Source organism: Natator depressus, chromosome 1 (genome assembly GCF_965152275.1).
Source record: "Natator depressus isolate rNatDep1 chromosome 1, rNatDep2.hap1, whole genome shotgun sequence".
Classification (NCBI taxonomy): domain Eukaryota; kingdom Metazoa; phylum Chordata; order Testudines; family Cheloniidae; genus Natator; species Natator depressus.
Window position 1 is genome coordinate 296,430,706 of NC_134234.1, and position 72,089 is coordinate 296,502,794.

The 72,089-nt window shown below is 41.0% G+C and overlaps 1 long non-coding RNA gene across 1 annotated transcript; it reads left to right on the forward strand.

Moving 5' to 3' along the window:
• Positions 1–4,770: 4,770 nt before the first annotated feature.
• Positions 4,771–52,163, forward strand: LOC141986909 (uncharacterized). The gene is made up of 4 exons (XR_012639394.1): positions 4,771–4,893; positions 13,274–13,402; positions 35,766–35,859; positions 51,995–52,163. It is a non-coding gene; the product is annotated as an uncharacterized LOC141986909 (long non-coding RNA).
• The last annotated feature ends 19,926 nt before the right edge of the window (positions 52,164–72,089 follow it).

Consider the following 72,089-nt stretch of genomic DNA (forward strand, 5'->3'; position numbering starts at 1 on the left):
GAAATCCTTACCAGTGTGAAAAACACATCCAATCAATTTTATCAATCCCTTTTATGTTTTAGAAAGTTTTTACTAGGTTATCTTAAGTTCTTCTCTCTTCCCATTGAAAGTAAGTGCAACGCCTTAATTTTCTTCTCATAACTTAGATCGTGGTCAAACAATTCTTATTCTAATGGATAAAAAGTAATAGTACTTTTAAACACTAGCCAGTTCACTGCAGCATACTTAAGGCCAATTAGTATCACAGAATAGCTGGGAACAGAACTCAGAAGGACCTTCTGGCTCCCAGCCTTGTGCTTTATCAATTAGACTATATGCTTTTAGCAGCCAGTTGCACAGAAATGTTATTTTTATATCTATTTGTGCCCATTTTGGGGGCATTTCATATTAAAACCAAATTTTGTTGTTTTTCCACTTTTTTGTGTGATCTTTTTATTTTCCAACATATTTTCTTTTTATCTTAGAGAACATATATTTAAATTTAGTGTTCAACATAGGTTTATTTAGAATATCTCACCAGCCTGTGAATGAATTAAATTTTAATGCTCTTCTTTCAGAAAACTACACTAGAAGGAGCCAATGAGCACTGAGAGATCCTTGTTAGCCTCCCAAGAAATGGAGGGTATTGTACTGTTAAGTATGTGAGCATAATCTTTATAAAAAATTATGAACAGTTGCACAAAACCTTCATTATTAAACATATTGTGCCAGAGTAATCCCTTAAATAACTCTACTGAAATCAATTAAATGACTCTAGGGATGCATCGGATCCATTTTGTATGCTTTAGGTTGTTTCCCATTTAGTTAAAAGATAACCTTTATTGTAATTTGACTGAATTTCATTGAACATCTAGGACTAAATTATGCTGAGGCATAAACAGCTGTGGCAGGAGGTAAGGGGTGCATGGTGACAAGAACCCTCCCTTGCTGTCTCTTTGACCCTCAGCACATTGGATTAGCCTATGTGAACTCTTTGCTCTACTTGGCTGGGATTTTCAAAAGAGCCTAAGGAAGCTAGTGTGGAGGAAAAATCCAGTAGGCCTAAACTTCCCACGTAGGCCTAAAGCTTTGGTCAAGCTAACTGTGTGTGTAAAAGCATAAGAAAAGGCTGAGGAAAATTCCATTGTGGGGCAGTTGCAACAGCACAGCTTAAGAAATAAAAAGAAAAAAGAAAAGGAGTACTTGTGGCACCTTAGAGACTAACCAGTTTATTTGAGCATGAGCTTTCGTGAGCTACAGCTCACTTCATCGGATACATAGCATATCGTGGAAACTGCAGAAGACATTATATACACACAGAGACCATGAAACAAAACTTCCTCCCACCCCACTGTCCTGCTGCTAACAGCTTATCTAAAGTGATCATCAAGTGATCATCAAGGAAGGCCAGGTAGGGTGAGAAAACCTGGATTAGTGCTGGAAATTACCCACCTTGATTATCATGCGCATTATAAAGAGAGGTTTCAAAGAGGGATGGGCTATTACCAGCAGGAGAGTGAGTTTGTATGTGTGTCTGTGTCTGTGTGTGTGTGTGGGGGGGGAAGAGTGAGAAAACCTTGATTTGTGCTGGAAATGGCCTTCCTTGATGATCACTTGATGATCACTTTAGATAAGCTGTTAGCAGCAGGACAGTGGGGTGGGAGGAAGTTTTGTTTCATGGTCTCTGTGTGTATATAATGTCTTCTGCAGTTTCCACGATATGCTATGCATCCGATGAAGTGAGCTGTAGCTCACGAAAGCTCATGCTCAAATAAACTGGTTAGTCTCTAAGGTGCCACAAGTACTCCTTTTCTTTTTTCTTTTTACGAATACAGACTAACACGGCTGTTACTCTGAAGCTTAAGAAATGTAACCCTAACAGCTAGAAATTAGGAAAGACCCGTTAACCACCAAGAACAACCTGTCAATAACAGGAAAAGCTTGTTTTGCTATATCCCAAATAAGAAAAGCTACTGTTAAAAGCTTGCACTATATGCCAAATAAGGGAAAATGCTGTTAAAGGATGTGTGCTTAACAAATTGTGGTTTTTAGCTATATAAACTCCTGTATTTTCTGCTTACACCGAGCAGCTATGGCTGACTCGCCCTGTATATGTATCCCTGAATAAAACCTCAGACGATTCTGATTTCAAACACAACACGTGGTTAATTTTCCACCACACTAGGTACCCAGTACCTATTGAGAGTCAATGGGAATTGGGCACTTAACTCCCTCAGGCTCCTTTAAAGTCCCAGAATAGTGCCACTTGCATTGCTAACCCTTCCTAAATTGGGAGATGAGAATGTAGATGGCAGACACTCTACATGAAAGTAGATGGTGGAGATAACCTACATTTTATATTTAATTAATTGAAATCAGAAACAATTATATGATTGTCTATAGTAGTGTGCATTTTATATCAAGTCTTTATATGTTAGGGGTCAATTGCAAGCTGCAACAGAGTAGTGACAAGGAGCTATGCTATCCCTTCACTCCAGGAGGCCCTGTGCCTGCCTGAGGCAAAATGGCTCTTAGGGAAGAGTAGCAGTCTGCACTGACCCTACCATGGGTTGCAATAGAGCTTCTACTGTGCACTTGCTGATTTGGTTTAAAATGTGCAGTACCACAGAACACTCTACAAGGTTATGGGATTTCATTTAATTGAAAACAAAGTAATGACATACTATACTTAATGAGGCAAGCCCCCTGCTGGGGTAAACTGAAGAAGACTCACTGAAGTCACCAGAGCTCCAGAGTTTACATCAGCAGAGATTTTTTTCCCATTGCTTTTATTTTATGGAAGAGCAACTCCAACAACTGAAATTGCTGGTGGAGGATTATCCCTGCTTTCTTCCAGTCCATCATGTGCTCTATTTTCCAATCATGCAGTTATCTACAGGTCCTAAATATGGGAAGCTGAACAACACATTTGCTTTACAGGTCGACACTGTGAATTAACTAGGAGGAGCTCAGGGTTCAAATTCTCTTACCTACATTGGTGCAACTCCAATGACTCATGGATGCCCACTACATCAATGTAATTTGAGAATATGTCCCCAGTTCTATAATGTAAGCAATAAGCTTAGTAAGTTAGTTGTACAAGATTTCTTATTTTTGATCTGAAAGTATTTTAATGCAATAATGACCTTGGCATAGGACATTAATTTCCTGAGGATTAATGGGCTCCTGCTGAATCATTGGATTTCCCAAGATGTTACTAATTAGCCAGGAAATGCTTTTAGCTCATAGCTGGTATAGGTTTTATAAACCATTTTTAATGCAAAGAAAGTAAATATTCTACATTTATCCTATGGTCCAGGGACCTCTTATTGCCAACTGGCAGATGGCACAGGGATTGCACAGGGTTTTACAGAGTTTCCATGGATCAGATATATGCATAATAATTCATTATAGCATGGCATGTAAGGTCTTTACCAAGAGCCAGTACTGCACTGGTCATCATAACAATTGTGATATGTATGTACAGATAATATTTATGGAGTTATATATTTATACTGGAAATTATGTTCTTAAGGTCTTGGAGTTAAGGCATGTCACCAGGAGGTGACATGCCTCAGACATGTTCCCTTCAGACAGAGGATAACAGATACTTATCTCCCTGTCTGGTCATATCTGTATTGTCTGCCTCACAATGGAAACCCATTTGCATAGTGAGGCAGGGGACAGTCCACAGGTTGCAAAATCTACAAGACAGAAAATCTACAGGAAGAAACAAAACATCAGGAGGTGTATCCTGGTGAGACTTTTGTGTAGCTTGGGAGGCAAAGGAACACACTGGATCCTTTACCTAGGAGACAAGCTGGTAGCCTGTCTGTCTCATGAATGACGAATCACAGCCAAGCCTGCTTGTAAAATGCTGCAAGGATTTTGGGTGAGCATTATTCTACAAGAATGAGAGCATCTAGTTAATTAAGTCTAGGTTCTAGAATGGGTTATGATTTTATTTTATATGTTTCCAATACATTAACTTGCTATTACTTGAATGTTTGTTAAATAAACTTATATATGATTTTACTATGAACATATCTAAGTACTGTGTGTTAAGCAGAGCAGTGATTTGAGGTGGAACTAGTTTGGTGGGCTGTACTGGTTCTTTGGACGCAGTAAATCTCTGAATACTTTAAGTGTCCAGTGGATCAGGAGCTGGACACTCAGGGAGTTCCTTGGAGGGCTCAAGGGTTGGATTGTGCCTATCGTAAACCTGTAGAGAGCCAGCGGGGCCTGCTCAGGCCTATAGGGGAGTGCTTGTATTGCCTGTGGCTGGTGGAGTCAGGGGGATGGTTTCTGGTAGGCACAAACAAGGCTTCCTCACGCTAAGGGCAGGTCATAGCAAGGTGCCTCACAACCCTGGGTACTTAACCCCAGAACTTGACATTACTGCAGTCAGCGATTTTGTTTGTCCAGCCACTGCTAGCTGAAAACCAAATACCACATAGCTAGCAATATTCTTAGGGCTCTGAGAGGCATGGCCAAACAGCTGCATGATTTCAGTTTTGCTAATCAGAATGGGAGGATGGGACAGAGAGTTAACATATCATGAGAATGGGAGGAATGTTTGGACAGCCGACCTTGGTTTTAATAGCCCTGACATATAAGTTTTATTCTCGTTATGACTAGAAATACCAGACATGTTTTGATAATGAGTAATTTGCTGAAATTAGGAGAATTGGTGACCTATTAGGGGTTACTATGGTGACCCTCAAGGAGTCCCTATGAGTTATGTGCTTGGTTTAAGTTAGCTATAAAAGATTAAGCAAAAGAATACACTTTGGAGCAGTCCAAGGAAGCTTTTCTTCAGGCAAGGAGCTGACACCTGAACTCCCCAGTAGCTGAGTGGAAGGAGGGCCCCCAGAAGCCTGGCTGTCGATTACTCAAAACCATCTCAGATTTTCGGTAACTAAAAATGTTTGGGGTATTCTGAACTTACTGCTACAGCATATGTGTGTGTATGTGCTTGAGACCTAATAAAAGAGTACTTTTAGGTAAAAGCACTCTTGTTTGTATCATTTATCCGACAGAGGAGCTGTGTCCCCATTGATTTATTCCTGACACTACCTGGAGATAAACAATTAAGTTATCACTTCTTTAGGATCTGAAAACCCTTGTTTACAGGTACCCTCCAGAAGTGTCACATCTCCTCACTAAGATGTAGTTTCATCTGCTTTGGGCAAGATGAGATTGAACAGCAGTAGAACAGCATAATGCTTTGCTGGTGAAATGAAGACATTTTTAGCAACATGAAAAGGCCATTTGGCTGACATAGATTCATAGAGTCCAAGGCCAGAAGGGACCATTGTGATCATGCAGTCTGACCTCCCGTATAACACAGGCCACAGGACTTCCCTGAATTAATTCCTGAATTCATACCCTTTGTATTTATTTATTACTGAGTCTGAATCCTACTTTCCTGTACATTTATCATATTTTTACTGAACGCACTGAGAGCCAAGCACACATCTCAACAGAGAATTTGGCCTTAGTTCAGTATCTCTTTCAAGAACTAATTCTGCTTGAGTTCTCTATTTATTCCTAGCTTTCTGATTTTTTCATTAGGCCCGTTTCTGAACACCTTGCCAGAAGGAACAAGAATCTCTGTTTTCATCTATCCCTTTCTTCATCTGAAAATGTCTACAGTGAACCATGACTTAAGTGACCACTAAAAGGACTGTCAAAAATCAATTGCTTAGAATGGAAGGCTACGTTTATGGTTGAAGCCCTGACTCAAGAGATCTGAATTTATTTCCTAACTCTGGTACACGTTCTCAGTGTGAAGTTGGGAAAGTCACTTAATGTCTCTGTGCCTCAGTCTCCCCACTATAGAAAGGATATAGGAAGTGTTATTATCTCCTTCCTTTTGTCTGTCTTGACTATAAAGCTCTTCATGATTGTGACTCTTTATATGTACAGTGCCTAACACAATGAGGCCCCAACTCTGTTGGAGTCTATAGATTCCAGTGCAATATATATAGTGATTAATTAACAGAAGTGGGTTTTGTTTAAAGGGGGATCTGAGTTGTATTATTCTGGGCTACTTTGTGGCAGTAACATCAAACAGGAGTGTGGTCTCATGTGCAGGCTTCACTGTACTTCAGTCTCTCCTCTTTTCCCATCAGAACTCCTTTAACCTTTCCTAATCACTGAGTCATAAAATCATCTTTGTTCTCTACTTCAGAAAATACCCCAGAGACAGATTACAGTGACTGGGTCACCTCTTTGTTTGGTATCTCATCCTTCTGCTGGTTGGCTGTTGCCTTTTTTGTTTAAATACACATAGCAGTATTTATTTCTTTTTGTGGTACAGCCACCAATTTAAACAGTTATTCAAGACTGTTACTGAACCTCCAATCCAGGGTTCCTTCCTTCCCCCAAATACTCAACCTACCTCTGAGTTTGGTCTAGATGGTTGTTGGCCAGGAGGTTGCAGTGCTTTTATGTCATGTCCTAAAGTGCTGGTTGAGAATGCTGTTGGGAATGCTGACACTTCTGGCTATCTCATTACAAAGCTGGTCAACAGTAAGATGTTAGTCATGAAGACTCACACTGGGGCTTGCAATTTTGATAATAACAATCCAACTTGTCCGTAGCCACCTGTCAGGTAGGCAAAGTACCTAATTTATCCCCAGGGAATCTGTCAGGGTTCCTTCCCCACTCTGAACTCTGGGGTACAGATGCGGGGACCCGCATGAAAGAACCCCTAAGCTTATTCTTACCAGCTTAGGTTAAAACTTCCCCAAGGCACAGATTCCCTTCTTGCCTTGGGATCACTGCCACCACCAAGTGATTTAACAAACAATCAGGGAAAGGACCACTTGGAGTCTTATTCCCCCAAAATATTCCCCCAAGCCGATACATCCCCTTTCCTGGGGAGGCTTGAGAATAGTATCCTAACCAAGTGGTTACAAAATGATCAAAGACCCAAACCCCTGGGTCTTGGAACAATGGAAAAATCAGTCAGGTTCTTAAAAAGAAGGATTTTATTTAAAGAGAAAAAGGTAAAAGAATCACCTCTGTAAACTTAGGCTGGTAGTTAACCTTACAGAATATCAGAAAATTCAAAGAGCACAGAGGAACCCCCTCTAGCCTTAGTTTCAAAGTTACAACAAAATAGGGATAAACCTCCCTCTAGCAAAGGGAAAATTCACAAGTTGAGAAAACAAAGATAAACTAATATGCCTTGCCTGGCTGTTACTTACAATTCTGCAATAAGAGAGACTTGTTCAGAAAGATTTGGAGAACATGGATTGATGTCCGGTCCCTCTTAGTCCCAAGAATGAATGGCACAGAAAATTAAGGAAGCCAAAATAAAACCTTCCCCGCCCCCACACCAGATTTGAAAATATCTTTTGTCCCCATTGTTCCTTTGTCCCCATGGTTCCTGGTGCCTTGAGCTTCTCTAACCCTTTACAGGTAAGGAGGAATTTAGGCTACCCCTATGGTTATAACAGCATCATTAGTCCTTAGTTTCAGAGGTGCCTGACTTTTCAAGTGAGTTCAGCCCATAATTGTTTCTTACACTGACCTATGAGACAGATGTTTCATTAAATAGCAAGAGTTGTCGCTACAATAGCTTTTGAGGGACTAAATTAATTTTAATTTGGAAAAAGCTTTTTTAAACAGAAAGACTTAATTCTGCACTCTTATGCAAGTAAAACTCCCATTAGCATCAATAGGAAGGAGGACTGTAAGGTTTTTTTTTTCAAATGTTGTTTTTTACTAAAAAGCAAACCAACAACCAGTAAGCAATACCAGCAATCAGTAAGAAATCAGTGATGCATAAATCATTAAGAAAAACACTATGAACCCCCCCCCTTTTTTCACTAAGCCTTGTTTTGGGGGGAAATAAAACCAAAACAGCATTTAAGGACCTATATTAAATGAATATATATTTAAATACATGTTTTCAGCCATAACTAAACCTTTATATTTCACACATTGCTAATAATAATTTAAAATGTTGATTTAGAAATGTGTGTAACAATAATAGTGGGCTAAATACTCAGTCCTTGCTTAGGCTGCATTCACGTTGAAGTCAATGGGCACTCTGGTCCAACAACAACAACAATACAATAAATAAAATAATAATAATACATAGATTCATAGGCCAGAAGGGACCATTATGACCATCTAGTTTGACCTCTGGTATAACACAGGCCTGAGAAGTTCCCCAAAATAATTCTTCGATCATATCTTTACAAAAACAAACAATCTTGATTTAAAAATTGTCATTGATGGAGAATCTACCACTACATTGGGTAAATTCTTTCAATGGTTAATTACTCTCAACGTTAAAAATGTATGCATTTCCACTCTGAATTTGTCTAAGTTCAACTTCCAGCAATTGGATAATGTTATTCCTTTCTCTGCTAGATTGAAAAACCTGGTATTAAATATTTTTAGCTAAATAGATTGAACTCCTTGAAGCTATCTCTAGAAGGCATATTTTTTAATCCTTTAATCATTCTCTTAGCTCTTCTCTGAACCCCCTCCAATTTATCAACATCTTTCTTGAATTGTGGGCATGGTATTCCAACAGTGGTCACCCCAATACAGACGTAAAATAGCCTCTCTACTTCTGTTTGAGATTACCTTGTTTATGCATCCATGGATTTCATTAGTTGTTTTGGCCACTGTGTCACTCTGGGAGCTCATATTCAGCTGATTATCCTTCATGATCCCCAAATCTTTTTCAGAACTATTGCTTCCTAGGAGAGAGTCCCCCATCCTGTGAGTATGGCCTACATTCTTTGTTTCTAGATGTATACATTTACATTTAGCTGCATTAAAATGTATGTTATTTGCTTGTGCTCAGTTTTCCAAGTGATACAGATTGCTCTGAATTAGTGAATTGTGCTCTTCATCATTTACCACTCCTTCAATTTTTGGATCATCTGCAAATTGTATCAGTATTTTCCATTAACCCACGTTGATTTTCATTAATTACATTACCCTCCTTTAGTTCTTTATTAATCAAGTCCCATGTCAACTGCTCCATTATCTTGTCCAGGAGATGTCAGCCTGACAGGCCTAGAGTTACCCAGGTCATCTTTCTGGCTCAAAATTAGCTTTTTTCCAGTCTTCTGGAACTTTCCCAGTGCTCCAAGACTTATTGAAAATCAACATTTACTGTCCAGCAAGTTCCTCAGCCTGCTCCTTTAAAACTCTTGGATGCATGTTATCTGGACTTACTGAGTTAAAAATGTCTGACTTCAGTAGCTTCTGTTTAACACTCCCTTGAGATACTAGTGGAATGGAAAGAATGTTATCATCACCAAATGATGAGACTATGTCATCTGTATTTTCCACAAATACAGAACAGGAATATTTATTGAATACTTCTGCATTTTTGCAGTATTACTGATAATTTTACCCTTTCCATCGAGTAATGTACCAATACCATTTTCAGGATTCCTTTTGCTCCAAATATATTTTTAAAAAGGTCCTTCTTATTGTCCTTAACTGCTGACCATTGATTTTGTTCTTGCGTCTCTTGGTTTCGCTTATGAATTTTCTACAATTCTTAACTTCTGATTTATATTCATGGCTATCAATGTCCTGTTTCTTCCATTTGTTTCATATTTATTTATTTATTTATTTATTTTCAACAGCTACCTCTATAATGAATAGCATCTTACTGCACCAGGGGAAAAAAAATCACTTGGAGAAGTTATGAATCCCATGTTTCATTGGAAAACATGAAGCAATATTTTAAGTATCAAAGTCTGCCAATGAAATTACTTTAGCTGACTCTTCCACATGGGACAGTACATGTTCAATATATTATCTCTTAAGGAATGTCATCTTGGTACTGGATCTGTGATTCAAAGTAGTGCTGGTTTAAGATGAAAAACATATGGCAATAGGAAATGTAAAGGAAAGAGGCTAAAATTCATATTAAGATTTTTCCCAACTGTTGGCTTCCCAGTCGAATAACTACTATAATAAACAAGATTTTTCTGAAGCTTTATTTACTGTAGAACTGTTTCTGCTCATTGAGAAATATAACTTATATGCAGGACCGATACACATATATCCATCTTAGGTATGTAATGACTGATAGTTTTAAAACATGGTTTTGTTAACTTTTATCACCCCAAGAACCATTTTTCCCTGTACAATTTTCATGTAAAATGTTGTCCCTGGCTAAGACTCTCTTGAGTGAGTTTTTAGCTCAGAGCAAATGTTGACTGTCAAGTTATAACCCTTTAACTCTATAAAACACAGTTAATACTGGAAACACTACCAGACTTGTAATTTTAAATATATACTGTACCTACACATCTACTCTGTCCACAGTGCTGTATTCGGATATGCTGTTCTGTGTGCTGTTATCCTTATTTTAAATTCAATTTGCTATTTAGATGAAGAGAAAACACATTTTAGGAATGCATAATCATATCCATTTTTCCTTTTGATAAATAATTTATCTTATGTTGCACATATTCAAAGAATAGTAATCATTGCCTATCAGCATCTTGTCTGCTTTTGTGGCACCTACAGTTGGGAGACATGTTTCACTGCAGAAAATATTACAAGAATATTTATGATGTTTTGTACTGTCAGTGTCCTTGGTGAGCAAAGTTGTCTGAAAATTTCACATTCATAATGACTGCAGTATAAAAGAAGAGCCAATAAATCACTTTACATAAGCTAAATTACTTTTTTATTTGATTTACTGGTACTATACTTAATTACCTTAAGATCTTTTTTAATGACTTGTTTCCAAGAGTTCGCTGCCTCCATTTAATGGCCAATTGTGTGAAAGTGAGTGACTGACCTGGTAATAAAGAGTTCTGCTAGTAAAATTGCTGTGGCCCATATGTGCCCCTCCCAGACAGAAAGCCACGGAACGGGAAAATTTACCCAGAAATCTAAATGAATTTGATTGTCCCACAGATTTACTGGATAGTCTCTGCAAAGAGGATAGCCCAATGGACTGGCACAGTGGACAAAGTGTGCTCTCTCCATAACATGAACAGTATAGGACCAACATGTGTGAGAATATACATTGCATACACCTTGGAACTAAGCTCCAGTCGGGAGATCCCCTTCACCTTTGTTCTCATTCAAGGGCTGCCTCAAGCACTGTCAGAACAGCTGCTTAGTGGCCATGTTGCCTTTAGTTGCTTACAGTTTGTGGCTTCTCTGATGGGAGTCTCACAGCATAGAACATTCATTTCCCCTGTTATGTAGGTAGAAAGTCCATAATGTTGAAGATTGAGACATGATATGTCGAACAGCTGTTACCTGACTTTTCCTACTGCAACCAACACCCATTTCCTTGCTACTTCTCCTTTATCAAATGAGGCCAATGAACCACATGCTTTTTTTTAAAGGAGGAGCAAGTGAAGACTGCATAAAGAGAAGAATATTTTGTGTAGACTTTTGACCTTCAGCATAGACCATCTAGGGCATTTCTGTGATTTTGCTTCCCTCTACACAATGGAGGAAAGATGGGGGAGACTATGGACCTAGATGTTTTACTGTTTAACTCAGAACCAAAGAAAAACAAGTTTTATTTTAATAATACCATATTGTTTTCTATTAGAGATATTGACCTTGATCTTCTTCTCTGGCCAGGGGGCACTTGGGCATCTCAAGTATGGGGGGGGATATATGTACAAATGTAGATTCAAGCTACCTTTGTATTCTCCCCAACCTGGGCCCGTCCAATACCAGCTTATTTCCCAGTGTTTGCAAGTGCTGTAATGGCAAGCAGGGACTGATAGGCACAGGAACATCACAATCATTCACCTCTTTTCCTGGCTATGCCCATTGCACCACCAAGGGGGTATATGGCAAGGGAGCTGTTACATTGGGTCTCTAATGCCAAGGTTCCCCCTAAACGTGGCCAGCTCAGACAGCTTTAGGACAGCTGGTAGATTGATGCAAAGCTGTCCTAATGTGTGTGTGTGTGGGGGGGGAATCCTCTATATTTTTTGGTAGATAACCCCCCAAATTGAAACACAAGATTTCACTAAAACCCCACACTGCCCAGAAAAGGGTTAACCAGCTGTTGTGGGCTCAGTCAGCCCTGCCCCAACACACCTGGAAGAGGTGTCAGGCTTGGAGGGAAGGGATAAAGGTGAGAGCCCAGCTCAGTTGGGAGGTGGCTGGGAGAGAAGCCTGAGTGGGGACAGGCCCTGACTAAAGGCTCCTGCCTGGCTGTATCAGTTGTTCACTATTTCCTTACTCTTTGTCTTTATAAATGCACAATTCAGTGTATTGCTGTTTAAATTATAAAATATACAGGATTTGCAACATGGAGAAGTTAACTTTCTTGTGGGACCCTTGGCTGGTGCAACTGTCAAAGTCAATGGCGCTACATCCATTTACACTAGTTGAAGCCTCTGGTCCCTTAGCTTTCGAATATTTTTCCATTATGTTTTCTGGTATATAAACATTTTATTTTTCTACATAGAAAGGACACTATCATAAAAGGAAAACATTTTATGGTCAAATTCCTGCAATTTTTATCCTTCTATGGAAAATTAGAATATCCGTTTAAAATTTTTCAGTTGACAAAAATTTGGTTTTCTCACAGAAAGTTTTGAACAGATTCAAAACAAATATTTTTTTGAATAGACACTTCATTTGCAGTTATTAAATCAAGAAACTGCAACAAAATTTTAAGTTGAAACACAATGAAAGAAGAATATTTTGTTTTTTTGTTTCAAATTTTGTTTCAAATTTTCATTTTGACATTTCCCGCGCAAAAGTGTTGTTGTTGTTGTTTGGCATTAACACCTTCCTTTGAACTATAATAGTTTTTACATAACTGCATTTTTCACCAAGAAATCTTTCATACAAAAACATTTCAACAAGGTCTATTTAATTATTTGCTGATTCTCAAAGTGGAGGCCCAACTAATACGAATTATCTAATGCTTGTGTGACATTTTCCAACCCTCAGAAGATAATTGTTTCTGTACAAAGTAAATAAAACTGGAAGAGTTAACTTCTGCAATGTTGAGAGAATGTAATGTTATTAGCTGCTGGCAAGAAGATATTTTTAAGGAACATAAAATCAGTTATATGACTGACATTTTATAACAAAGCATTTATAAAATAAAATCAATGGAAGCAAAACTCAAAACAAGGCAAGCTATTATATTCTGGGCAAGCTGAGAAAATGTTAGTGCTTAACTAACAGACATACAGGTGAATAGCAAGATAAAGAACAAGCAAAAATTGGGGGAAAAGTACAATGGAATATATTTTAATAGGAAATAATTTTTATATTGTCATTTTTATCTTGCCATCCTCTTCATTCACAGTGGAACTGTTATCCCATAAGTCCCATAAGTCTCAAGTCTCCAGAAGCAGTACCCAGGAGAAAATGAGTGAAAGTATCTTTGGTTCAGTTATACCTGGAGAACTCTTGTGTCCTCCTCAGAGAAAATGCGGTAAGAGAACTACCCGGTAATTCAAATGCTTTGTTTCATAAGCTGTCTGCACTGTTGTTGTAGCTGTATTGGTCCCATGATATGAGCGAGACAAGGTAGGTGAGCTAATATATTTAACTGGGCCGACTTCTGTTCGTGAAAAGGACCAGCTTTTCAGCTTCACAGAGCTCTTTCTCAGACATGCAGAAAGAAAATAGAGTGTCCAAGCTAAATGCAAGGTGGGACAAATTGCATAAGAGGTTCAAACATGTTAAGAGACCACTTAAGATGAAGTGGGCAATTTAAAAAGAATAAGCTTCTATGCAGTCCTATAATATCTTTCTGGTATATTTACATTATTGCTCACCCTCAAACATTCCAAAATCCTGAGTTAGGTCCCCAAAATCGTGAGATTGGTTTAGAAATCATGAGATTCAGAAAAATTTGTGGTTTTTTTATTTCTAGTTTTGGGGCTTTTGGAACAACGTTTTGAAGATTTTCTCCACAACTGAGGGCTATCAACTTACTTAAAAAATGAAAGCTGAGACTCTTTTGTAATCACAGGGCTCCTGGACTTAAGACTTTAAGAAAACACCACATATCACAAGACTCGTGATAAAATTGGAAGAGTTGGCAGCACTGGATTATCAGTAATCACAGGGACAATGTCCACCATTTTCAGCCAGACGGCTTGGTCCTTCAAAGGCCTCCTCCAATGATTTCCTGCACACCTAGCCCAAAGGCCACTTATAATCCCGCTGTGGTTAGGGAAATACTGGAACTGCCTCCTCACCCCCCCCCCCCATGGAGGGGGACGGGTGAGGAGGTGGGGCTAATCAGTGTGACTAGTTTAACAGACCTGTGTAGCAGCCTCTCCAGGGATGGTAAAGCCTATGCATTCCCTCTGCTCACCAGACCTGGCTTTGTCCAGCTCCCCTGAAGTAGCAGTTTCACATCTCCCTTACACAGGTAGGTGGCTATATGACACAAATTGTCCCTCAGTAGGTCATTTCCCTAGCAGTATTCCAGTATGGTTCCATTTTGGCACAGCTCCACCTAATGTGAATAGCCTTGTTTCTCTTTATGTATCTCCCACATCTATCTTTAGCTCCCTTTTAAAAATAACAAAAATAAGATATATAATGAGGAGGAGAAAAAAGGAAAAAGAAAATGTCTTTATGCCAGGAGAATACTTTAAATCCTTGTGTAATATGTGGTGGAAGATATGGTAATCGGTCCTGGCTAACCCCTGCTTTATGTGCCAAGGCGAGGAGCCATACTTTGCACAGGGCAAGGGGAAAGGAATCCTTCATTCCCATTGTCTGCAGAGATACTCCATGTCTGGTACTTCACTCCTGAGGATGCAGTATCTGAGTCTGCTCTGCACTCCTCCTCCTTGTAGCAGTGGATCCACTAATCTAACCCCAGTTCTCCCTCGTTCCACGAAGCTGGTGTCACAGGGACACACATCTAGCTGCTACAGAGCTGTGCTCTGCTGTCTATAAAGGGTCCATAATCCCCATGTGGGCTTTCCAGGTTCTTTCCCTTGTGTATCAGAACTATACCTGTTCCACTGTACCTAGAGCCTCTGCAGCCATGGAAGAAGGGCACAATTTGCTGAGACTGGAGCACACAAAATGTCAGTACTCACTCCATTCTATCAACTTCATGAAAAAACTCGTACAGATACAGACAGACATCATCTTCCTTTCCAAATGCAAACAGATGGACATCGTACCAAAAGGACTGAAGGTAAAAAATCCATTACAATCTACATACCACAACAGACTATGCTGACAGCTTGTGCCACACACTCTCAAAGAAATTGCGGAACCACCTGATCAACATCCTCTACAGCAAACAGGGAAAGATTAAGAATGAGCTCTCAAAACTGGATACTCTCATAAAAAAACAATCTTCCACACAAATTTCCTCGTGGCTGGATTTTACAAAAACTAGACAAGCCATTTACAACACACACTTTGCTTCTCTACAAAAGAAAAAAGACACTAAACTATCTAAACTACTACATGCCACACGGGACCACAACAGTGGGTCCCTTAACCCACCCAGCAATATTGTTAATGTATCCAACTATACTCTTAGCCCAGCAGAAGAATCTGTCCTATCTCAGGGCCTCTCCTTCTGCTCCTCCACCCCCACGAACATGATACAGTTCTGTGGTGACCAAGAATCCTTTTTTCGACGTCTCCAACTCAAGGAATATTTCCAACACACCTCTGAACAACATACTTACCCACAGAGACCTTCCTATCAAGACTACAAAAAGAAGGATTCTGGGTGGACTCCTCCTGAAGGTTGAAACAACAGACTGGACTTCTACATAGAGTGCTTCCGCTGATGTGCATGGGCTGAAATTGTGGAAAAGCAGCATCACTTGCCCCATAACCTCAGCCGTGCAGAACACAATGCCATCCACAGCCTCAGAAACAACTCTGACATCATAATCAAAAAGGCTGACAAAGGAGGTGCTGTCATCATCATGAATAGGTCAGAATATGAACAAGAGGCTGCTAGTCAGTTCTCCAACACCACTTTCTACAAGCCATTACCCTCTGATCCCACTGAGGGTTACCAAAAGAAACTACAGCGTTTGCTCAAGAAACTCCCTGAAAAAGCACAAGAACAAATCCGCACAGACACACCCCTAGAACCCCGACCAAGGGTATTCTATCTGCTACCCAAGATCCATAAACCTGGAAATCCTGGATGCCCCGTCATCTCAGGCATTGGCACCCTGACAGCAGGATTGTCTGGTTATGTAGACTCCCTCCTCAGGCCCTACGCTACCAGCACTCCCAGCTATCTTCGAGACACCACTGACTTCCTGAGGAAACTACAATCCATCGGTGATCTTCCTGAAAACACCATCCTAGCCACTATGGATGTAGAAGCCCTCTACACCAACATTCCACACAAAGATGGACTACAAGCCGTCAGGAACAGTATCCCCGATAATGTCACGGCAAACCTGGTGGCTGAACTTTGTGACTTTGTCCTGACCCATAACTATTTCATGTTTGGGGACAATGTATACCCTCAAATCAGCGGCACTGCTATGGGTACCCGCATGGCCCCACAGTATGCCAACATTTTTATGGCTGACTTAGAACAACGCTTCCTCAGCTCTCGTCCCCTAATGCCCTTACTCTACTTGCGCTACATTGATGACATCTACCTCATCCGGACCCATGGAAAAGAAGCCCTTGAGGAATTCCACCATGATTTCAACAATTTCCATCCCACCATCAACCTCAGCCTGGACCAGTCCACACAAGAGATCCACTTCCTGGACACTACGGTGCTAATAAGCGATGGTCACATAAACACCACCCTATACCGGAAACCTACTGACCGCTATGCCTACCTACATGCCTCCAGCTTTTATCCAGACCACATCACATAATCCATTCTCTACAGCCAAGCTCTACGATACAACTGCATTTGCTCCAACCCCTCAGACAGAAACAAACACCTACAAGATCTCTATCAAGCATTCTTACAACTACAATACCCACCTGCTGAAGTGAAGAAACAGAAGGACAGAGCCAGAAGAGTACCCAGAAGTTACCTACTACAGGACAGGCCCAACAAAGAAAATAACAGAACGCCACTAGCCATCACCTTCAGCCCCCAACTAAAACCTCTCCAACGCATCATCAAGGATCTACAATCTATCCTGAAGGACGACCCATCACTCTCACAGATCTTGGGAGACAGGCCAGTCCTTGCTTATAGACAGACCCCCAACCTGAAGCAAATACTCACCAGCAGCCACACACCACACAACAGAACCACTAACCCAGGAACCTATCCTTGCAACAAAGCCACTTGCCAACTGTGTCCACATATCTATTCAGGGGAAACCATCATAGGGCCTAATCACATCAGCCATACTATCAGAGGTTCGTTCACCTGCACATCTAACAATGTGATATATGCCATCATGTGCCAGCAATGCCCCTCTGCCATGTACATTGGCCAGTCTCTACGTAAAAGAATAAATGGACACAAATCAGACGTCAAGAATTATAACATTCAAAAACCAGTTGTAGAACACTTCAATCTCTTTGGTCACTCGATTACAGACCTAAAATGGCAACTGTTCAATAAAAAATTTCAAAAACAGACTCCAACGAGTGACTGCTGAATTGGAATTAATTTTCAAACTCAATATAATTAATTTAGGCTTGAATAAAGACTGGGAGTGGATGGGTCATTACACAAAGTAAAACTATTTCCCCATGTTTATTCCCCCCCGCCCTTCCTCACACGTTCTTGTCAACTGCTGGAAATGGCCCACCTTGATTATTACTACAAAAGGTTTCCACCCTCCCCCGCTCTCCTGCTGGTAATAGCTCACCTTACCTGATCACTCTCATTACAGTGTGTATGGTAACACCCATTGTTTCATGTTCTCTGTGTATATAAATCTCCCCACTGTATTTTCCACTGAATGCATCCGATGAAGTGAGCTGTAGCTCACGAAAGCTTTTGCTCAAATAAATTTGTTAGTCTCTAAGGTGCCACAAGTCCTCCTTTCCATTGTGAAGTAAACTCAGTTTTCATAGGATCTCCTTTAAAGAGATACAACTAATTTGGTAAAAAGCAGGGCTTAGTGGATTACAGTAAGCCATTGAATCCTTCCTGACACTTTTCCTTTTTTAAGCAGCATCAGGGAAAGTGCACGCTAAATTAAAACCAGTTTTATAGATTCTTGCTTGGTTTTATAGATTCATGACAATAAATGGAAAAATGGGATTAGAATGGGGTTTCCATTCTGTGTCGGCTTTAAATAAATGGGAACATTTTTACAGATTGATTTTACTTTGCCAGTGCTATTTTTGCAGCTATAGGTATTTGAATACCAGCCTGCCCAACACAGCATTTCCTTTTGCTTTATCCTCCTTGATCCTTCTCCACACTGTACTGTTTAACTTGGCTTTCTCAGCCTTTGCTTGATCCTGCAGCTTTTGTGCATTTTACTACTTTAGCATATATCCAAAGTATTTGAGTCTAGTTTGTTCCCTAGTACATTAACATTGCATCCAGAATGCCATCATTTGTAAAGCTATAAAAATAAGAGGTTTTTTTTGTTTCTTTGGCAATTCTGAAAAATCAAAAACAAAATCATTTTGGGTCATACTAAACATTTAATTTGTCCCATTTCATTTTGATTCTGAGCATTTCTTAATTTTTTTTAAAAAAATATAAAATTAAAGAGACTTTTGGAATGAAAAGTCATTTTGAATTGAAAAATCAAAACATTTTGTTTCAAAAAATGTCAAAACAAAAATTTAACTTTTGGGGGATTTTTTGGGGTAGATGGGGGGGAGGGAATTCAACCAGAACAATTAAGTGAAATTGACATAAACATTTTGTGAATTCAGGTGTCACTGAATCTCAAGTGTTGGCTGAAAAAACGTTTCCATTGAAAAATTTCATCCAGACCTAGTTGTTTATTCCAGCATGGATTTAGACACAGTTTGTTCAGGAATACACTAACCAAATATCTATAACTGGTAACTAGAAACTAGTGGGGATTTTAAAATCTGCTTATATGTATATATTTTGTTACTTTGAGGTACAGTAATTAACCTTTTATTGTTCAGATATTCTCAGATTCTAAAGCAGTTGATACCTACATTCTGGGGGCAGAGACAGTCTTCCTTTTACTTATTCATACAGCTCGCAGAACAGTAAAGCCCTGATCATTTGAATCCTGTATGATATAGTATAATACAAATAACTAAGAACAACTCTCCTATATAATGTATGTATAATGTGTCCTAGATGGCAAACAACTATGGAAGATATTGAATTTAGCTATGTAAAGTGGAAACTTCAAACATGAAGGAGGACAACCAACAGAATACCACCCCCAGGAGAAAGCACAACTCCAGGACCCACCGCACAGACACTACATGACACCACAACATTATCAACCTGTCAAGACTCCCCTAACCAGACCTGAAAGATCTTTACTCTCCAAGGCACTAAATTTCTGCCCTACCACTTCCATACTAATATGTGGAGAACTAGAATCATAGAATCATAGAATCATAGAATATCAGGGTTGGAAGGGACCCCAGAAGGTCATCTAGTCCAACCCCCTGCTCGAAGCAGGACCAATTCCCAGTTAAATCATCCCAGCCAGGGCTTTGTCAAGCCTGACCTTAAAAACCTCTAAGGAAGGAGATTCTACCACCTCCCTAGGTAACGCATTCCAGTGTTTCACCACCCTCTTAGTGAAAAAGTTTTTCCTAATATCCAATCTAAACCTCCCCCATTGCAACTTGAGACCATTACTCCTCGTTCTGTCATCTGCTACCATTGAGAACAGTCTAGAGCCATCCTCTTTGGAACCCCCTTTCAGGTAGTTGAAAGCAGCTATCAAATCCCCCCTCATTCTTCTCTTCTGCAGACTAAACAATCCCAGCTCCCTCAGCCTCTCCTCATAAGTCATGTGCTCTAGACCCCTAATCATTTTTGTTGCCCTTCGCTGGACTCTCTCCAATTTATCCACATCCTTCTTGTAGTGTGGGGCCCAAAACTGGACACAGTACTCCAGATGAGGCCTCACCAGTGTCGAATAGAGGGGAATGATCACATCCCTCGATCTGCTGGCTATGCCCCTACTTATACATCCCAAAATGCCATTGGCCTTCTTGGCAACAAGGGCACACTGTTGACTCATATCCAGCTTCTCGTCCACTGTCACCCCTAGGTCCTTTTCCGCAGAACTGCTGCCTAGCCATTCGGTCCCTAGTCTGTAGCGGTGCATTGGATTCTTCCATCCTAAGTGCAGGACCCTGCACTTATCCTTATTGAACCTCATCAGATTTCTTTTGGCCCAATCCTCCAATTTGTCTAGGTCCTTCTGTATCCTATCCCTCCCCTCCAGCGTATCTACCACTCCTCCCAGTTTAGTATCATCTGCAAATTTGCTGAGAGTGCAATCCACACCATCCTCCAGATCATTTATGAAGATATTGAACAAAACCGGCCCCAGGACCGACCCCTGGGGCACTCCACTTGACACCGGCTGCCAACTAGACATGGAGCCATTTATCACTACCCGTTGAGCCCGACAATCTAGCCAGCTTTCTACCCACCTTATAGTGCATTCATCCAGCCCATACTTCTTTAACTTGCTGACAAGAATACTGTGGGAGACCGTGTCAAAAGCTTTGCTAAAGTCAAGAAACAATACATCCACTGCTTTCCCTTCATCCACAGAACCAGTAATCTCATCATAAAAGGCGATTAGATTAGTCAGGCATGACCTTCCCTTGGTGAATCCATGCTGACTGTTCCTGATCACTTTCCTCTCATGTAAGTGCTTCAGGATTGATTCTTTGAGGACCTGCTCCATGATTTTTCCAGGGACTGAGGTGAGGCTGACCGGCCTGTAGTTCCCAGGATCCTCCTTCTTCCCTTTTTTAAAGATTGGCACTACATTAGCCTTTTTCCAGTCATCCGGGACTTCCCCCGTTCGCCACGAATTTTCAAAGATAATGGCCAAGGGCTCTGCAATCACAGCCGCCAATTCCTTCAGCACTCTCGGATGTAACTCGTCCGGCCCCATGGACTTGTGCACGTCCAGCTTTTCTAAATAGTCCCTAACCACCTCTATCTCCACAGAGGGCTGGCCATCTCTTCCCCATTCTGTGATGCCCAGCGCAGCAGTCTGGGAGCTGACCTTGTTAGTGAAAACAGAGGCAAAAAAAGCATTGAGTACATTAGCTTTTTCCACATCCTCTGTCACTAGGTTGCCTCCCTCATTCAGTAAGGGGCCCACACTTTCCTTGGCTTTCTTCTTGTTGCCAACATACCTGAAGAAACCCTTCTTGTTACTCTTGACATCTCTTGCTAGCTGCAGCTCCAGGTGCGATTTGGCCCTCCTTATATCTTTCCTACATGCCCGAGCAATATTTTTATACTCTTCCCTGGTCATATGTCCAACCTTCCACTTCTTGTAAGCTTCTTTTTTATGTTTAAGATCCGCTAGGATTTCACCATTAAGCCAAGCTGGTCGCTTGCCATGTTTACTATTCTTTCGACTCATCGGGATGGTTTGTCCCTGTAACCTCAACAGGGATTCCTTGAAATACAGCCAGCTCTCCTGGACTCCCTTCCCCTTCATGATAGTCCCCCAGGGGATCCTACCCATCCGTTCCCTGAGGGAGTCGAAGTCTGCTTTCCTGAAGTCCAGGGTCCGTATCCTGCTGCTTACCTTTCTTCCCTGCGTCAGGATCCTGAACTCAACCAACTCATGGTCACTGCCTCCCAGATTCCCATCCACTTTTGCTTCCCCCACTAATTCTACCCGGTTTGTGAGCAGCAGGTCAAGAAAAGCGCCCCCCCTAGTTGGCTCCCCTAGCACTTGCGCCAGAAAATTGTCCCCTACGCTTTCCAAAAACTTCCTGGATTGTCTATGCACCGCTGTATTGCTCTCCCAGCAGATATCAGGAAAATTAAAGTCACCCATGAGAATCAGGGCATGCGATCTAGTAGCTTCCGTGAGTTGCCGGAAGAAAGCCTCATCCACCTCATCCCCCTGGTCCGGTGGTCTATAGCAGACTCCCACCACTACATCACTCTTGTTGCACACACTTCTAAACTTAATCCAGAGACACTCAGGTTTTACCACAGTTTCGTACCGGAGCTCTGAGCAGTCATACTGCTCCCTTACATACAGTGCTACTCCCCCACCTTTTCTGCCCTGCCTGTCCTTCCTGAACAGTTTATAACCATCCATGACTGTACTCCATGTAGAAGAATTCTCCCACCACCTTTGTCTCAAGGAATTCTTTCACAACAGAGAGGAGACTATCCACAACTACCACATATCCATCAACTGTCATAAGAAAATAGAATAATCTGACTGGACACCCCTCCCCCCCCCGCAGTAGATGAAAACACACATTGGATCATTACGTAGATTGCTTCAGGAAAAAAATTCACTGTGAAATCCTCAACAAATGTTACATTCACCACAATCTCTCTATCACTGAAAAAATAGCTATACGGTCCTTGAAATCTAACCACCAGATAGTGATCAAATGAGCAGGCAAAGGGGGTGTCATTGTTTTCCTTAATCATGATGACTACATCAATGAGGCCAACAGACAGCTCTCTGCCACCACCTGCCATGGTGGTATGGAGTCAAGGAAGACTCCACACCACAATTCGCACAAGAATTTAAAGATATTGTCAAATTTTCCCCCAAACAACTCCAAGAAAAACTCTACAACTTCATCTCCCATGAGCCAACCCTAGGGACCTTCTACATGAAGATACACAAACAAGGGAACCCAGGCAGACCCATCATATCTGGCCATGCCATTCTTACTGAAGGAATATCAGGACTCATAAAATCTATGTTTAAACCACTCACCACACAAAGGGTCAGTGTGATGGGATGTTCACCTCACACAAGCCTGGGAAGGGCTAATGCAGCTCAGAGGGGGCTTAGGCAACCTGATAAGATATACCTGAGGGAGAGTTAGGCTTGATAGGCAATCCCTTATTGAGGATGGAGCCTAGCTGAGCAGGAACAGGTGGACCTGGACTAAGGGCAGAAAGAGAGGGAAGAAAAGGATTGCAGAGTGGAAACCTGCAGTCATTCTCTGGGCTTGGAGAGGGAAAGGAGGAAACCCAGAGGAGAGTAGAAGCCCTGGAATCCTGTTCCTGAAGGAATGGTTTACCCAGAGGGGTGGTGGAGCAGAAGTCTGATAGAGATAGACAAGGAAAAGGCCAGGGAAACATCAATAATGTTTAGGACAGCACAGAGCTTGGCCGCTGGTTGTTGGGTCCCTGGGCTGGAACACAGAGTAGTGGGTGGGCCTGGGTTCTCTTACCAGCCACTGGGGAAGTGGCATGGCCTTGAATTGGAGGACTGGGAACTATACCCAGTCAGCCAGTGCAGATGAGACTTTGATAGCCTGGATGGAGAAAGCTATAGTGACCTGACCAGTCTGGCCAGGTCATGAAGAGGGAGCATCCTGACTTATAAATAGGAAGCACTGGAACCCCTGGAGCATGGGTGGGGATGCAGGGCAAATGAGAGACAGGAGGTGGCATCAGACCAGGCAGAACTATTCCCCAGACACAGCCATGAAGAGGCATCCCATCGGGATGTAGAGAATCCCATGTCAGCCAGCTTCCTGCAAGAACTATTGACTTCCTCCAGAAACTGCAATATTGACCTCCCTCAGAAAACCACCCTTGCCACCATGGATGTCACTTCCCAAACTGGGGTTCGTGAACCCCTGGGGGTTCAGGAATATTACAGGGGGTTCTTAGGAAAAAATTCCCTAATGGCGGACAGAGCTGTCCCTGGGGACCCCAAGCAGCATGGGGCCAGCAGCCCAGAGGCCGTGGACTTCCAAGAGCATCAAAGCAAGCATATCTTCACACTGAGGAGATTTAAACTTCAAGACACCTTATAAGAAATGGAAAGGGAGGTGGATATATTTTGCTGTTTTTAAAATTAAATAGGCAGCTAGTATTGTTTTTAAAATTATTATGAAGAACAAGTCTAAGCTTTGTTGTAACGTGCGTTGTTTGCCTGGACTGCTCAAAGACCTGAATGCTTGTGCAGGAGGAACTCTTTGAGCTAGCTTCTTAAATAGCTTCATGCTGTTTCACATCTTATACTCCTTGATGAAACATAGGAGCCTTGTCTTATAACAGGCTTATTCAACGTGATACAAGCTATGAAAGTGAGATCTTGGAAGAGTGTTGCCATTTTCATGATGTAATAAAAATACTGTAATGATAAATAATAAATAGTGTGTAATAAGCATGTCATAAAAACAAATTTTATATTTCCAAGATCACTGCTTTTATAATTTATACTCAGGTAAAGGAGAAAATCCCTGGAAATATTCATTTTTAGGAGGGGGTTCACGAGACTTGACATTTTAGTGAAAGGGGTTCACAGGTTGTTAAAGTTTGGGAACCACTGCTATACACCAACATCCCTAACAACGATGGATCTCTGCCTCTTCAAATATCTCCAAGATAATGTTCAACACTTGGAAATCCACCCTAAAGGCATCATCAAACTCATCCATTGCATTCTCACCCACAACAACTTCACATTTAACAACAAACACTTTGTCCAAACCCTATCAACAGCTATGGGCACTAGGATGGATCCCCAGTATGCCAGCTTCTTCATGTCCCACCTTCTGTATTTCTGTAAGTGTTTCTGGAAAAATGCACCACAAAACCAATGATACATACCTGAGATATATCAATGATATCTTCATTCTCTGAACAGACAACATAAATTCCCTCAAAGATTTCCACCACAATTTCAACAGCTACCACCCATCCATCAAAGTCTCTCTAGAACACTTCCAGATCAGTATCAAATTCCTGGACATCACAATCTGTTTCAACTACGAAACCCTACTATATACAAGAAACGCATGGTTTCGACACTTACCTCCACAGATCCAGAAACCACACCTGACACACCAAGAAATCTATAAGCTACAGCCAGGCATTCAGATAATACAGAATTTGCTCAAGAGAGAAACTCTGGGATACACAGCCAAGCACACTTAAAACTGCCTTCACTAAGCAAGGACACACCGCCAGAAATGTAGATCACATAATGGATGGGTCACCCAAATATCCTGGGAGAATTTGCTTCCATACAGAAAAGAGAGAGAGAGAAGAAAAACCCCACTAATTGCACACCCCTAGTTGTCACTAGCACACCACACTGGGACCCGTATGGAGTATTATCAAACTGTTAAAACCCATACTTGATGGGGACCACAGCTTGAAAGAAATCTTTCCTGAACCCTCTCTTCTGGCCTTCAAACAACTCCCTCAATCTCATTATCTGAAGCAAGTATCCCACAGACCAGGACACAGCAACTCAAAATGGCACAAGACCCTGCCAAAATAGCAGATGCAAACCCTGAGGACAATGGTCAACACACCCCACAACGTATCTGGCAAGATCCATGGTCCTATACATGCCTATCACAGTATGTGGTATACCCCATCCAGCTCACTCCATGCCCCAACAAAAACTATGTGGGAGAAATGAGACAATCATTATGCCCTTTAATGAACTCACACAGAAAAATGGCAAAAGACAAAAACACCCTGTCATTGGTGAGTGAACACTTCTGAAGGGATCTCAGTCCTCATCCTCAAACAAAACAAACACCTGCACAACACCTTCAACAGTTGAACTGGAGAACTTAAATTCATAACTTTGCAAGACACTAAAAACATGGATTTAACAGAGGCTCTGTTTTTTCTGGCTCATTACAACAATTTGTAATTCCCCTCCCCCATTGCCTGCTAACTGTTAATTGCCCACTTCATTTTAAGTGATATCCTACAGCATGTGTGAAACCCTTATGATAAACAATCTGTTCCAGTTTGTATTTAGCTTAGACACTCTGATTACCTGCCCCAGATCTAAAGAAGAGCTCTGTAAACCTTGAAAGCTTTCATCAACAGAAGTTGGTCCAATAAAAGTATTATCTCCCCTACCTTATCACAAGCAACCTTAATAGGCAGTTCTAGCAACTCTTCCTATAATGAAGCTACAAAAAAGTTGTAGATTTGAAAATTACAGTGCATGATAAATGCATAGTCTCAATACAGGATAATAAAACCAACAGGTAATATTTACTTTATCCTTCTGTTACTTTTTTCATTTTCGAGAAGTCTGTTGCAACGGTATCATTGTTTCATTTCCTATACTCTCTGTAATGCAGTTTAATCCTGTGTTCTTTCTTTTTTTTTTAACTGTAGAAATTGTATTCAAGTTCTGGTGCATGACTACTACAATCTATCTTTATACATACTTTATGTGTGAGACTTTCCCACACACATCTATTCATTGTAAAGGTGTATATAATTCCTCTTACAAGTGCTACTGTTTTTTAAGTATCAATATAATATATAGGTTCAACCATGTTTGACTGGACATAGAATTGATAATAATAATACCCTCCATGGATTTCCTCAGGCCTACTTCTTACCTCTCTCTACTCACCCTTATCTGTCATTGCCTTCATTTTTATACCTCCGCAGGTTCTCTCCATTGCTGCTCTGAGTGCCTTCTTCTCTGCAACTCCTACTATCTGGAATAAGCTTTCCAGTATTTCTGTACTTTATTTACTCATATTTTATTTCAAGTGTGAACTGGAAAGATACCCTTTTCCCTTGTCTATACTTGATTTCTCACTCCCTCTGATACTTTCTATTTCTGTAATTGTGTTATTTCACTGAGTAAAGCTTTTTATGATAATTTATATGAAATACATGATGGAAAATAGAGTGTTGCTGTAATAATATTAAAATATAAAATCCCTCATCTACAGGAAAATTAGAGTATTTTTTGCTAGTAGTGTGCTACTAGAGCCTGCCTTTTTGATTTACACTTCACTTAATTAATTCATCTGCCTCCACATTTCAGAGAATTAGTCTGCAAGTGTTGACTCTGTCCATACTGTCTGTGAACATTCTGTCCATCAGCTTGATTTTCAGCTCTGTTTTCTTTTATCCCTCAGAAGCACAACTTGATACACAAAAGAATGGCAGAGCATGTGGCAGAGCAGCTGATGATTCAGAATGACAGACACATAAACAAGCTATTGAGTGCTAGGATGTGGTTTTGTTTGTTTTGGTGATTTTTTTTTTTGCAAGTCTCTGCCAGAAAAGTGCCCACATTGTCCTATTTGCCTTTGTCAATAACACATATACAAAGTGAGGGGAAAGGGGCACTTTTAAAATATTTCATGTTTGTAATTTGCCCTTTGTATCTAGACTAACAATTTTCCTGTCAAACAGAATGGCAACAGTTAGATCAAGAAAACAAAACGCAAGTGTGGAGGTGTAAAGGTCTATTCCACAGAACAGCAGCAGTGCTGTGAAAGCTGGTCTTCCCGCAAGGGAAGTGGATCACTTGATGATTACCTGTTCTGTTCATTCCCTCTGGAGCACCTGGCATTGGCTACCGTCAGAAGACAGGATACTGGGCTAGATGGACCATTAGTCTGACCCAGTATGGCCGTTCTTATGTTCTTATATTCAGGGCTCTGGCTGGCAAGAGGATGAGCAAAGAAGAGAAACTGGCCTCCCCACATGTGCAGAGCCCTGGTTTGGTAGAGAGATGAAAAGAAATCCCACCCCAACTTACTGTTGCAATACTCCTAGGAAGGAAGGGCAGGATGTAGCACTGAGAGCACCAGGTGGTTGCTGCAGGGGAACATGACAGGCTGAGAATAAGCTCACTGTCGGGGCATGGCCCCAGAGAATAACCTGAGCATGTGACCCCAAGGAACCTGTATAGTGCTGCATATGAGGGTCAGCCAGGGGCCAAAGAGAAGGAGGCCCCTGATTGGTGACTGAGGGCACTGGGAGTATTTGTTTCTGAACAAGGTAACCATTGATGAGTGTTTGTTACTAATAATGGTGCTGGAGAAATTTCTGGGTGAATTTCTGCTTCCCAAAAAGGCAGTAGGAGAGATCTCCATCCAAGGCAAATGGTGGGAGTTTGGAACTCACTGCTAGCAAGGGGATTCCCCTACAACACTGGTAAGTCTGATGCTTCCCGGTAAATTGTAGAAGTTATGAGAAGGGCTGTAAAAAAGCACTGGTACAACGTGGTGAATAGAACTAGATGACACAGTGGGTTAATATAATGGCTCATGTGTGCCTTTTTGCCTTTACATTGTACAATACTTGGTAGTCTCAACCTCCCAAATCCTTTATGGGTCCTTCTTTGCATCACAGAAAAAAACACTGGCTCGATTATCTCCTCTGTACAAACTCCATGTGTAACAGGATCTGAAGAGTAATGAGGAAAGATGGCTTTATACCCGCGTTGTTCGTCTAATTTTGGGGGAGATGCAAAGGGCCAAGCCCCAAGAAAAAAATAGAGCAGTCCACTTGAGTTCCTATGGCTACAAAGTGCTGGTCTAGCAGCCAAGAATATTTGGAGCATAACAGAGCACTCTGTCCCCACCTCCTTCCCATAAGCCCCAGGCATGCCCCCAGCACCCCCATATACTTCGGGCTTTGCACAAGAACCTGGATAGTAGTTTAGGTGTTTTGCACTGATCTTGTTAGACCTCCATGCATGGATCCCCCATTGTCTTCAATGGGAGTTTCAGACAAAGGGCTTCAACTGTTACCCTAAAAACATACCCCCCAGAATAGCTCACCTTTTACCCCCTCCTGGGCTTACCAAGGGTTCCCTCAAAAACAGCCCACTTGTCCACCAATCTGTTCTCCTAAGGGATGGGTCTGCAGGGTGACTGACGAATATTTTGGGCTTGCCAGGGGTTCCATGTTTTAGAAACTCCTAAGAACAGCTCAGACTTGTTACTCCCAGAGGACACAACTACAGCCTTCCGATAAATGATTGACACAAGCATTACCCTTTTCATTGGTGCAAATAATAATCCCTAATACAATAATAATCTAATACAATAATAATCTAAAACACAAATAACATAAATCCCTCACACAAATCCCTCATTGATGTTATAAAACACAGACCGCTTATAACAAGCTAAAGAGCACCCTAAACTATATTGCCTTACAGCAGAGGTGGGCAAACTACGGCCCGCGGGCCACATCCAGCCCACGGGACCATCCTGCCCGGCCCCTGAGCTCCTGCCTGGAAGGCTAGCCCCCGGCCCCTCCCCCGCTGTTCTCCCTTCCCCGCAGCCTCAGCTTATTGCGCCGCTGGCGCAATGCTCTGGGCGGCGGGGCTGCGAGCTCCTGGGAAAGAGCAGCTGCAGAGCCCGGCCTGACCCGGTGCTCTGTGCTGGGAGGCGCAGCCGCCTGTCCTGGTGCAGCCGCGCCGCCAGCCACCGGTGCTCCACGCAGCGCGGTAAGGGGGCAGGGAGCGGGGTGGCGGGGTTGGATAGAGGGCAGGGGAGTTCAGGAGGTGGTGAGGGGCTGGGGGTGTGGATAGGGGTCAGGGCGGTCAGAGGGCGGGGAACAGGGGGGTTGAATGGGGGCAGAGGTCCTGGGGGGAGGCTGTCAGGAAGGAGAGGGGGGATTGGATGGGGCGGCAGGGGTCAGTTAGGGGCAGGGTGTCTGGGGGCAATCAGGGAGAAGGGGTGGTTGGATGGGGCAGGAGTCCCCGGGGGCACAGTCAGGAAGGTGAGGCAAGGTTGGATGGAGCAGGGGTCCGGGGGCAGTCAGGGGACAGAGAGCAGGGGTGGTGGTGGATGGAGCAGGGGTCACCGGGAGGCCGTCAGGGGGTGAGAAGCCGGGGGCGGGGGTCGGATAAGGGGTGGAGGATGGGCTATGCTTAGCTGTTTGGGGAGGCACAGCCCTAACTGGCTCTCCATACAATTTCAGAAACCCGATGCAGCCTTCAGGCCAAAAAGTTTGCCCACCCCTGCCTTACAGGTTAAAAGGATACTAATTGGATGCTCCCTGCTTACAGTAATCAGTTGTTCACAGGTAGCTGAAAGTAATTTTTAAAAGGTAAAATGTTCTTTCCCCCTACAATCAACACACATACATACATCTTTATTAATCCAGGTGTAACACATACACAACTAACACTGTATTGTACTATATTATGCTGTGCTACACTATATAGCCATGATTTCATCCAACATTTAAAAAAGATAGTGAAAATCATGTATGGGGGAATACAGTATCTATGGGGTAAGATGCCACTTCCAGGAAAAGGTTGTGAGATGGGAACTGCAATAGAACCATGTTAGCAAGTTACTGTAGAAATAAGGTGTGGTTAAGGTGAATAGATGGCTAAATGGCATGATGCTATATTGTCTTAAATATGTTTATGTTTCAGTTTAAGCTATTGTATACTCTGAAATAAAGCTGTTCCTAACTTGTGATGAGTAAAGAACAGAGAGACAAATGCAGTGACAAACACTTCCATCCACACATCTCACAAAGAAAATTGAAAACAATGGATGAAATTTGGCACTAGTGAAGGCAATGGGGCCAGGATTTCACCCAGGGAGATTAATCACAGTATCACATTATTGATGGTGTTAAGTTAGCCATGAAATCAAATGCAAAGGAACAGAGTAGAAAAACATGATATCATAAACATACTCAAAACTACCTCATTCCGTTAAAAAAAGAGGCATGAAAAAGCTGGAGGCATAATGGCCCTAAGCATATGTCCCCAGTGGGTAGTGGCAGATGTGTGACCCACGCACAAGAGACACGAATGCACATGCAGTAGGGCCACAAATAACAGAGCAGCATTCTCACTGAATCACATGGCCACAACATTCTACTATTACACAACTCATAACACAAATGGAAAGGTGCATTTTTTTCAAGTGTCCTGAATATCCATGACTCTTTCTATTCCTCTCCTTCTGACAGGTTGCCTTCGTAACTAAAAAAGGCTGATATGGGAGTCAATAAGTACAATAGCACATCTGTGATGGACAGATTTTTTTTCTTAGTGCCACTTTGAATTTATAGAAAAATGGGTGACATTAGGCATCAGATGACTTTTTCTTTAAAAAGAAAAATTATGCACTTTAGAAAGATATTTTAAAACATCGCACATTTGAACTCCCATCTGTGTTTTAAAGTAGGTATGTGCAATCTTCGCTTTCTTCCTTTTTCACACCCTGTTCCTTACTGCTCCATCATATTAGCATTTAACAATGTACATTGACATTTTAAAAATCCTGCTTTCATGCTGCTCTTTAAAATAAACGGAGTACACTAGGACTGGGATTAGAGAGCAATATGCAAACTCACACACAGGCTTCCCTCCTATGCACCAGAGTCCATAATTGCTGCAAAAGAAAATCTTTGAGTTTGCAGTTGCATGCTTGCCCCACATTCATTTGGTAATGTAAATATACAAGTAATTAGAGCCCGCAGTTTAAAAATAAGTGGATGGGGAGGCAGATCCTTGCTGATGTAAATCAGTGTAACTCTAGCCCATATTGTTTACAAATCAAGACAGTGTAAGACGAAAGAGCATGATTCTGCATGGCCTTGCAGTCTGTTTAGTCATTTAAAACCAGGCTAGTGTGTACAAGAGGAGTGTAAGGTATTATCATTTTGATCTGATACCTACTTTTCACAGTTGCAAAGGCACAGTCCAAGGCAGTGGAGAATCAGATCCAGGTAACATATGTCAGTCTCACAAGGCTCCTGTTTTACTTTTAAAGGCATAGGGTCAGAGTCAATGATATTACAATGACTGACACTCAAGAATCTAGCCCAGAATTTGTACACGCACAACTTGAGCCACCATTTTTGCACCCACCTAGGAGAGACATTCAAGATTAAAAAGATAATAAAAATGTCAGTCTTGTGTCTCAATTTGTGCCTGTAGTCAGTAAGCAGAGGTACAAGTACTTGGATATACGTTGCAATTTAGCTAAAGGTGCTTGCTTCACAAGTGCTTATTGTGCCTGCCGAAGGGACATGAGGCTTCTGAACATTAACCCCACAATGTTCAGTTGCTAAAGGTAAGTACAATATTGACCACGCTGACAATCACAACAGTGCCCTATGGGGAAAGCCCAGCAGAATTTTTTCCAAGTGTGCTTATGACATACTGGAACTACTTTATGAGAGTAATTGCTCATTCAGAACAGGACCAGATTTTGACACCACTCTAATTTCAAGATGTTCCGGTGAGGCCTCCTAGAAAGAGCTTTGCTAGATACATCCCAGATTTGTGATATTACCTGCAAGGGAGGTGCAGTAGCCCAGGGCAGGCAATGGCACCTGTTTGCTTTGTTTTGTTATCTTCTGATGTAGGGTGTTCCGTTATTATTTGTTATATTGTGGTAGTACTAGTAAGCCCCGTTGTCCTTCACACACTGTATGCACCCACATAGCAAAGATATTGTCTCTGCCCCAGTGAGCATAAACAGAGCAAAAAGTTGCATTTAAATTTTCAAATGCCTTCAGACAGCGCAATTAAGTTGGGGGCCCACTGATGCTCCCATTGAAATCAATAGCAAAACTCTCACTACCTTCAATGGACTCAAGACCACAAATTTTGTTTTTTGGGGATATGTCTGATTCCACCTCTATCCGTCCTCAACAGAGGCTTCTCTGAGGTTCAGCAAGCTGCTTAGACTCTGGTGGATGGGTTTCTCTCATCCACATTTGTTGGACTTTTTTTCTGTTATCTTATTGCATCTTCTAATATTGCTAATGTATATGTTCAGATTGCCAATACACAGGGCCAGATTCTGCCCACATAATTACCATTACATTTAAAAAAATGCTGTATTCAGAGAACTCAAAGATATGTATGAATGTTTTATTTTGAGGCATTATACAAATGAAATACAATCCCTTTAGTATGACATTAAAATTAGACAGTCTTCTAATTACATACTATTTCAGACTTTTTTAACAAATATTTGGGCCTATTTCCAGGTGCAGAATAAATAAAGAGTAATCATAGTTAACTACACGCTATACTGAAACCAAGGGAGTACATGCTTTTGCAGTGCTGCTTGATCTCTCTGTCGATTACGTATATTCACACTGGCATGTAAAAGGTGACTGTAAGCACATCAGAGAAGACAGTTGAAAATGCAAAATAGAAAGCAGAAATTGTAGAAAATGGTGTGAAAGATGTTTCAAGCAACACAGGCTGAGATACAGCAAAATATAGGGTTTTTCCTGGAAATGGTTTGATGGGACTAAGAAGACAAGGGTGCATAGATTTCGTTTTAGCCCATTTTTATAAAGCTCTTTGGAAAATAAATATCTGCTGTGCTGCCTTCCACCTGACAATAATATATTGTTGCTATACTGATCCTTTTTTGACAGCTGGCTTACTGATTGTACCACTTCACACACTATAGATTTAATTAAGTTGTGTGAAGTGTTAATACAGTGTGACTGTGTTTTTCATGCCAAAAAATATTGAAAATGAGATGGAAGGAAGTTACTGCTTATCGTTGAATTGCATTGTAATTGCTGCAGCATGCAGTTATTTAGAGCTAAGCATATTCGTTAATTCAGGTCCAATCTTGCTACCTTTGCTCACGCTGATAATTCAGTGCCCAATCTTGCTAACATTACTCACTGAATAGTACCTTCAAATTGATTTCCATGTGACAAAAGGTGGCAAAATTGGGCTCTCGATTTGCACCCTGTGTAGTTATTTAGGGTCAGTCACAATCACAGTAGGGAAAGTTGAAACTCATGGACTGCTTCCTCCGTGCATGCAGGGGTGTCAATTACCATAAAGCGGCAGAGAGGAAGAGGAGCCAGCCTGTGCATTTCCCCCACTGCACACAGGGTCACCAAATGAAATTAATACGGAGCAGGTTTAAAACAAACAAAAGGAAGCATTCCTTCACACAATTCACAGCCAACCTGTGGAACTCTTTGCCCGAAGATGTTGTGAAGGCCAAGACTATAACAGGGTTCAAAAAAGAACTAGATCAATTCATGGAGGATAGGTCCATCAGTGGCTATTAGCCAGGATGGGCAGGGATGGTGTCCCTAGCCTCTGTTTGCCATAAGCAGGGAATGGGCGACAGGGAATGGATCACTTCATGTTTACCTGTTCTGTTCATTCCCTCTGGAGCACCTGGCATTGGCCACTGTCAGAAGACAGGATACTGGGCTAGATGGACATTTGGTCGGACCCAATATGGCCATTCTTATGTTCTTATGTGGTGGAAAGGATATTAAATGTCTTATGTGGCATAAGTAGGAACCAGTTGGGATAGGAGCTCCTGGAGGATATTGGTAAAAAATGTTGGAGATTCAGAATCTGTAGTCCTTGAGTTTCCTAGTGAATTAGAATTTACTGACTCACTGCCTATTTCTGTGAATGGCCCTTGCAGAATCTGTTTTACAAATTGCACTCTTCAGTGTTTGCTTAGCCATATCTGGTAGTGAGCAAAAGTTAGCTATGGTATCTGTCCAGAGGCCGATGTGAAATGAGTGGTTGGTTTCAATCCAGTTCCTAGTGGAGACATGTCCACTTCACCAAAATATTCCATGACAATTAGCATTAAGCAGCAACTTTAGAAGAGAAGCAAAGGATTCAATGGGCCTAGAGTGTGAACTATACTTTCCTCCTTAGAGATGGTTCCCTTCTAGTCAGAGTTGCGTCTCTCTGCACTGGCACAGAAAGGAAGCAGCTGCTTGTTCCTGCTTTGTGGATAAGCAACCTTATCCAAAACCCATTGGAGGCAGTAGGAGTCTTTCCATTGACGTTAGTGGGCTTTGGATCAGGACCAAATAGAGAATTTAATTCTCCATGGCTGTTGATCTGACATCTTTCGCCAGCACTAAATTCAATTAAAAAAGAGAAAAAGCTAAGCTCAAACAATATCATTAAGGAATCCAGCTTGGAGATTGACACCAGCCAATACATTCCGCTCTTTCCTCCCCATTCTACCATCTGTCTTGGTTTTATAGCTGCTACTTTTTTTCATCATCAGACTGGCGATGAATTTCTACAGTCCATTTGCAGAAGGATTTTTTTATATTTCCGCCTATCATTAAAAACCAAAATCAGGATCTGTTATAATAAGATATAATACTGTAGTGAAGAGGATCTGGTAATGAGTAAAACTCACATGAAAGCTACAGCCATGTAAACAATTCAGTTTTAAAGCAGGTGATTTTATCCCCGCAGCTGGCCCACGTAGTTCAGGATTTTAGTAGCGCTTCACCAAAATCTTTACTTAAAAAGTAAGCCAGAAGTTATTTAATGTTCTTGATTTGGTTTTATAACAAAAGGAATAATTCTAAAGCCCGCTTGGGGGTTTTAAGGGTATTTCACCTATACAATAGATGTATCAAAGTTAGGATTGGAACAGACTTCAGAGGTCATCAGGTCCAAACCCTTGCACCTAGAACAGATTATCCCCTACCCTGTTCCCCATAGTGTTAACTGAATCTTTTGATGAACACTTCTATTGATGGTACCTCAGAAACGTCTCTTGGCAGACGTCTCTTCCATTGTAATATTGCTCTTGCTGTCGGTAACCTCCTATCTAATGTAAACTTGCCTTCCTCCACTTTAAAGACATACTTCCTGACAGACATCCTTGGTCGTCCTGGAATATTTCTTCCCTTCTTATATTATTTTCCCTCAAGGACAAATCTAGGGTACTAAGCATTCCCTCTTTCTTTATTTCTGTACATAATATTTTACATTTTTTAACCTTTCCAAAGTTTTCCACTCTCATCAGACTTGTTACTCTTCCTTCTCTTTACTTTACCACTATCTCTTTAATTGTGAATTAGCCAGGACTGTACACAGTATTCCAGTGATGCCTTAACTATGCCATGCATAGGTGAGTTAAAATGTCTCTAACCTTACATGCAGTACCTCACATTGTTTTCCTTTGTAATCATTTCATAGTTCAACCCAATGGGCTCCATTCTCAGCCAGTGCAAACTGGAATAGCTCCACTGAAGTCAATGGTACATTGATTATTAACCTGGACTGTATGAAGGTAAGTGTAACAGTTAAAAATCTCCACAGCTCTAAGAGGGAAGATATATGAATATGATGACTCAGAGGCACATTCTGTTCTGTGGGGAAAGTGATAGAGGAAAGGAGGAAAGAATTTTGGCAGATTTTGTGCGTGAAATGGGCTGCAAGCTACTTCAGTCACAGAAGCTGAATGCTACTTCAGGATAAAATATAGTTTGTACTAATAAAGTCTTTTCCCACACATTGTGACTTTTCTAAGTTGCAGGAGTTAAATGGAGCAGAGGTTGAGAACATCCATTTTCCTCATTACAGCTGCAGCAATATTATAGAGCACATTGTTAGTGAGATGGAAAATAAATTAGCAGCACATTTGTACAATGTGGACTTTCTCACTTTCTGTCTCTCATGCACTCTCTCTCTCTCTCTCTCTCTCTCTCTCTCTCTCTCTCTCTCTCTCTCTCTCATACTCTCATTCTTGATGAGAACACTCCCTTCAGTAAATCAACCATTAAACTTTATAGCCATGCACAAATTGATAGTAAAAATGTCCACAACATTTTCCCGGGTCCTTCAGAAGCAATCAAGGTAAATATAGCAAGGAATTTGCCCCCATTTTTCCCTTGAGCTTTTAGTGCATGGAAAGTTAACAGAAGATGCTCTAGCCATAAAATTAAATGTCTGGCATTGCAAAAACATGATGCAGCTATAAAGCCTGATAAAGAGAGTGGATTATGCATGTTATGACAGATAAGGTCCCTTTGGCATATGCCATTCAATGTGTTGCCTCTTGTACTTGAAGTAGTCATTGATAATGTGTTGATGAAATGTGCAAAGAATAATTTCAAAATGTTCGGGTAGAAATTATGTGTAATTTTTAACCATTTAATAACACAAGAGTTAGTGCCAACTACCTGAACTTGTCAGTATAAGCCCGCCATTCTATGTAAGATGGAGATTCAACTGTCCTAAAATTGCTATCTTTCCTTTTCCAAGGAGAGCTAAATCTTTTCTTAGCATAAATACTTCACTGATATTTCGATAGTATCTCATACACATTTGATCAATGGCTAAAAACAGCTAGACCTAAAGAAACTTTTAAGACAAAATCTTCCTGTCCTTCAAAGGGTTTCCCAGACCCCGTGGGAATGGTCAGGTTCTGCTGCAGATAAACACAGGATATCTGGGATTCATCATGGGCGTTCCTTCCCGTGGAGCATCATGGAGCACTGTGTGCTTATAACCCCCTTACATCCCAATGAAGAGTAATCAGAGTGGTGAGAAAATTCAGAGAAGTTGGGGCGGGACGAGTGGGTCCACCACTCCACTAATCTACAGACATTATTCTCAAGTTGCAGTGATAACCAGACATTACTGCTGCTTCCGGGCTACATTAGCCATGACTTCAATCACCCTGGCATCTGCTGGGAGTGCAATACAGCAGTGCACAGAAAATCCAGGAAGTTTTTGGAGAGTGCTGGGGACAGCTTCCTGGTGCAAGTGATGGAGAAACCAACCAGGAACTGTTCTCCTCTTGACCTGCTGCCCACAAATAGGGAAGAATTGGTAGGGGAAGGAGAAGTGGGTGGCAACCTGGGCAGTACTTACCAAGAGATGTTCGAGTTCAGGATCCTCACAAAAAGAAGAAAGGAGAGTAGCAAAATATGGACTCTGGACTTCAGAAATGCAGACTTTGACGCCGTTAGGGAACTGATGGGCAGGATCCCCTGGGAGGCTAATATGAGGGGGAAAGGAGTCTGGGAAAGCTGGCTGTATTTTAGAGGAGCCTTACTGAGGGCGCAGGAACAAATCATCCCGATGTGCAGAAAGAATAGCAAATATGGCAGGCGACCAGCTTAGCTTAACAGTGAAATCTTCAGTGAGCTTAAACACAAAAAAGGAAACTTACAAGAAGTGGAAACTTGGTCATATGACTAGGGAGGAGTACAAAAATATTGCTCGAGCATGCAGGGCTGTAATCGAGAAGGCCAAAACACAACTGGAGTTTCAGCTAGCAAAGGATGTGAAGAGTAACAAGAAGGGTTTCTACAGGTATGTTAGCAACAAGAAAAAGGTCAGGGAAAGTGTGGGACCCTTAATGAATGGGGGAGGCAACCTAGTGACAGATGATGTGGAAAAAGCTGAAGTACTCAATGCTTTTTTTGCCTCACTCTTCACAGACAAGGTCAGTTCCCAGACTGCTGTCCTGGGCAACACAGTATGGGGAGGAGGTGAGCAGCCCTCAGTAGTGAAAGAACAGGGTAAGGACTATTTAGAAAAGCTGGACGTGCACAAGTCCATGGGTTCAGATCTAATGAATCCAATGGTGCTGAGGGAATTGGCTGATGTGATTGCAGAGCCATTGGCCATTATCTTTGAAAACTCGTGGCAATCGGGGGAGGTCCCAGATGATTGGAAAAAGGCAAATATAGTGCCCATCTTTAAAAAAGGGAAGAAGGAGAACCTGGGGAACTACAGACCTGTCAGCCTCACCTAAGGCCCTGGAAAAATCATGGAGCAGGTCCTCAAGGAAACCATTTTGAAGCACTAGGAGGAGAGGAAGGTGATTAGGAACAGTCAACATGGATTCACCAAGGTTAAGTCATGCCTGACCAACCTGATTGCCTTCTATGATGAGATAACTGGCTCTCTGGATATGGGGAAAGCAGTGGACATGATATATCCGGACTTTAGCAAAGCGTTTGATACAGTCTCCCACAATATTCTTGCCAGCAAGTTAAAAAGTATGGATTGGATGAATGGCCTATAAGGTGGACAGAAAGCTGGCTGGATTGTCAGGCTCAACAGGTAGTGATCAGTGGCTCGATGTCTAGTTGGCAGCTGGTGTCAAGCGGAGTGCCCCAGGGGTCGGTCCTGGGGCCGCTTTTGTTCAACATCTTTATTAATTATCTGTGTGATGGGATAGATTGCACCCTCAGCAAGTTCGCCGATGACACTAAGCTGTGGGGAGAGGTAGATATGCTGGAGGGTAGGGATAGGTCCAGAGTGACCTAGACAAATTGGAGGATTGGGCCCAAAGAAATCTGATGAGGTTGAACAAGGACAAGTGCAGAGTCCTGCACTTAGGATGGAAAAAACCCATGCACAACTACAGGCTAGGGACTTACTGGCTAAGCAGCAATTCTGAAGAAAAGGACCTGGGAATTACAGTTGATGAGAAGCTGGATATGAGTCAGCAGTGTGCCCTTGTTGCCAAGAAGGCTAATGGCATATTGGGCTGCATTAGTAAGAGCGTTGCCAGCAGATCGAGGAAAGTGATTATTCCCCTCTATTCGGCACTGGTGAGGCTACATCTGGAGTATTACGTCCAGTTTTGGGTCCCCCCACTACAGAAAGGATGTGGACAAATTGGAGAGAGTCCAGCGGTGGGCAACGAAAATGATCAGGGGGCTGGGGCACATGACTTACGAGGAGAGACTGAGGGAACCAGGCTTGTTTAGTCCGCAGAAGAGAAGAGTGGGGGGGGGGGTTTGATAGCAGCCTTCAAGTACCTGAAGGGGGCATTCCAAAGAGGAAGAAGCTCGGCTGTTCTCAGTGGTGGCAGATGACAGAACGAGGAGCAATGGTCTCAAGTTGCAGTGAGGAAGGTCTAGGTTGGATATTAGGAAACACTATTTCACTAGGAGGGTAGTGAAGCACTGGAATGTGTTACCTAGGGAGGTGGTGGAATCTCCATTCTTAGAGGTTTTTAAGGTCCGGCTTGAGAAAGCCCTGGCTGGGATGTTTTAGTTGGTGTTGGTCCTGCTTTGAGCAGGGGGTTGGACTAGATGACCTCCTGAGGTCTCTTCCAACACTAATCTTCTATGATTCTATGATGGAGTGGCTCTCCTGCCAATGTCTATGAAATCTCTCAAGACAAGCCTAACTACATGCAGGGACGAGATTTGCCCTTAGTAACAAGTACTAACATAGGATCCAAAGGGTTCTGGTTCCACTGGTCTAGCAGTGCAGGCTTCTCTGGGGCTGGAGTGCTTCACGTTCCTGGGGCATTTGGGGAGGATGACAAGGAGGAGGAACTGAAAACAGGGAACTGAGGTATGGAGACAGTAGAAGATTTGTGCAAGGTGACATTGGAAGCATGCAGTTGAACCAGTGGCCCCCTCAAGTGCCAGGCTGTTGCCATGACCTTTGGACCATCCTTCTTCCACGTTCATAGGGGATGGAGCTAAGGTTGTGCATGAAACATGAACTCTCTTAACATGGCTTTTCTATGGATTTTCTATATTACTTTAAAAAGTAAAAGATGGGAGAAAAGAAAAACCATAAAAGGGAGAGTTTCACTCTCCTGGATTCTGAAGCTTTGCTGCTTTTCATAGTTCCTCAGGTCTATGATAGGGAGCCATTCTTTGAAGCCCCTTACAAACTACACAGTAGCCCACCCACAACCTTCACACTGTACAAGGTTCATTTTACTCTTTTTGATTGAAAGCTAAGGGAACCCACACAGCAGGCACACCACAGCCTGCCTTGGGGCTTATCTACACTACTTTTAAACTAATGTAACTACACCAGTGCTACCCCCTAGTGTAGAGGTTATGCACTGGTACAAAAAGTGACTTGCACTTCTTATCCCGATGTACCCTTTCTTATCACGGGGTAAATTGCAGTGGTGCAACTCACTTTTTACACCAGTACAGCATGTCCACACAAGAGGGTTGCAAAGATCTCCAATGAAGACATGCACTTAGTGGCAAACTTTACACGCTTAGTGGAAACACATGACAAGGTCATCAAATATATTGTTACACATACCTGTGACATTTTAATTTTAATGAAAAACTATAAAACAAAAAGGGTTTGATTTTTAACAACCAAGCTTCTTTCAGTTTTCAACCTTTCTCTCCCTCTTTCCTCACTTACCAGTTAAAGAAAAATTGGGGGGTTCTTTTGGTATGAAATTATAAAAATAAAACCCAAACCAGAAAATATTTCAAAAATTTCCATAAAAATTATATATTGTCTTAAACTGTAAAACAAAATCATTTTGGGCAGAGACAACATTAGAAAATTTTAGACCAAAATATCAACATTTGAACAAGTTATAAGCAACTAAAACTGCTTGCTTAAATTGGAAACCCTTATGCAACCTGAACTTTAGTGATTTATGCTGCACCTGCTATGCTGCAATTAACCTTCATAACATCCTTCTGAGTTATAGTAAGTATTAGCCCCATTTTTATAGATGGGGAAACTGTGGTGAAGTAACCTGCGCAACGTTACAGAGAAGTCTGTATCTGAGGCAGAAATAGCACTGCAATTTTCTAAGCTCACTCCCAGGTTTTAGCTGCAGACTGTCTTCATGCAAGGTAATTAGTAGCATCAGTATTATCCACTCTTGCTATTTGACATCCCTCTGATATGAAAATAGGGAGCGGACACAGAATCCAGAGTGCCAAAGGGAGCTGTGCTGCCAGGGGAGAGGTTGGGCCAGAGACTCACAGTGGAGGGAATGGTCCTTTGTGGAGAAAGGCTGGGGTCCAGCTGCTTTTGTTGGACTCCTCAGCTGATATGTATTGTACCAGCTGAGTTTTACCAACGACACACCTCTTCCCACTCTGTGCTGGCCTAAATATTTCAGAAACAAATATAACCTTAACTCTTTTACTTCTAATCCCCAGGGTTTAACCCTTCCATGTTGTTATTCCCCAGTGAAGGTGCCATGTGTCCCTGTACTTTACATGGGATTTTGCATTCCAGAATGGCAGTAACCTGGTTGTCTGATTGAGATTCCCACTTATTTTACACTACACTTGCCGTAGATAAAAACTGATGAACTTTGAAATATAAAAATGTGTCTAAAGGACAAGCTTAGCCCTTCTGTCTTCACTTTATCTGATTATGCGTTGAATGATCCTACCTATAAGTGACATTTCAGCAACATTTACTGGAAAATCTGTCTTTACTCTCTGTTGTTGAAACCTGTGATTTGCTTGTCCCAGTGAGTTCCACTACTTCCAGTGGGTGCTAGCCCATTAGGGGACCCTAAGCAAGAATATTTTTGCCCTACTCCGACAAAACACATACTAATAATTAATGATGGTGGGGGGCTGGAGCTGCTCAGGGTTATAAGCAATTACTTAGTCTGCTTATGCCTACAGCGGGATCTGCCTACATCCCATGGCAGCTAAACTTGTTTGGACTGTCTTATTGGTTTGGTATCCATCATTACTAATCATTATTTTTACTGGGCCTGACTCTCGTCTCCCTTATAGCAGTGTAAACCAGGAACAATTACATTTGAATCAATGGAGTTACACCAATGTAAAACCCATGCAAGTGAAAGAGAATCAGGTTCAGCATTTTCCTCCTTGTGTGTTCAAGTGCTTCATTTTGTCTTGGAAAAATCTGTTTTATTCATGAGTTGACTAAAGACAATTCCTTTTGGATTCTACAGCACCTTGTGGCTGCTCAGTCATTGGTTCATTTGTCTCAAATGATTCATCTGTCTAATTTACTGATCCCAAGTCTAAATGGATCATCATAGAATCATAGAATATCAGGGTTGGAACGGACCTCAGGAGGTCATCTAGTCCAACCCCCTGCTCAAAGCAGGACCAATCCCCAACTAAATCATCCCAGCCAGGGCTTTGTCAAGCCTGACCTTAAAAACTTCAAAGGAAGGAGATCACACCACCTCCCTAGGTAACGCATTCCAGTGTTTCACCACTCTCCTAGTGAAAAAGTTTTTCCTAATATCCAACCTAAACCTCCCCCACTGAAACTTGAGACCGTTACTTCTTGTTCTGTCATCAGCTACCACTGAGAACAGTCTAGATCCATCCTCTTTGGAACCCCCTTTCAGGTAGTTGAAAGCAGCTATCAAATCCCCCCTCATTCTTCTCTTCCGCAGACTAAACAATCCCACTTCCCTCAGCCTTCCCTCATAAGTCATGCGTTCCAGTCCCCTAATCATTTTTGTTGCCCTCCGCTGGATGTTTTCCAATTTTTCCACATCCTTCTTGTAGTGTGGGGCCCAAAACTGGACACAGTACTCCAAATGAGGCCTCACCAGCGTCGAATAGAGGGGAACAATCACATCCCTCGATCTGCTGACAATGCCCCTACGTATACATCCCAAAATGCCATTGGCCTTCTTGGCACCAAGGGCACACTGTTGACTCATATCCAGCTTCTCGTCCACTGTAACCCCCTAGGTTCTTTTCTGCAGAACTGCTGCCGAGCCATTCGGTCCCTAGTCTGTAGCGGTGCATGGGGTTCTTCCATCCTAAGTGCAGGACTCTTGTCTTGTTGAACCTCATCAGATTTCTTTTAGCCCAATCCTCCAATTTGTCTAGGGCCCTCTGTATCCTATCCCTACCCTCCAGGATATCTACCTCTCCTCCCAGTTTAGTGTCATCTGCAAACTTGCTGAGGGTGCAATCCACACCATCCTCCAGATCATTTATGAAGATATTGAACAAAACCGGCCTGAGGACCGACCCTTGGGGCACTCCACTTGATACAGGCTGCCAACTAGACATGGAGCCATTGATCACTACCTGTTGAGCCCGACAATCTAGCCAACTTTCTATCCACCTTATAGTCCATTCGTCCAGCCCATACTTCTTTAACTTGCTGGCAAGAATACTGTGGGAGACTGTGTCAAAAGCTTTGCTAAAGTCAAGGAACAACACGTCCACTGCTTTCTCCTCATCCACAGAGCCAGTTATCTCGTCATAGAAGGCAATTAGATTAATCAGGCATGACTTGCCCTTGGTGAATCCATGCTGACTGTTCCTGATCACTTTCCTCTCCTCTAAGTGCTTCAGAACTGATTCCTTGAGGACCTGCTCCATGATTTTTCCAGGGACTGAGGTGAGGCTGACTGGCCTGTAGTTCCCAGGATCCTCCTTCTTCCCTTTTTTAAAGATGGGCACTACATTAGCCTTTTTCCAGTCGTCCGGGACTTCCCCGGATCGCCATGAGTTTTCAAAGATAATGGACAATGGCTCTGCAATCACGTCCGCCAACTCCTTTAGCACTCTCGGATGCGGCGCATCCGGCCCCATGGACTTGTGCTCGTCCAGCTTTTCTAAACAGTCCCAAACCACTTCTTTCTCCACAGAGGGCTGGTCACCTCCTCCCCATGCTGTACTGCCCAGTGCAGTAGTCTGGGAGCTGACCTTGTTCGTGAAGACAGGCAAAAAAAGCATTGAGTACATTAGCTTTTTCCACATCCTCTGTCACTAGGTTACCTCCATCATTCAGTAAGGGGCCCACACTTTCCTTAACTTTCTTCTTGTTACTAACATACCTGAAGAAACCCTTCTTGTTACTCTTAACATCTCTTGCTATCTGCAACTCCAGGTTTGATTTGGCCTTCCTGATTTCACTCCTGCATCCCCGAGCAATATTTTTATACTCTTCCCTGGTCATTTGTCCAATCTTCCACTTCTTGTAAGCTTCTTTTTTGTGTTCAAGATCAGCAAGGATTTCACTGTTAAGCCAAGCTGGTCGCCTGCCTTATTTACTATTCTTTCTACACATCGGGATGGTTTGTGCCTGTAACCTCAATAAAGATTCTTTAAAATACAGCCAGCTCTCCTGGACTCCTTTCCCCCTCATGTTATTCTCCCAGGGGATCCTGCCCATCAGTTCCCTGAGGGAGTCAAGGTCTGCTTTTCTGAAGTCCAGGGTCCGTATTCTGCTGCTCTCCTTTCTTCCCTGTGTCAGGATCCTGAACTCAACCATCTCATGGTCACTGCCTCCCAGGTTCCCATCCACTTTAGCTTCCCCTACTAATTCTTCCTGGTTTGTGAGCAGCAGGTCAAGAAGAACTCTGCCCCAGTTGGTTCCTCCAGCAGTTGCACCAGGAAATTGTCCCCTACCCTTTCCAAAAACTTCTTAGATTGTCTCTGCACCGCTGTATTGCTCTCCCAGCATATATCAGGGTGATTGAAGTCTCCCATGAGAACCAGGGCTTGCGATCTAGTAACTTCCGTGAGTTGCCGGAAGAAAGCCTCGTCCACTTCATCCCCCTGGTCTGGTGGTCTATAGCAGACTCCCACCACAACATCACCCTTGTTGCTCACACTTCTAAACTTAATCCAGAGACACTCAGGTTTTTCTGCAGTTTCATACTTGAGCTCTGAGCTGATAAGCTTTATCGTGTTCCAAATGATATGACTTAGACAAGTTAGATGTCTTCAAGTCACTACGGCCTGATGAAATACATCCTAGAATACTCAAGGAACTGACTGAGGAGACATCTGAGCAATTAGGGATTATCTTTGAAAAGTCATGGAAGACTGGAAAGATTCCAAAGGACTGGAAAAGGGCAAATATAGTACCAATCTATAAAAGGGGGAATAAAGACAACCCAAGGAATTACAGACCTACAGCTTAATTTCAAGTACCTGGAAAGATAATGAAGCAAATAATTAAGCAATGAATCTGGAAATACCTAGAGGATAATAAGGTGAAAAGAGCAAATCATGTCAAAACAACCTAATAGCGTTCTTTGACTAAGTAACAAGCATTGTGAATGGGGGGAAGTGGTAGATGTGATATATCTTGACTTTAGTAAGGCTTTTGATACTGTCTCGCATGACCTTCTCATAAACAAACTAGGGAAATACAACCTAGATGGAGCTACTATAAGATGGATACATAATAGTTGGAAAACCATTCTCAGAGAATAGTTTTAAGTGGTTCACAGTCAAGCTGGAATGGCGTATCAAGTGGGGTCCCACAGGGATCAGTTGTGGGTCCAGTTCTGTTCAATATCTTCATCAATGATTTAGATAATGGCATAGAGAGTCACTTATAAAGTTTGCAGATGATACTAACCTGGCTGTTGCAAATGCTTTGGAGGATAAGATAAAAAATTCAAAATGATCTGGACAAACTGGAGAAATGGTCTGAAGTAAATAGGATGAAATTCAGTAAGAACAAATGCAAAGTACTCCACTTAGGAAGGAACAATCAGTTACAAACATACAAAATGGGAAATGACTGCCTAGGATGGAGTACTGCAGAAAAGGATCTGGGAGTCATAGTGGATCACAAGCTAAATATGAGTCAACAGTGTAACACTTTCAAAAAAAGCAAATATCCTCAGATTGTTAACTGTCCCATATCTAAGATCAAGAACTTTAAGACAGCTTGTCTTTGGAAGAAGGAAGATTGCACACCTCTTGTATTGAATTTTCTGTCTTTATACATTACAGCGGCTCTGATCCACTAGTTGTTTCCAGACCACTTTAAAGATCTATTGACTAAGTTGTATGGGTTCCTGTTTTAAAAATATCCTTTGTTATGCTACAGAAATTACAGCCTACATTTTTTTTATTATTATTACTGCATTGCTGAGTGCCTGATTCTGCATCCTTAACCAAAGTCATTCTGAGTCTTGCCTCTCAACACATATGCCCCCCAATACAGGACTTGCCCCTGTCAGGGTCATTACAGTAGGGCTACCCAGGTGGAAGACAGTATAGATTCCAAGTGAATCTGGCCTGCTACTGTTTATTAGCAAATACCATGCACTATCTTAAATGTGCATTGTGGCTGAGTTAATGCACTTACACCAATAGTGGAACTATTTGAATTTGCTGGCTTCTTTTGTGTGTTTGATTTCTCACTCTCAGTGTTGTTTTAATATAGCGAGTTTCCAACTGTTCTATCTAATAGCATAAAATGTCCTCCAAATTGTTTGATATAAATATATTATTGTATAATTCTGTAAAACGATGATATGATATTATATACTTAGTTACTACAACAAAGAGTGTTTGTTTTCCATGTTTCCAGTCTTGTGATTTTGACTATTCCACCTGATGACTGAATGGGATTCTTGAATGTCAAGGTTGTTCATTGAACCTGAAGTATCATACAATTGTCAGGATCTCACCTGGACATTGAAAATATACACATGCTGCATATCCCTGTTCAAGTAGTATGTATATTCCTGATTATTGATAGTAGTCTATATGAATCTTCATTTTAATGCTTTCTTTGCTGTGGCAATTTATATATTGATCTTAGCAAAACCGGCTAACATCTCTGTACTTATTGCAACATGACTGTCATTTTAGACAAGGAGGAAGGACACCTGCAGAATTTGGTCTAAAAATGTCACTTAAAAGGAAGCTATTGTCTTCATGTGAAAAGGTTATAAATATATTTAACAGAAAAGGATAAGTACAAAGGTGAGGAACAACTGGAAATGCCTGGAACCTACTCCCCCACTGTCCATTATCTCTTATTTCTACACAGTACTGTTTATACTTTGCTAGAATTAAATATCATTTATTCTCTTCTAGTTTCCCTTCTTCAGCTGTGATTTTCCACATGGCTAAACTTAGTTTACAGAACGATATAGTTAGTAATAGTTAATAAAAAGGCTATAAAATATGTCAGAAAGCTAAGGGGCCCAATTCCAATCATAGTTACACCAGTGAAAATCCCAAGCAACTCCACCGAACTTGATGGCATTACTCAGGGTTTACGCCAGTGGAAATGAGACTGGAATCTGGCCAATTATTTTACACTTCTGTGATCCTTGAGTTGACTCCTTCATCCTCTTATTGACTGACCTGATGCAAAGCACAACAGTTCCAATAACTTAAAGGAAGAGAGTAAAAACTCTCTAGCTTTTGTATTCACTTAGGCAAGACTAGAGAATTCCAATGACCAGCATGAAAAGAACAATATGCTAATTTTAGTTATGTTTGAGTTTGAATTGTAGAAAAAGAGAATATTACTGAAATATTCATTTTACCAGTAACTGTCTTGACAATACCTAATTTGTTAGCTAATTAGGCTTCCATGACCATTTTTTGTACTGTCACTTTGTATTTGGATTATGCACACTTCATATTGGAAGTCCCCTAGTGCATTCAGTAATCTGAATGCAGCATATACTGCAATTTGGAATACTTGTCTGCATATTAAAACTAGTGTAAAGTGCTTGCTAAGTGCCATTATGTGAAAGGGGCCATGTCATTATGATAATAGGGTACATTGGTATGTCTTGGGAAATTGGGAATGAGTGTAACAGTGTGGGGTCTGGCAAAGGGTTAAGGCATAGTAGAGGTGCAAGTATTTCCTGATTGGTAGCTGGAAACTTTCTGCAGGAAGACTGGGAAAATGAAAAAAACTGGATGTAAACAGTAATGCTGCTAGATATGAGAAAATGGATATTGCAGTGGCTTGAAGGGCTTATATAAAAGAAGGAATATTAGTTTTTGTACGTACCAGAGCCACAGCTCCTGAAAGACCACTGGGAATATTGACAGTCAAAGGAGCTGTTAGATGGGAAGAGAATATGTGTTGTGGTGTTATGGTATGAGTAGAGCTGGGCAGTATGCACAGGACCAGATCCTGAGCTGCTGTAAACTGACCTATGTTGATTTACCCATTCTGAGAGTATGGCCCACGATTTTCATGTTTTCATTCTCATAAGAGTGGCCACTGCTTCATATCACATGATTCTATGACTCCTCAAATTTTGGTTTGTTCACAGTTTGCAACAATGTCTATTTTTACACTAAAAACATACAAAAATGAAATGTAGTGAATTTTTTTAATTCCGAAGCCCATTGGCATAGGAGTCTATTTTTATTTGGCATAAAGAATTGTTTCACTTGAACAACATGAGCCCCAGAGAAGAACTTTCCACAAAAATGGACCTATTTTTGAGTGTATAGTGAGAGGCAAATAAAACCCTGCATTACATTATGAATATTTTGCTTTTTAAGTAAGCAAATGTTTCTCTGTGATTAAGATTAATAAGTAACAGGTATGATAATGAAGGAACATATCAGTTGTGAAAAGCTTTAATTGTGAAAAATATAATGGATGTTACCAGTGCTGAAAGTTCTGCTATTCCTTTAGACCTGGTTTGGATACTGTATTTTGCTTTATATTCACAAGTCAAATTAAGAAGGAAAGGTTAAGTTTAACTTCAGAAAATATGGACTTTTTTTTTTTAACTAAAAGAGGTAATGGAGAGGGTTGACAGCTTTATGGTTAAGACACCAGCCTGAGACTCAGGTTAAAACTGAGCAAATAATTGGTTTTTTTTCTGATGAGAGCTGAGGTGAAACATTTGGAAGAAAAATTGGTTCAGTTTGAACCAAAACTGATTTTTTTTAAAAAAAATTCTCACTGAAACAAAAATAAAGGGTCATATCAGGTCGAACAAAATGTTTCAGTCATTTTGAAATAAAAAGTGTTGACTTTTCATTTTTGAACTTTTCATGCAAACCAACTTTTCATTCATCTTTTTGTTTTTAATTGCTAAATTTCAAAACAAAATATTTTTAAATGAAAAAATGACCAATTCATTCTGAAATGGTCCAAATAAATTTTTTCTAAATGGTCAAAGTGGTTTGTCTGTTTTGAATATTTTTTTTCCTTTGGCCAAAATCATTCAACTGAATATGACCCAAATTCATAAATAGTTTCAGTATCTCCCACTTTCTGCTGAATTTATTATTTGCTGAAAAATTTTCACCCAGCTCTACTTGTATCTTAGCTCAGTGCCCACTTAGACGACAGAATTCCTGTGTGACCTTAGACAAGTCATTCAAACTCGCGGAGTTTTAGTTCCCCATCTGTAAAATGGGCAAACTACTACGATCTACTTGATGAGTGTGGTGAGGATAAATTAATCAGTGCTTGTGAGGTGCTCAGATGCAACAAAGATGGGAACCATATAAATAAATAGAAATAGTTGACTGATTATTTAGTGAACTACTTTTGGTATTTCTGTTTTAATATTTGGATTACTACTATATGTGATCCAGACACACACCAGTGTGTCCCTAGTAATGTTGCCTGCCTAAAGGACTCTAGGATACTAAGCAATCACTGCCAGTTAAAGAGAAGCTGATGGAGAGAATGACCATCTACATTTAGAGAAAATAAAGGACATTTCACCTTTTGCATGCTTACTGATTGACAATATACCTTCCATCTCATTAAATACCCCTCTTTCTGAGGTGGATGGCAGGAGATCTTACCATCCTGTCATGTGGTATGATGATAGTAAAGAGGAAAGACATTTAAGTCTTTAGCCTGTTCCCATGGAAGTTAAAAGCAAAATTCGTATAGATTTCAGTAGTGCAGGATCAAGCCCCTTTTGATCAACTTGATATTAGTTATTTTTGTCAGCCATGTGTAGAGTTTTAAAAAATTTCTTGCCCATCTGAGACTGGAAACAAAAGAGATACCTGTGACAAACTCCAGACAGAAAGAAGTGTTAGACAGTGGACAGAAGAGTTGTCAATGTTATCTAAAACAAAAGTAATTTAGGTCATGTCATTCTTCCTTCTCTCTTCTTCCAGGAGAAGGTCACCTAATACTGTGCCTCAGGAAAGAGTTTCTGTCTCCTTTTGTTTGTACTGCAGATTAAAGTAGCACAGCTAAAAAGAGAAGCTGATGGAATGATGTTGCATGCAAAAGCATAATAGAAAGGGAGTTGAGGGAGAAAAAGTGATCTTGAGAAGGCAGTAGAGGGGTGTTGGGAGGTGCAATTGCCCATACTCTGGGCTCCAGATTGGGGTTCCTAGGTGTAGGGAAGGTAGGAACTCCTTTTCCCTCTGCCAGCAAGGGACAACCAGGGGATGTCTCTTGGATAAGATAAGAGGGCTATTTTAATCTACAAAAATGAATAACTGTGGCAAGATGAGCAGAGCTGGAGAAAGCCCATGAAATCCTGGCCTCAGCGAAGTGGATGTCAAAAATCCCATTGACTCCAATGGAGGCAGGATTCACCAAGTGGCATGCTACTCAGGTATTAACAGAGGCTCCCTCACAAATTCTGTGTCATTCAGAGGCATATATCCCCTGTACTGGTGGCTGAGTGGTTGTTTAGGGAATGGGTCATACTTGCTCTGCTTTGCCGGGATAGAGGTCAAGTGGGGGAGTAATACAATGGATGTAAGATAACACAGCTCCAGGCTTCTTTCCACAATCTTAAAACTCTAGGCTATTCCAGGCAGGCAGACGGGCATCGACAGAGAGAGAAGCAGGCTCCAATACCTATAGGATTCTTCCTCAGCCCAGCAAGTTGGCAGACAGGGGTGGTCTCGGAGATAAAATGTAGCCCTGAATAATGGGTCAGATTACAGCTTGGCTTATGTCCAGCAGGAAAATTCACTTTATTTTATTCAAGTGTCAGCATTTTCCATTGGAGATTTACAGGAGTCATCCTCCTTTCACTCTTCAACCTTCCAGCTACTCCAAGAAGCTGGTAGGTAATACAACTGGTGGTCCAAATAATCAAGACAGATTATCTGGGAGCAGAAATAATTTTAGGTACCTACAGATAGAAGTGGGCATTTTACTGCCTGGCCCTCCCTATCACATGCTCATTTACCTTTGTAGCATAATAACGTTTTGAAAACATGAAATTAGAGTAGCATTTTTTAAGTAAGGCACTTTTAAGATGAGAGAAAATAAAAGTCAACATCAAAAAAGCAAATGAGAAATAGAAGAGACGTAATGGAGAAAACAATGACATATTGTATGAAACATATTTGGATAGAAAGGTTTGAGAAATAGGCACTAAGAAATAAATTGAGAAGTATGAAAAGAAAAGGAGATACCACAGAGAACTCATCTGTATTTCATATTTACTGATTGATTGCATGTCAATAAGAGATATGGTTTGAATTTTACACTTTTATTCCAGGCAATCCTATTTTCACACAACCCACAGCTGATCAATCTGCAGCACCACACAGCTCAGCTAATATTTTTTTAATGAAATAAATTATTTTATGGTGTTCTCCATTTTCTCCCAAAACCTCAGCCCCTTGATCTCTATTTTCAGAGTTTTATTTCATTTTCTTTAAAAGTAATACTTTTGAAAATAATAATGCTACCCTTGTACATAATGTCTTTCATCTAGAATGGTACCAATATTCTTTACAGACTGTGCATGCAGGACTAAATCCTGGAACTACAGCATAGTCCAAGTGGAAGAGGAGTGTTATGGGGATTTACTCAAGGGTTTGGGGACAGGGAAGGAGATGTGTTGCAGTATCCTCCACAGCTAATGTATACCTCCACCAAAAGGGACCTATCTAATAATGGACACATTGGACCTGTACTACTCCTGCTCCCAAGCCCCGCTATGAATGATGTAGCTAGTACCAAAATCCTACTTACCCTCTCTCTCTCTGCAGGAAAACAGTGACAGTTCTGCTTTGTCAATGTCCTTTCACGGACATGGAGGAATGGTCAAGGGTTGGCCATTGAGGATACCTTCAGTTTACACTGAGATATAACAGCCCTGAATTTGAAATGCTACAAAGAAGTGATTGTAAGAGAGAAAGCAAGGAAAAAACTTCTCCTACTGAAATGATTAGAGGAACATTTGTGTACACAATGTAATTACCCAAGTTGGAATTTTGCCAGGATATTGGGCTAAAATCTCCAAAAGCTCTTGCAAAGAGGGCAAATAATCTTAAAAGTATAGACGTCAGACATGGGAAGGCCCATGTAATGCCAACAGACCCTGGTAGCTGGCGGGCACGATTGAACCAGGGACCTCTGGAACTTAGTGCATGAGCCTCTAAAGCATGAGCTAAAAGCCAACTGGCTGTTAGCTAAGGCTGTAGAGCAGACTCATTTAACTCTCTAAGTGATCTCAGCGCCACTACATGGGACAGAACACCCAACCTGAGAGGTGTGTGGGTTACATACTTCCCCTAGCTGAGGAAGTGCATCCTGAGCTGCAGAATCTTCCCAGTTGAAATTCCCGGCGAGCCCCCACTTGTAACGCCAACAGACCCCAGTCGTCAGCAGGCGGGATTGAACCTGGGACCTGTGGAGCCTAGTGCATGAGCCGCTACAGCATGAGCTAAAAGCCAACTGGACTCATTTAACTCTCTCTCTCGGTGCCACTACATGGGACAGAACACCACACCCAGGAGATGTGTGGATTACACCTGCTTAGATCATCTAATCCATCCTTCAGCTAGTGCACAATTTATTACTACAATAAAATGTTCAACACATATATTTAGGTGATAAGTGCCTTAAATATATACAAGACCAGGGAAGTTCATAGTTTATTGTTTTATCCAATATTCTTATCAAAGTCCCAAGCAAGGGGACTTTCTCCACTGTCTTAGTGAGACTGTTCCCTAGCCTAATGCATTACAAGTCAGGAGGATTTTTCATGAGGTTTTTTGTTTTTTTTCAGCCCATAATTTTGTACCATTACTCCCATATGTATCTGTGTACCACATTAAATAATTAATCTTCAAATATTTTAAGAGTATTATACTATGTTCCACATTAGCTATTTCTTATACACGCGATATGTACTTTCCTCATAATTCATTCTTTTCAATCCACTGGTAATTTTTATTGTCTTTTGCTGAATATACTCCACTTTGTTAGTACAGAGTGAGGTTTTGCGCTGTGCCCCCAAAAGGTCTGGTTGACCTACAAGTCCATTAGTCTTTGCCATCAAATCCCCGATTAACATCAGTTAATGAAATCGTTGCCTGTTTGAAAAAGAGCTGCAGGATCAGGCTCCATGGTGAAATAATCTTGAGTTCTTTCTGAAATCATAAATTAGTTGTATGATAAACTGCATGAAATGGAAGATTTGTTTTTGGTTTTAATCTTATACGAATACATGTAAAATATCTGAAAGGTGCAGACAAAATTGGACACTTTTCATGGCTGAAAAGTTCTGGCTTTTCCTCTGAAACCTAAATTTCTTCTGTGTATTGGACATAAAAATTTAAACTGAATCAGTAAATGGGCCAAATTCAGAATGGGGTGCACAAAGTTGTGTAAATTGGCCCATCTTACACTCACAGTACTCCCTTTTGTATTCCTTAGTCATGCTTTACTTAAGTGTAAGAGTGCATAATTGGGTGTAACACAATGAGGAACCTGAAGGAGCTGTAAATTAAAGTAACCCCTGCCCTACTGTAATCTACCTCTTCTTCCACATCCTCAACATGTAATCTGTGCTGAGTCCTTTGCACATGCGTAGACCAGGTCTAAAGGAGTCTACGTTGACAGTAGGAGGTCTCCTGACATACCATTTCTGAATTTCTGTCAGTGGTTATAAAGGTAATTAATAACCTAAATAGAATAATAAGAGCCAGATTCTACCCTCAGCTACACCTGTGTGACTCTACAACTCCATTGGGGTTTTGTCAATGGTCGTGAGGGCAGAATTAAGCCAAATAGCTCTAAAATATATCTATCTAGTGTAGAAACGACTAATTAAAAAACTGAAGAAAGGTAACAAAAAAAGATATCCCTATTTACCAACAGCATCCTTTTGATTCCATCAAAGATACTGTGCCATAATTTCCTCCCAAATAAATCTTATTAATTATTATTATTATTATTAATGTATTTGTAGGGACAAAGGCTGTAGTACTTACCCAGAAAAAATGCCTGGCCCATGGTGATTCAATAATAGTAATTTATTAAAGCATTATTTTCCTGTAGCTGTGTAGCATATTATAATATTAATATAAATCTTATCGATTTACAAATGATAATCTAAAAAGAAATCATAAATCTAGTCCAGAAGAAAGGTTAGTGGAGATAGTGTAAACACCTAAAAATCCATGTAGAATCCTATTAAAATCTTTCTCAACATTTTATGATGTCATCTCGAATTGTACAACCCTAAGTTAATTATACAATAAATAATTCATATTAATATAACACCATTTATCTTGAAAGATCCCAAAGAACTTTGCACATTGTATTTTATATAGGGATCATTCACACACAATTGAAATGCGGTTACCTCTGGGTGCAAAATAACAGCCTTTCTATTCCAGCAGTGCTGCATGATCATTATTAAGAGATGAGAAGAATAACTTCTTCAACTGAAACTACAATGGAAAATTTGGGTAGTGAGGAATTAATTATCTAATTAATTATTATTACCTTGGAATTTGGCCAGGATGTAGTGAACAACACCTTTTCACTTAAGTTATGACCTTACCTAGCTAATTGTCCAAAAAAGTTGATTATATTTGAAGTTTAAAGTTTTCCAATGTAAAACCCAATATACAACATATTAACCATTACTGATCTCATTCCTGTTAGCGCAATCTTTACTTAGTCCTTAATCCTGTATACTGTGACTTTGATAGGAGCCAGACTGGGCCTACTTGTCCTTATGCAGGCAGCACTCCCACTGAAATCAATGGATGATATGCTTGTATAAAGATTGAAGGATTTGGCTCCTAATCTTTAGAGAAGCAGCAGCCCTGTATATTCATGGGATTAATTCCATCCAAGGCACCAATCTTATGGATTTAAACGTTTTTTTCCTTTTACAGAATGGAATTCGCTAGGACTAGATCCACAAAGGGATTTAGGTGTCTGTCTGCCACCTTAGGCACCTAAGTCCAAAATGACAGGTTTCAGAGTAACAACCGTGTTAGTCTGTATTCGCAAAAAGAAAAGGAGTACTTGTGGCACCTTAGAGACTAACCAATTTATTTGAGCATAAGCTTTCGTGAGCTACTGCTCACTTCATCGGATGCATCCAATGACGTGAGCTGTAGCTCACAAAAGCTTATGCTCAAATAAATTGGTTAGTCTCTAAGGTGCCACAAGTACTCCTTTTCTTTAAGTCCAAAATGTATATCCTCAAAACACCTGCTCAGCTGCCGCCTAATCCTGTAGGGACCTACATTTCCACCAGTATAAGTTCCCTAGGCACCTATATTTCTTCCAGTGGCATGTGCAAACCTTCCTAAATCCTAATGCCGCTGAGCTGCTCAGTGCTAGAACCCAGGCATGATTGTCCAGCTGTATTGAAAGAACAGGAGACATTTGATATGGGTTTAATCAGTCTGCAACTTTATTATTAGATGCTTGGGACTACCTGGCAGATAAAAAAGTACAGTGCAGGTAACCCCATGTTTATTCCATAATTACCCGGGAGGATTCCACCAGCTCCCCCTCTTTTTCCATCCAGGTCCCCACAGCCAATCCATTGCTAGGACCTTACCATCCATCCCACATTGTAGGAGGGCTAAAGCAGGCTATAAGAAAGGGGGTTTGGCTCCTTCATGTATCATTCATAGGAGCCCCTAAGCCTCCTCACCACCATTCTTTCCTTTAACAAACACCTCCTTTTTAAGTCCTTTTCCAAGCCATCTATCTGGTCACTGTATACCTTTCCTATGGAGTACCTGCACTGGACATCCACCTTAAACTTACAAAATGAGTTGTGACATATAGCCTACTGCCCTTCATGCCACACCTCAACAAAGCCCTACCCTAACCCACTGTGGGGAAGGCAAAATACCCCAACTCCACCTAGGCCAATCTGGTAGGAAGGGAAAAATTCCTTCCCAAAAAAGGGGCAGCCAGTTTAACGCCCACAGCAGGTCTTGACCAAACCTGGTATTTCACTACCTACAGGGGAGGAACGGTGGGTGCTGCCTCAGCCTGCTCCATGTAAAAGGGGGCTTCAGGCACAGGGCTGCCCCTTTTAAACTCTCCTGCCCATCCAGTTCCCAGGGAATGAGTCAGTGTCGCCATGCTGGCCCCTTGTCTTCTTTTGCAGCAGTTTTCCTCTCATCTTCCCACCCCCCAACCATAAAGCACTGTACCTTTCATTGGCCAGCCAGGCAAATCTTCCTCCCGCCTGCTTAAAGGCGTGGTGCAGTCTTACTCAAACTAGCTGTTCTTCCACTTATCTTCCCTGGGGGGATCAATCCAGCAGGTATGTTCGGAGGCAGCTAAGAACATGCCTACCAGATCAGGTTCTGCATAAATCACAGAAGGAGGTAGCAGGGCCATACCCACCCATCCCATACTGCACTAGTTAGTGTATTAACTCATGATGGGGGAGACCTTGGTTCAAATCCTCACCCTGCTTGATTCACAGGAAGGAGTTGAAGCCTCCTATCTTCTAGGTGAGTGCCTTGACCACTGGGCTATAGGCTATTCTAGGACCGCTCTCTTAATCTCTCCTGTTCATGCTGTTCCACTTTTTAATAAATTACTTAAATATTCAGTGAAGCAAGGACTGGAATCTAGGTCTCCCAGGAGAATGTGCTAATCAGTAGGCTATTGAATCATTCTCAGTCTCTCTCTCTGACTCAATGACTATTTTTAAGTATTCAAGATAGCAAGTAAAGAAAGAAAAACCAAGAAATCTAGGAAGTGTGTGGATTGCTTGCTAGTAAAAAAAGAAGACAGAAGAAAGCACACACATCGTTCTTCCTTTTATGTGCTTTCTAATAGTGATGGGAAAGTAATTTGAAATGAATAATTTGACATATTTTTCTACTTTTTATTTTTGAGGAGCATCCCTCAAATGTATTCTTTATTAGAAGTCATTGACCAAAATAATTCTTAGGCTGTAGATTGTTCATAAGCATTTCTTTACAAGAATTTGACAGTCAAAAATCAGACTTTGTAAGTTGGTTTTAATTGGACATGGAGGTTCACGTGGGTATATTTCTCTGCCCTGTCTGGCTGAGTGTAATTCAGGTTTGGGAATTCACTTTTCACACTCTGCAATATTCTATAGTATTTGCTTACAATGGGCTATTTTGACAAATATTCTTACCATCAAATGTATTGTTAGGGGGCTTATTCCTTCACCCACTTACTTCCCTGGTCCTTCTCGCATGAACAGAGAGCAACAATACCCGAAGTCCAAAGGTGCAAACAATTCGATGTTTATTGGGGTGAACTTCCAGCAAGCATGATTCCAGTTTCCTTCCTTAGTATCCTCCTTCCCAGCTCTGACACCACAGAGCCTTACACCTGTGTCCCTGTTCCCATTTCTCCCTTTAGCCAAACAGGATTCCAGTTTCCCCACTCCCATTACCTGTTCCCATCTCCCCCTTTAGCAAAACATGATTCCAATTTCCTTACCCCCATTCCCTGTTCCCATCTCCCCCACACACATTCCCACCCCCACGCCCCCTCACTTCCTCATTGACTACAGATTATATAGTAAAACTTGAGTTCTGCTTAGCTATACCTTAACCAATCATTTTCCTGAAATTTAACTAACCAATCCTAACATATTGTAACATGATTATGTAACCAATTATATCCCACCACCTTAATTAGTTTACACCCAGCAAAATTAATTATACAGCAGACAGGAACAATCACAGAACCAGACAGAGATTATACAGAAAAACAATAGCAAAGTGGGAACTATAATGACAAAACAATACAGAAGTGAGGATTTCACATCCCAGTATTGGTAAGTGAGTTCTTGCCAGACAGGATGCTGTTTCCTTTTACATTTTCTAGGCACTTCCCTTTCTCTGGAGGTGATAGGCATTATCAGGACAGGATTGCATTCCTAACAGCCCAATAGCACCTTCTTTCAATGTGACTAGTTTGGAATGTGAGGATGTGACCTGTCGCTTCCTAGCTTATGGCTGCCTCTGCTGCTTAGCCAAAGGCCTTAGCCTAAGCACAGGGCCTCAGACTGTCACAGTAAGAAAAGGCCCTCACACCGGCGGACAGTGATTTTGATTCTCTTTTGTACCTCTATAACTAGCCAAGTGATAAGAATACACCTAAATTCTTAGAGTATAGGCCTTTACAGACAGGCCTGAATATCTATATCCTAACATGTATCTGCTAGAATACGTGCACAATTGTGGAATCACAATCTAATCAAATGTATTTAAAAATATAGATGAATATTTACATAATGTGTTCGCATCATTTACCTAGAGACACTTTAAAGGCTTATTTTTTTTCACAATGAGCTAATTAGTTTTTTTTAAATAGCAAACAGTAAACCTGAACATAATTATTTATCCATTAATAGCAAAAGATGATCTTCAGCAGCCTTTCTGTACTTTTAAAGAATATTTCCACAAAGAGTGGAGGAAAAATCATTTGGTTTTGATAACACTTTCCATACAGCCCTATTTAGCTTTCACAAGACACCTCTGGATAGATATAATAATTACACTATTGAGGAGAGATGTAAAACTGCAACAGTACTCTGGAAATAAATGCAATGGTTACGAAATTTCATGTATTCATATTGACTTAGGGCCAAGTGAGTCTTGTGCTTACAGATAATTCTTGTTATCCCATGGAATCAGATAAGGAGCATGTGAGTGTCTGAGCACACTGCACATCATAATGGGCCTGATTCATATACTCAAGTGGGTGCTACGGACTTTTGTTCTGCACCTTTTCAAAGTGATTTAATTAAAATGAAAGATTACACAGCTGCTGAACAGGAGCAGATTCTGACAAGTACACAGTTCTGCACACAGCAATTAATACAGGCAAAGAGAAGTAACTTTATTGCCACTGATCATATAGTCACATATTTTTTTTCAGATGCTTTCATCCACTAAAATAATGTGGTTGCATTCATGTAATCATTTGGTAGTCTGAATGCCATAACAATTATGCATATATTAAAACAAATATCATTATAATACATTTATTTTTACCTCTGTACTATTTTTCACACAAAAAATCAGTATAAAGATCAAGCAAGATAATATATACACTGCAGTTAGTCTAATGTACATTGCAAATAAATTTGGCTGTTAAGTTTCTTAATAGGGCATCTTAAGACAGATGCTTTATTGTATACTACATTATATGCTTACATTTGGAAAGATAGTATAAATTAAATTTGTGCTTACATTAGTGATAGTATAATAGTATAAATAAAAATATGAGATGAGAATGTGAGGGAAGGAATGAGTATGGAGCATATAGTTGGATTGCTACAACCAGGCATTTATGGGGCCAGATAGTACTGTATTTTGTCCAACTGTATCTGTTAGATATGATTAATGTGTCCATTGTAATTGTCATAGGAGATAAGCCAGTTGAAACAGGAAGGACAATTGTCCTAGAATGATCCTTATGGACACTAGTACAGGTGATTATAAACCATTTCTTAATGCTGATTGTTTGAGTACCAGCTCATCCAGTATTCCCACTACATGTAAATTGGCTGAATGCAGAATGTTATATATATGAGCAAACGTTTTAAGAATGGAGAAGAATGGTGGGGGGAGGAAGTTAGTCTGGGAGGTCACAAAACAATGATACATTTCTAATATTCAGAAAAAGAATCAAAATGAGGTAAAGAGCATTACAACTGAAATTGATTGATGGACAGTCATGAAATATGCTTTGGGCTGGCAGGTTGGCCAAAACAGCTATTTCTCTGGACCCCAGCTCAACTCCCTGATTAGGGACATCATCTGGTTGGTCTGGCCATGTCCCTCTTATTCACTGGTCCTTCTCCAGCTGTGCAGAGCTGGACGGGTCATCTCATTTCACTGGGTTGGTGCTGTGCAGTACAGTGATTTCAGGGTCAGGTGAAAAGTCGAGAGAAAGAGAGAGATAGGACAAGAGGAAGATATGCCAGCAGAAATGAGCACCTGGGGGAGAGGGAAGGATCTCACATGTATCATTTTGGGGTCCCAGCCGATTCAGTGATGATGGTCAAGCATCTGTGCCCCGACAAGGTCTGGTGTCATGGCAACAATCCTTCCTGCAGCCATGGTGATGGCAATAGTTCTTAATCTGTTCTCTCCAAAGTCTCTTTATAAGGGCCCCAAACAGGTGATGGCTGGAATAATCCATCTTCTCGTTATTTTGTCCACCAATTAGGCCTAATTTCTAACACACCAATTATGGTTGCTTGATTTCCAGTCCTCTGCTCCTCTTGTTTACCATTCATAATCTTAACACAGTCCTTGAGTGGTAAAAGTAGACTCTTTCTGTCTCCTTCTAGCATTTTTTCTTAAACAGTTGTATATCACAGATTATCATGACAATTCATGAACCTTTAGCCACTTTTCACCAATTGAGTTTACAATTAGGATAAATCTGTAGGCCCAATTATCACAACAGTGGTCCTTCGCACAGGGGAGAATTACACCTCAAGTGGATTTTGTACAGTAGTGCCATACTGCTGAATTGCAAGAAATCAGAACCAGAATATTTGCTTAGTTTTGTTTAAAGAAAAGGAGTACTTGTGGCACCTTAGAGACTAACCAATTTATCTGAGCATAAGCTTTCGTGAGCTACAGCTCACTTCATCGGATGCATGCATTCGGCTGCTACTCTGAAACCTGTCATTAGTTTTGTTTAGCAGAGTTGTAACTAATAATGTCTGTCTGACCTAAACAAAGCCAGGCCCTCTACTCACCTAAAGTGTATGATATATCAGAGTCTCAACCCATTCTGGTTCTACCACTCTCTCTCTAGGTGACCAATATGCATGAGAATTCTTGTGCTTAAAGAAAACAAAGCTATAAGACTCTTGTATTATTTAAGTGATAATCAGGAACTGTAAATCATCCCATTTTAATGTAAAATGAGTAACATACCAACTATGTGCCCCATTAAACCATGGTATTTCACAGGTATAATTTAAGAAATGCAAAGATATATAATGTGCTGTGCTAATGCTTTTCTATTTATGAGGCCTATATTTCTGGAATCCTGCTCCCACTGGAAAGTGACTAGTCCTGTACCAACATAGGGCTCTCGAGGAAGAAGAAAGAAGAAAATCCCTTTGTGCATCAATGGCTCAGTCCTCCTGTCCTCACCCAGACACAATTCCCATTGATGTAAATGAAAACTTTGGTTGGGTAAGTAATGCAGTACTGGGCCCAGCATTATTAACTGCTTGAGGCCCACAGCTGGCACTCTCAAGGTTTGTCCACGCTGCAGTAAAACACCTGCAGCTGGCCCGTGTCAGCTGACTTGGTCTTGCAGTGTTTAGGCTACGGAACTATAAATTTGCAATGTAGATGTTTGGTATTGGGCTGGAGCTTGGATGCTGGCACTGTTCCCACTCATGGGTCTGGGCTCCAGCCCAAGCCTGAACATCCACAGTGCAATTGTATAGTCCCACAGCCCAGCAACTGTGAGCCTGAGTCAGCTGATGGGCCAGCAACAGGTATTTTATTGCAGTGTAGCTATACCCACAGATGCTAACCACTGATGCAAACTGTAGGCATTTAGGATGTGATCCTGCAGTTGGCTAAAGGAATGCACACACATGCAGTTAATTTCAAGATTGAGTCTGTATTTATTCTTAGGTTGATGTAATAATAAACAACTGTAACATACTTAATATTAGCTGACTATGCAACGTTTAGTAGCTTTTTTTCATTGATAAAGCTTGCTTTATTTCCATATATACTGAATGATATCTTCTGTATTATTTCTTGAACTTATTTAACAAATTATTTTACCCCAATGGAGAATCTTTGCATGAAGGCTTTATTTGATCTATTCTTATCAGATTAATTTACTCGCAATAAACTTCCCAGTTTCTCAATCTCTGTTTTGTTTCTTGTGAGAAACTATTTAGTTCAAGCAAATCATTGACACCACTCATGCCTGAAATCAAGGCAACAACTACACCTAGAGATCTTATATGGCACCATAATAAATCATCATATTATCTGTATAAATCTCTACTAATGATCTGATTCACAGAGATGGCAGCTCATTCATATAGATTAGACATGAAAACTGGGCCCAGCTGATGGCTCATAAAAGCCATAATCATTATTTAGAGGATCAAAGCTATTAGATCTTACAGTATTTTGTCTATATAAATTGAAACTGCAGCGCTACTCCTTACCATATCATATAATGAATTAAATGAACCTTGTACACAGTGGGCCCAATTCAGTATTTTTCACTCTTCATTATTCGTTGTTTATTATTCATTATTTCCCTGATTAAAAAGAAAGTGTGAAATGAATTGTTTACAGATACACTACTTTGGAGGTGGTTATGTGGCTGGGCAGTATCTGACAGAACCGCAAAAAACAGTGATTTCTGTAAGAGTGGCTGAGCAAATGAAAGGTATCACAAGGCAAGGACAAGGAAGCATAAGGAAAATCTCTGGATCAAATTCCGCCCTCATTTCCACTCCTCGTAAACGTACTTGGCCAAAGCTCAGCTGGTGTCAATCAGTCACTGTCCTTTGAAGTCAATGGAGCAATTCTTATTTACACCAAGTGATGATCTGATTCATTTTGGCCCTGTCTGTTTTGTGCCTTCAACAAAACGACACCTAAAGTATCAGCTGTCAACTGTCTGGCATTTTTTTGGGGTGGGGTGGGGGTTGCCCCCCTTTTAGATGTTAGTTACAAATGGTGAGTGGGAAGGGCCCACAATTTTAGTTCCAGTCAGTTAATGTTACTTTGTTTGCAACCTCTGGTACAGCTAACAGGTTGTGGAGATATAAGATTAATTGTTTAATTCCATTTGCTCATTGGCCATGCCTGAGGACCACGTTTTTCAATTCCAGTTGGTAATCTGTCTCTTTTTCCAAGTGCCTGACACCTGCCTTTCTACAATGTCATGTCTCTGTTTAAAAGTTTTATATGATTAAAAATAAAGGAAGAAACCACCTACTTCATCACTCCAGGATGGCAGTTCAAGGCTCACCCCTGCCGTAAAAATCTGTGTTTCTTAGAGATGTTGCTGTTTGCCATACTTTTTTCTATTACACTGAGAACAAGAACACTCAGCCGCTTGTTGTCTCACCATTACAGACAGGAAAAGTTTCCTTTCTTTGCCTTCTTTTACACTTGATTGAAAAACTGATTGCAAAACTGGAAAAATAACAGATTTTCCAGATTTGATTACATGGGGTGGAATTTTACTATGAAAATCTTGTGGGCAAGTTTGCAAACTAAAAAAAGAGAAATTGAAACTTTTGTTAGTTATATTACTGTTTGGTGCTCCATGGAAGGACCCTCAAGCTTTGACCACACTTTAATCCAGGAGGAGGATGTGTCCCGAGAAAGAGGCCCTGCCAAATCTTGCCTTAAGGAGTTATCTGGCGTGGTGAACCACTTCATCAATCCTGAGTATCTACAGCCTGCAACTGAACCAAGCACCAAATGCTGTGAAGATCAATCATCTTTGCTATATAGATCATGCATATTCATGAAAGTTTCTCAAATAGCATAGATCTGTTTCCCCTACAATGGCCAAAAAACAGACTTCTTGTATTCCCAGAGTTCAGTACATTCACTCCTCAGGAAGCACTGGATACCCTACAGGATCCAGACTTGTAAATCTAACCCATGTCCTTCCTCACTGGTGGATGATGGTCATGAACAACTGGTGCCACTCATGACTGAAATAGCCAGTGCTTCATTCAGGAAGGAATCTTCCCTTCCTCCTTTAAACACAAAGTAGTCCAACCAACATTGAAGAATATATTGGTATGGATATGTTTGTTCTAGCCAGCTGCCACACAGTATCAAAGCTTCTGTTCCTTAGCAAGCTCATAGAGAAGCTAGCCATGTTACCCCACAAAACAGATTCACAGTACCCCCACAATAGCTCACCTATTATGCCTTCCTGGGTTTACCAGAGGTTCCCTTCAGTTGTCCCATTTATCTGCTCCCCCTGAGAAATTGCCAGAGCTTTGCATGAAACACTTTTAGGAAAAACTTCACAGTACAACTTAGACCTGCTACCCTTGGAAGGACCCCGGATACAGCCTTCCAATATAATTGATTGACATCCAGGCAGTATTCTTCCAAAACAAAGTATTTTCTTTAGTTGGTGTAACTAATCTTCCCTGATACAATTAATTTTAACATAGATCAAAACATAAACATAAATCCCTTAGCACAATTCTTGAGTACAGGTTAAAAGTACCCAAACCGTAAATATATAGTTCGAGTAATACTAAGCGGCTGCATTCTGTATGCGGTGATCAGTCACCTGCAGTTGCTGACAGCAATCTTAAATCTTAAACTTTATACATATGAAGCAATGTAACAGTCACAACCCAAACACACATCTTTATTAACCCAAACATACATACACCTACTCATTAATACAGACACATACTCCTATTTCTATCTATATTTTGCACTAAAGCTAGCAGGCTTACTCTCCGCACTCTTCTCTCCCTCTGCTTTGACAGGGACCCTTTCTGCTTTGTCCCAGCAGCACTGCTACTGCTACTGCTGTGACCCTGCAGTTGCTTCTTATGATTCTGTCCTCTGACTTCTCCTTCTTCTTCTTCTCCTGCTCCTAATTTTCTTGACTGACTGACTGACTGACCTTTGCCTGCTGACTGCCTGGCTTTTATTCATCCTCCTGGACCTCTCTGCAGTATTAAACATTGTTGCACATGATATACTGTTGTCCTGTCTGAAAAGGGGACAGGTGTCCAGGGAAATGTGCTAAAATGGTTTATGTCCTTCCTGCAGGGATGCATCCAAAGATCAGTGGTGAAAAACTGAATCTCCTCCATCAGGATCAATTCTCTCTCTGCTCCTATTCAACATCAACATGCAGCCACTAAGTAAAATGGTAAGATGACATGGACTCAGCTGCCAGAAATATCTATCGATCTATTTCAGGATTTTCTACTACTGCCTATCACCATAGTATCTGGGCATCTTCCATGTAAAATCAATAGTCATAGCAAAGTCACAAATAGGTTTCATAGAGTCTCGGACACTTCCCCCTTTTAGAAATAAAATATCCACTGGGTATGGTTTTTGGTTTTGATTTTTAAAATTCTATTAATTCTCTCTCTCTGGGTTATTTGGTACAGGCTTTTTGATATGAAGGGGATGTCAACATTGAGAGTCTCATTCTTATGGAGGAAAGGCTTTTTCAGAGAGGAAGGTTTTGCAGTGTTTACTAAAGATGGTTCAACTATGGATTTACATAATCTCTTCAAAGTTACTTCTATAGCTGGATTCCCTTGACCAAGAATGCTTTATTCCCAGCACTCATATACTTTACCTTGGGTTTTGAGATCTGTGTTGTCCCAGAGGAGCACAGATGGTGCTTGATAGATCAAAATTCAGTCTTGAACATATATGGGCCTTGATCCATTCATTCCTTTGAAAATGAGGATCAAAGCCTTACACTGGCATCAGAAACTGACTGACAGCCAATGGGTGGACTTGAGGATGAGCCTATTGTGCTCATGCTGGCCTACGCCATAGAGAAGGTGGGCGACCACATTCTGAACCAGCTGGAGCTTGTGCATTGACTTTACATATACTTTAGACACAGTGACGTATAGTAGTCATCCAGGAAAAGAAAATGTATGGATAACTCTGGCCAGATCTTGGTCCAGGAGGAAGGAACAAAGTTTCCTAGCAAGCTCGATTTGAAAGATGGTATTTTTTAGATATTGATCCTACCTGGTCCTCCAAGCTTAGTAAAGAGTCCAAGAGAACCCTGAGGCTTCACACCAATCTGACAAATGGGGACAGTATGCTTTCAATGGAAGATGGAGCTAACATTGCAGCTATTACTTCAAAGTGTTTCCCTTTTCCAACCACCATATCTTCTGTCTTGCCTTGAGCAAGCTGCTCTTCATCCTAGAGCTGATTTCCTGTAGGTGTTCTGACATTTTAGTAAGTGACAGTGATTGCATCAGTTGAGAATGATTGCATCAGTTGAATGTTGTGTCAATATGCAGATGACACACAGTTCTACCTATCCTTCATTACATAAAACCGTATCACCACCATCAGATAACCCAATGCTTGGAAATGAAAAATGGCTGTTTGATGCTTAATCCAAACAATATAGGAGTTATACTGATGAATAGAGAAAATCACTTTGAAGAATTTGCAACCACAGTGTAGTCTCTTTTGGTTGAAGGTACACACCCACAAGTGGTTAATTCTGTCTGTAGTTTAGAAGTGCTCTTGGGTTCCTTGCTGACACTAAGCTCTTACACAGCAGCATCTATGCATAATACTTTCTACCGTCTCTGGTTTGCTTGCAAACCCTCTCCCATCCTGGTGGCCAATGCCATGGCCTTGGTTATAAACACCTTTGTCATCTCCCAGCTGGACTACAGCAATACAATATATCTGGACATGAATCCAAGCCTTTAGGAAACTCTAACTCATACAGAATGTTGCAGTGCTTCTTCTCAGCAGTGCAAGTTACCCCAAGCCTATCAGACCTGCCCTCCCCTCTCTGCACTGACTTCCTATATAATATTGAGTCAAATTCAAGGTCTAAGTCCTAGTCTTAATGGTGCTCAATGGCCTGGACCAAGGATATCTAAAAGATTAACTAAAGCTTTGGGATGAAGTCAGCGGTCAACAATTCCAGTCCTCTGGCACAGTAGAACCTTCTACCATCAGGATAAAGCTTGTCTGTGCAGAAGACAGAGACATGGAGGGGCTGGCCCAAGACAGTGGAATTCCCACAAGAATGGAAAACTACCACCTTCCACTCCAAGTGCAAAGTGCAGTTCTTCAGTTTTGCCTTCTCTAACACAAAGATGCAGCAGTGTATACATTTGCTAAGCAAATAAAACAAGACATAACAAAATAAAACAAAAAATCTCTACAAAAACCAAACACTCCGCTACACAGACAATTCTCTCCCTAGGGAGAGGGTGAGAGAAATATATGACAGATGTTAGCCATATTGCTTAATGCACTGTTGGAAAGTGCTCATATACTGTGGTGATGAGGATGGCATAAGAACCTCTGTAGAATAGAATAGAATAGAATAGAATAGAATAGAAAGTTGAGCCCCGGGTGAATTTTTCTGTCATAATGGTCTACCCTTGGCCCTGTGATCAAGGACAATTTCCACTTTTATTAAAGTGGCTTTCCACAATTCTCTTTCAGCATGGGTGTTGCCTTCCATTCCACAGGCTGAATTGTTCTCTCAGATCTACACAGTATATTTCAGTTCCAGTACTCTAAGCACCCTAACATAAATTTGCAACATGTCGGGTTCTACATATGTATGTTAGAAAGAGCATGTATAGGAGGGTTGTAGAATAGAGTTGGGTAAACGCAAGAAGATAATTTTGCCCCATATCTGTTTTGTTTTTATCAACATGCTCTCCTCCTTACTGCTCTAAAGGGTTAATATGCCTTGCTGCCAAACATCTGATAAACTTCAAAAGTAAACAACAACAAAAGGAGTAGTTCTAGTGATAACTACTGAATTGCAATACAGATAGGACACTGGCACCAAATCAACTTGACATTAATAAATTGTCAACACATATTTTTTGCTCATCTGCCTTTTTAACTTTAATGATTAGAAATACCATTTATTGATTCATAATCTTCTAATTGAGCCTGTTTCTCTTCTCACTACTACTGTTTTTACACTTGTTTCAATAGAGTTACTCTTGATACTTAGCAGTATAATTTAGAGAGAATCAGGCCCACTATTTTTGCTCTTACAAATCCCCGCGGTTCAAACAGGAGAATACAGAGAAAAGGTCTGGCTAGGGGGCATAGACAGAGCAGGACATTTTTAAATGTGTTTATTAAATTTCAAAGGGAGCCTTGGTGTTGGAATCCTACAGTTTAGGCTGGGGTGGGCGACGCGAAAAGTTGAGTATTATTTTTTTTTAACCTATCACTTTAAAATATGCTGGTTCCCACTTTGACATACTGTGCCTATAAAAAGACTGGGTATATTTTAGATTAACAGCATGTATCTTTAATTATACTCTCTTTAGTTAACAGCTTTGAGAATTTTATTTTATTAAAGAGCTTTTGCTCACCAGGCAGGTTTTTTCTAAGCTCCTACAGCTCTGCTTCATAGCAGATACCAATGTCACATCAATCCCAATGGGATTCTTGGATGCAGCTATACTACACGCCCTCCCGCAGAGATTTGCAATATTATAGTTTAGTGCTTATATTCAGGTTTTCTTCTCACTGTAAAATGTTCAGGTCTTTACTACTCTACATTACTGTACATCAGTTGATGGCCAGCTGGGCTATTTTTCAGATGAAATAGACTTAGCTCCAATGTAAAATACTGAATCCAAGAAATCATAATCCCCAGTAAAGTTGAGCTTCAAACAAACATTTCCATAAAGCTAATTATTGTTAATATTATGATGTTCTTGTTCTGGTGTGCTACAGTTCTCAGTTATCAAGTGGTAATAAACTTAAAAGCCATCAAAACTCATGAAAGATGATCCTTGATGTTGCACATCAGACTGCAACAAAGATAGCTAGAATAATTTATCTTTATTTCCATAACAGTGCTGGGCTTGTCTGAGGTCAGAAATCACATAGAACATGGTCATTGAGAGCGTCTGTTCTCATCGGTGCACCCTATCCCAATCACAGTCAGAGACCTTCTTTCATGTTTTCAAACTTTTACCTTTCAGAATTTAATAGTCCTTTTTTTTTTTTCATTTTGGGCTTCATTTAAAAAGTATTCTGATGAAATCATTCAGCTCAGCAGACAAAAAAATCAAACCGATACCCAGAACCCTTTTCATCATCATTTCACATCATTATACAAGTGAAAATGGTTGAACAACAAAAGAAGGCATGCTTTATTCCACCATTATTGGCCCAGCCTGCTGAAAATATGTAGAGCTTTCTGATGCATACAAGTCCCAGGAGACCACATAGGGGCTGTGCTGTGAGCTAACTTCCAGGAGACAAGCTTTGTGTGTGGAAATGCCAGGGTTGCTCAAGGAAAAGGGAATAGACAGAAATTATTCCAGATGTGCAGGAAGAAAGACAAGACACAAAGGATGTGGTCTGATTAGGCCACAACTGTATTAACTTAATTCATAAGGGAACCATCTGACAATAATTTGTACGATTCATTTATCCTTCTTTCCATAATCTGTTCAGCCTGATGGACAGCTGCCTTCAGCCCCTTCTGTTGCATGGAAACCAATGGGCTTCCACACAACTCTTGGCTCCTCCTTCTTCCAAACCATGAGAAGCTGGCTCTTCTGATGGGCAAAACAGGGTGGGGTAAGGGGAAACTCCTCTAAAAGGAGCAACAGAAGTTCATGAAAACCTTATGCAATAACATGCCTATAATGATATACTGTCCCTTTAAGACCAAGGGGTAAAGTCTCCAGATGCTTCACTGCAAATGTGAATATGGAGAACAAAGGAAACAACTACTGAGACAGTGGAAGTAGTTGCAAAGTAGCAGGTGGTGGACTGAGGCTGCTAATTCTAGCTAGGATTTGAAAGTAAAGCCCTGAAGAGGGAGCAAGGACAGGCTCCCCTGTCTCTCTCACTCATCCAGAAGGAATCCTGGGAAAGAGGGCCAGATATAAACTGCCTTCAATAGAGGAAATACTGTGGAGGGAGTTAGAGGGTCTTGGGTAGGTTTTTCCAAAATGATGGAAAACTTTGGCATAAATTGTGAGACTCACTACCAGTTTGGGGAAGAAGTTGCATTCTTAACAGGTACACTTGAGAGGACAATATCTTGAGGAAGAGGGGTTTGGAATTCTTAAAAAAACAATATCAAGGCCTTTTTGTATATGTTGGCCTGCTATGATACATGCTGAAGAAGCTCTTTATTAATCCAGCCAGTAAATATTTGCTTAATGTATAGAAGTGTCAGGCTTTATTTTCCTGATCCTTTTTATCTTGGCTTTGCATAACTGTGAATACTCCTAGCCCTCTAAATAACTAGTTTTTTTTTTTTAAAGTCCCACTCCAATCTTTGCCCCTATCTTGGTGCTGTGAGGTCCGCTGATTAATTTTGACCTGTGTAAAAGTATTTTGTTTGGTAAAATATGTTGTCTTTTAACTTCTACTTCCTCTTATTCTCCTATCATGTCTCAATGTTTCTCTTGCATCATGTTGTGTGGGTGTCTTTGGATCTGCCTCCCATCTCTCTTCCTGCTAGAGTTTCCTGCCTAATAGGTGGTATAACCTCCACAGATGGCTCCACTAGAGAGACCAAGAGAAGCAAGTGTAAACTGTGGTCTGCATCTTGATCTGTGGATCTGTAAACTGAGTCAGAATCTGTAGATCTCTCTTATACACACAGGAAGTAATTCTGCTGTAGGAACTCATTTCCTTAAAATAGTCACAGTGTAGTTTTATACTTAAAATGATGACGGGATACCATAAAAATTGCCAACACAGTGGCTATAAGATTTCCTATTACCACTAGCAGATGTTAGGTAAGGACTTCCACAACCATCCTAATTAACTTCACACTATAAAGATGGAAAATTCAGAGGTCAGCCATTTAGAAACTACTGTTTCTAAAATACTGTACAACAATATAATGAAACACTGATTCCTAAATAAGAATGAATACATTATAATGAGCTGCAGAACCAAGACATGCAATATGCCTATATAACAGGATCTTTTCTTATTAATTTGGGATACAGTTCTAGCAACTAAAATCAGCAGTTACCTATGATTGAGTGGTGTGCTGAAGAAAAGAGTTGTCACACTACTGGAACAGAGAGTTCCTTTTGATAGGACAACCTACATACTGTAGAGAAGGAGGGGGCTATATATTAAGATTCTGAATGTATCTTACAGTGGCAGTTTCATGCAGCAGTAGTTATACCCTCCTTTCCTACTTGTATTCATCAGAGGTGGGAAAGGTGCTATAGGTTGGTTGTTATAAGCTAGTCAACGTTTGGGGTCTGGGGATGTTCCACATGGAAGTAGAAAATGTTGGCGTTTGGTATCTCCTTTGATACAATCTGGTTTATTTATAAGGAACATATATTCTCCAAATGTAGAAAGAACCACGATCAAAAGGAGCAGTTGTGACGTTCCGTACCTTGTGGGAGCACCCTGTAATCCTCCATATTCCTCATCTGTATATAATTGTGATATTACATATAAAGCATGCCTTGTAAGGTATCAGGGGGAAAGGTTATGATTTGCTGAAAGTCATTTCTCTATCCATATATATGTATTATTATTGCATGTGAAGTTATGAGAATTGTGTTCTATGGTTGTAGCTAAAACATGCTGTAAGTTGGGGAATCAGCCAGATATTAGCTCCCCAGAGGCAACAGCAAGGAAAGTAACCAATGCCCAGACGGGGTGTGAAACAACCCATCAGCAACCATTGTCCATCAAGGGAGCTACAATGCAATGACTCACCTGCATGAGGTCACACCAGGGGGATTGCTCAACTTTGCCTGGAGACTCAGCAATGCCTCCCAGACATACTTGGACTTCTGTTCTACAAGCACATGGACTGAGGGTATAAAACTGAACACAGGGGGCCCAGGCTTGGCCTGCTCTTCTGCCCCGACCTATGCTGCAAGCAATTAAGACACTGAGAAGACAAGGCTCCAACAGAGGAGATTGGCCCAGGTTTAAGGAACAAACCTGTATATTAAGCAATATCCAGTGAAGTGAGAAAAACTGCTTAATCTAGAAGTTGCCCAGTCTAATAGGGTTGAGAGTTGCTTTTGGTAACGAACTCTGACTTTTTGCCTATCACTTAAAATCTATCTTTTATAGTCAATAAATTTGTTTCATGGTTTATCTTTACCAGTGAGTTTGT